Source organism: Netta rufina (genome assembly GCF_964035555.1).
Source record: "Netta rufina genome assembly, chromosome: 2".
NCBI classification, from domain to species: domain Eukaryota; kingdom Metazoa; phylum Chordata; class Aves; order Anseriformes; family Anatidae; genus Netta; species Netta rufina.
Genome location: NC_140124.1, coordinates 102243680 through 102315768, shown reverse-complemented (window position 1 = coordinate 102315768; position 72089 = coordinate 102243680). Strand labels below are relative to the sequence as shown.

The 72089-nt window shown below is 34.6% G+C and overlaps 1 protein-coding gene across 1 annotated transcript; it reads right to left on the bottom strand.

The window, feature by feature from the left end:
• Positions 1-30518: 30518 nt before the first annotated feature.
• Positions 30519-68614, bottom strand: LOC311206462 (cadherin-19-like; the record flags this gene model as incomplete). Its single annotated transcript, XM_084281795.1, has 11 exons — positions 30519-31009; positions 36294-36545; positions 38651-38768; positions 43849-43970; positions 52725-52861; positions 55467-55720; positions 56928-57112; positions 58048-58212; positions 58855-58974; positions 65033-65327; positions 68417-68614. 11 exons carry the CDS (start codon positions 68612-68614, stop codon positions 30519-30521), a joined length of 2337 nt encoding a protein of 778 aa, XP_084137921.1.
• Positions 68615-72089: the final 3475 nt, after the last annotated feature.

Sequence of the window (72089 nt, the reverse complement as noted above, 5' to 3'; positions counted from 1 at the left end):
GTTATGTTCAGTTTTAATGCTATGAGTCAATTAGTGAACATGAACAACCTGAGTCCAACACTTCAGTTTTGTTGTTTGATTTGAACAAATTGTGTACTTGTAGCCTTGTATGGAATTTATGTATTCCTTTTAAAATAGGTTTTCCCAGTGAGTATTTATGAACATTAATTCAATTTCTGAAAATTATTATTTTATCTTTTTTTTTTTTTTTTTCCCTTAAAATTCGTTCAATTAACATTCCTATTAGTAAGGAAGAGCAGTTGCACAAAGCAAATCAGAATTGGTAAATGTGCACATCTTTTTTTAACACACAGAAAACAACAAAATGTTCTGGATATGTTATTGCTATACCTATGTAGTTAGCTCCACTTAAAATAATTATGCGGTAGCATTTTTATTTTATAAGAGGATAAAGAGCTCTTAGCCAAAACCATTAAGACCATTAATCAATCTTTTGATTGAGAATGTCAAAACATATAGACTGAGAAATTAGTCATAGTCTATGGTCATGAACTCAAACTCATAAGATAAACAAATGAACGGATTTCCCTAAATTCATTGAAACTATGTCTTTAAGTGAGACCTATTAGAATATACCAAGCTCTAGCATACAGCTTCATGCTACACAAGGGGAGACTTGGGACAATATAACCCAGTAACATTTCTGTTAAAAGCAAAAGGGAGCTGTAGCCACCCAGATGAGAAGACCAGGACTTTTATACTGTTAAAATATAAATTCTGTTTACTATAAAAGCAGTAAATCAATGGCTTGGACAGAAATAGGATTCAGATTTATAGACTCACAGTCTTACCTTCTGAACTATAGTGTGACATGTGCACAAGATGTTTTAAAATAATATTTTCGTTAGCATGGATTATAGCCTATAGGCTCAGGAGTTCATTTTCAAAGCCTACTAGGGCAATTGATATGATCTTTTTTCGTCTTACCTTGTTCCGATTTCTGTGCAAACTGAAGGTACATGATATTTACAAGAGTGACGCTAGAAGGGTAAATCTATAGGCTATAACTTCATATGACATAAATCAGCATAGTTCCTCCAGAACTGCACTGATTTATACTGATTTATACTGAACTGCAGTCTCATAAAAGTTCCTAACAAGCTAGTAGGTATTTCTTAAAATTAATAAAAGCTTGACTATTTATTTATTTATTCTGATAAAGAATGTTTTGGGGAAGAGAGTTTAGTGTGGTCACCTTCATGCTTTATTTATACTGTGAAAATAAAGCTTTCAAAGTTGAAAACCTCATATTAAGTATTTATAATACATTTAAAACTCTTATGATAAATTAAATTGATTAAGCTTAAAGAATTTAGAAAACCTCTCAAAAAGGCAGATTTATGAATGAGAGGACTTCAACATCTATTCTCTTACAGCATTGAAACTCATGTAAACAAATACAGTGAATTCCAGCAGTTTTGCTCCTTGGACATCTCAGATCCATTATTTTTCTTCCTTCATCTACAATAATAGGATCTACATATGTCTAAACAACAATATTTACTTTTCTCCTCAAATGATATTTCACAAGCTTCTCCCACATAGATAGCAAAAACATTTATATTTTTTTAGATGAGGCAATTTTCTTCAAATGACAGACTTGTGAAACATTAACATATTCTATTTTACCATAAACTTCACATCTGTTTTCAGTAGTACTGCAACCCACGTATATTGAACTGCCATTTGGTGAATGTGATGAAGTTGGGCCTCAGTCAAAGTAACACCTAATTTTATAGAATGCTCGAAGAAAACAGGCTACAAAAACACTGATTTCCAAAACATGTATAATTAATTCTACAGATTTATGGCTGTTATTTTAGTGTTTATATGTATTTATATGTATAAAATGTAACATATATGACAAAAATAGGTAATTAATAATATGCTGTGGAGAAGATACAAACATATTACCTGGAGAAAAGCTAGGAAACTGGTTGACACAGTAGAACAGTAGCCAATGGTCAATAGTTGCTCCTTAACTTAACGATTAACCTTCTGTTTCTTGTTTTGGTTTCAGAACTGCAGCAAACACAGACATAAGAACAGAGTATGTAAATTCTCTCAGTGAAGAACCTTTTTCTGATAGTCAACCTGAATCTCCAATGTCGCAGCTTCATGCTGTTCTGTCAGGTCCTGTTGCTGGTCACCAGAGAGAAGAGATAAGAGCCTGCCTCTCTGCTCTCTTCTTGAGGAAGCTGGAGGCTGCCATGAGGCCTGCCCTATCTTTTCTCTAGGCCGAACAAACCAAGTGACCACAGCTGCTCCTCCATATGTCTCGCACACTAGGCCCTTCATCATCTTTGTCACCCTCCTTTGGACAATCTCTAATAGCTTTATGTCCTATTTATACTGAGGTGCCCAAACCTGCACACATTAATTCTTTATTGTTGAAAGATGAATATTTACATGAAATATTGCCTTTTAAAAGTTTTTTTTCAAAAACTTAATTTACAATTAATTTACCATTAATTTAATATTTACTATTAATTTTCATGAAGCTACATTTCAAAGTGTTTCTGAAAGGAAAATAAAAAGATAAGAAACAGTTTTTGTAGTATTTTTGCGCTAAAAAGCCACATTATGCTTTATTTATGGTTCTTTGTTTTTGTTTTCTATGTTTTTGTTTGTTTGTTTTGTGTTGTTTTCTCTTTTAACCTGTCCGTTCCAGCTCTAGATGAAGCACAATCCCACTCTCACATTTTCTGGGATCTGTTTTATAACTGTCAAACCACTTCTGCCCAGCATTTCTTAATGATACAGAAGAGTACCAGCTATAAGCTTCAAGTTAAAATAACAACATAGATTATGTGAACACAAATACTGTCAAAAAATCCTATGCACCTAACATTGCAATTGCAAGCAAATCTGTTTTCATAAGCATTCTTTCCTAGCCTCATAAGGGTTAAAATACTGGCATGGGTACATAAACTAAATGTGAGAAACTATTTCAAAGGAGCTGAAAGCAAATAAACCTTTTAAAATACACAAATTATTAATAAATATGCCTTCTTTTGCTTATCTCTGTGAGACACGATCTTTCCCAGCCTAGGACCTACAGCGATAAAAGACTTAGCAAGACAAATCCCCAGCTTCTGTTCAGCATTGCTATACATTTTCAGTGTTTCTTCATTATGATAGAGATGTTTAAATGTTTAAGAAAACTCCTAAGGTCTAGAAAGGAGTCAATATGTGTAATTCAGGAAGACATTACAGGATATTGAGAAGACTAATTTTAACTAGAAATAGGATTATTAGAATTAAAATTGTTCATTTGGAAGGGACCTGCATAGATCGTAGGGTTCAACCACCTGATTACTTGAGGGCTAATCAAAAGTTAAAGAATACCGATGAGAACATTGTCCAAATAACTCCTTAACACTGACAGGCATGAGGCACCAGCCAGCTTGTTAGAAAGCCTGTTCCACTGTTCCACCACCCTCACCATAAAAAATAAATAAAAATAAATTGCCAATATCCAGTCTGACTATCCGCTGTTTCAGCTATTTCTGCATGTCCTCTCATTGATTACCAGAGAAAAGAAATCAGCATCTTCCTCTCCATTTCCCCTCCTCAAGAAGTTCTAGAGAGCTATAAGGTCACTTCTTAGCCTCCTTTTCTTTAAACTAGACAGAACAAGTGTCCTCAACCTCTCCTCATGACTTCCAGACCTTTCACCAACTTTGTTCATCTCCTCTGGATGCTTTCAAGCATCCTTTTTCTATTATGGAGCCCAGATCTGCAGACAACATTTAAGGTGAGGCTATACCAATACTAAGTATATCGGAAGAATCACCTCTTTTGACTGCTTGGCTATGCCAACATTTATATGAAGTCCAGACTAGTCTCTGAAAACTAGGATCTTTGGGGGGGGGGGGGGGATTGTTTAGTGCTCTTGGATTCCTGTTGCTGAAGGGTTATACATTTTCTATTTGTGTAGCTAACCTGAGCTATGGTACCCTTACTGTCTGAATATGAAATATGTATTTCTGAGTGTGTATGCCTGTTATAACTATACATACTTCAGCAAAAACATACATGAAGTAGTCTGTTTATGTATATCTCATATATGACTATTTTAAATTGAAGAAAATCACTATGCTAATACTCCTCACAATATATTGCTAAAATAGTGCTACATGTACATATTGATGTAGAGAGAGAATTATCTGGGCTTTTCGTACTGTTTTCCTTTTGTCATTCTTTAAATATTTTAATCAATTTCTAATTTGCAAAATAAAATAAAATACACTATAATTTAAACAAAAATGTCTCAGGGCGCCAGCTCTGCACCTCTTCTTTTGAGAGAAATCTTGGCAGTATTAAGAAAAAGAACAAAACAAAACAAAACAAACAAACAAAAAATATAAAATATAATTAAAATAAAATCAAAATAGAATTTAAATATTAAAATAGCAAAAATGCCCTACTAGAACAAAAGTAAGGAAACTAAATTTCAAACACTGGACAGCATGGAGGAATAGAAAAATAGAAAAAATAGAAAAAAGTGTAGTCTATATTTCTAGTATATATTCAGTACATTTATCTACTTTATAGAAGCATTAAAATAGTAGTATATTAAAGTTTTCTTTGACAATATTCAATAACAATCAAAATATTTATATTCCTTTAAAAATAAAAGAGAATATCAAAAATATGTTGTTTCCAGTGTCAACAACTACTATCTTAGAAAAAAAAAATAAAAAAGCAGATGAAAAAGATAGCTACATTTTCTGTTTAGTCAAAATTTTGTCTTTGCACTCCTAAAGACATTAGGGATGCTTAGGGAAACAGGAAGAGCTTAGACAGTTGTAGTGATAAAGGGCTTATTCATCAGAACATGCCAAATGTATGTACAAATGTACACTGATCATTCCTAACAATATACCATTAATATTTTTTCAAACCCTAGCTGGACATCAACTGCTCATTATTTCAGGTTCACAAATGGTAGATCAAAGCATTACTTTTGGGGAAGAGGACAACTGTGGGCATTTTTGATAATCATGCTATTTCCAATAATGTAAGCATATGTAAAGTACTAAGAAAACTGAATTTCTTAGGGAAATTTAGGGATATCCTATTTTAGGGATAGCATGTGTCATATCGCTTCCCAGACAAATAATGGAAAATAGGATTTTTCATTAAAATAAATAATAATAATAATAATAATAATAATAAAAAAATAAAAAAATAGGATTTTTCTCTGGATGTGTACATTCTCTTAGTTGTACAGATAGTCTTTCTCCCATAACAGAACACAGAAACATTTGATCACAGAAAAATAAATAAATAAATAAATAATAAAGGTAAATGAGGTTAAGCAAATAGATTCATAAGCAAATTGGTTACCTGCCCATAAGTGCATGATCCCTGATAGAATACACCCATGAGTGCTGAGGGAGCTGGCTGATGTTATTTCATAGACACTCTCAGTAAGCTTTGACCTATCATGGTGAGAGGGAGTGGTGATGAAGAGAGAGATGTCTGAAAAATCAAGGATCAAGGACCCTATCCGGGTTTTGAAAGTCCTAAGAAACACTTTTATTGGTGTGTCCAATGTTCCTATTTTATATATAATTAACAATATAAGAGATCTTGCTTATGTTATCATTTGGAGTGCTTTATTTATTTATTTATTTATTTATTTATTTATTGGGGGGAATTAATGTAAGCTTATAGTTTTGATAGGCTGGAATGGGATATCTAATATTAACTACATGCTGAAGGTTATCTTTCAGTGAAGTAACTCTGAAAATAAGTGTTACTTCATGAAGCCATGCAAATTTATATCAGCTGAGACAACAGTCCACTAAACCCCTTCTTTCTTCATGTGTCCATAGCCTGCTGAGTGGAGAAGGTTAAATTGTCACTTTCTGGATCCTTATTATTTTTAAAGGCAGATTTTTGAATTCTCTCACACATAAATTTATATAGCAAGTCAAACTTCTCCAATCTATAGCTACACATTTCAGAATCTCACAGGGATAGCATTTGGAAATCAGCATTTTGATTAACAGATATTTTTTTCAAAATGCGCTTTTTAAATATCACTGGAATACTGTCACTGAGGTATGGGGATGATGGATGCACCAGGAAAATAATGAAGGAAAAATTCTCTTTGTTTTCTTCATGAAAAGGTTCACTTTCTTCAAAGATAAATTTGTTTAACATGTGTGGAGCAAAATTTGATAAAATGGCTAACAGGCTTCAAATAACTTCCTATTTTTTTTAGTAATTTTCAATAGACAAGTGTAATGAAGAGAAGAATAAAGTCCTATCATATATATTTTGTTTGCATTCAAATAATAGTATATAATCATAAAGCATCTTCATACCCTCATAAATTTTCCACAGGTATCTGACATTTTCACCCACTTTATCCTACTGTTGTCTGCTGTCTTGTAAAGTGTAACAGCGTAATTTGTCTGCATCCACACACACCAGATTTCTGACAACAATTAAAATTGTCATGTAGAAGCATTCTGAGATAAAATCTTTTAATTGCAGACTGATGCACTGGCTAAAAAGATATGCATTTGGGTAGTCCCTGGGCTGAAACACTGCTGGTTTCTCTGCCTCTGAAATTATTGACAATCTCATAGCCCATATCTAACAGCTGAGAGGATGCTGTGCCAACTGGTGGCAGGCTTCAAAAGGTTTAGAAAAACTGTCAGTGTAATTGTCATCTTTAATACTGAAAAGTACTTAGATGACATTGTGATAAGCGTGATATAAACTGTATGAATAGAAAAGAGCCAGAAGTGTCTTTGTAAAGGCGTTCTGCCCTCACTATCCCCTGCTTCTTTGAACTGCCTGTAACCAGAAAGTTTATAAAAACAGACGAGTAACAATACATCAAGGCCAAAACATTATGGGAAAGACTTCAGTGAATTATTCTGATTCCTTGTCCTACACTGCAACAGGTAACTGGGACAAAGTCAAGAGGTGTCAGAAGTTCCCTGGATCAGATGGCTGCAGGATGGGACTGCTCCCTGTTCCTACTACTGGGAGAGCCAAAAAGCTTTTGAACTGTTGGATTGTATGAACACTTGGATTGTATGGACCCCAAAACTATTGAAGTCTTTTTTGTTATTGGTGTCTTTCTTTATTGTGGGGAGGATAAGAGAAAAACTCATATTCTCAATGTACAACACCTTTCAAACAAGCACGTAAGTATTAAAGCTTTCAAGTCATGTTACATAGCATTAGGCTGATTAAAATTATCTGTTTCCATAAAGTGATTAAAGATTCCTTGGAGCAGATTAAGGAAGAGGCAAGAACCCCAGCCTTGAGGTTCAGGCTCTTTGTCAGGAATTGGCGAAGACTTCTCTGAGGAACTATGGAGCTGTACTTCTGCAGACCCCAGTCTGCCATGCCCCATGCCTTGTTCCCCACATCTCTTCATAACAGCCTGCTGGCATGTCTTCACATGGAGTCAGGGAAGTCCAGCCAATATTTGAGCCTAGAGAAGGGTCCCCCATATGCTGAATCTAAAAATAGTCTTTACACCTAAGCACCTAAATATGCTGAAGTTGTCCTTAGAATAAAGATTAGAAGCTGGAATTTTCCTTTCCTAACCTGCAAATTAAGGGGCCAAAATGAGGGAGTACTTATTATTATTAAAAACAAATCTAAACAAAGAAACAAACAAAAAAGAAAACAGCAAAAGGTACATTCTATTTGAAGCTTCGTTTTAAGGAAACCTTATTCATTAAAATGCATAATGAATTATCTAGAAATTCTGATTATCAAAACAACAACAACAATCAGAATGTGCAGGTTTTAGAGTATTTTCTGCACTACTAAGGGAAGAATGAATACTGAGCATTTGGAGCCCGGGTAAGATGTCAGCACAGGGCACACCCTAAATTGCTGATAAGGCTGCAGATAGTAGCTGTAACTGCTAAGCATAAGTACCTTTTTAGATCTGTTTGGTAAAAAGAATAATGTTTTTTCTTTGTACACATAGTCTACTGTGATGTATTTACACTATAAATTGAGATGAATTGATTAAAGCATTATTAAAGCAAGTTATTCATAAAATAACAGTTCAAAAGCAGCTGCTTACGCATCTTTATTTAGTAAATAAGATACGCTGTTCGGTTACTTGTGGAGATATAACACATACAAAATAGATCCAGCAGTCTTCCCATATTTTACTGACTTACTTGAAAGGATATAATTTATTATGGCATAACACTGAAATGATTTTAATTCAACCCCAAGTAAATATATTCCTTTCAAAGTTTCTCTAAGATTTTATTTACTTTATAATTCATGCAGATAAAGCTAATGAAGTTCACTAGTTTAATAACATCTTTTTCTAATCTCAGAAGTAATTGCCATCAACCACTTAGTGTAGATTGGTCAATGGTGTATATTTAATGAAAACAAAATATCTATGGTAATGAAAATGCAAATGGTGCTTTTCATTTGTATTTACTTGTAGCAGGTGTCTGTAATGTTTGTGCTTGTACTGAACAAAGAAAATAGCTGGAGATTAAATTACCCACAGAGAAAGATAAAAAATATATGATAAAATAATAATAATACCACAGATTGCACCACACATCTCCTGGCCACAGTCTTGACTGCCTTCTGTTTGCTTCTCTTGGTCAAGTTAAACACCACTCTGCCATGGAATGCACTTAGGGGAAAGATTTTCTGACCTCACAATACTGTATCTCCAAAGCTAGTGGTTCTGAACCAAGGTATTTCTAAACACTGCAGACAAACTGTGTTCTTCTACTGCAAATTCTGTAGAATTACATGGACAATATCTTCCTTTTATGTCCTGCTAAAGATCTGAAGGGCCCAAATGTGCCATAAAATGGATGTGATTTTCCAGTGTATTTTATAATTGTCCTCTTTTTTTTCCCCACTCCTTATTAAATTTTCCAGGACTTTTTATAATGGAAGATTGAGTCTTTTCCCTCAAATGATACTATTGAGGAAAAAATCCCAAGCATATTTTAAATATTAATATAACACAATAATAAAAAATGCTGCTGTTATTGTTCTTCTGGGAGAGCCCAACTACTGATCTCTCCAAGTGGAGATCTAAACTTCCTCAATTTCTTTAGTAGAAATCAGTAACTAAATGTATAGGAATGCCTTGATTCCCTGTATAGAGTTCTATGAATAACTAGTATTTAATTTGGAAGCATAAGGCAAAAGCTCTTAACTGCATATAAATATACTTGAATGTTTTATATTGTTCATGGATGAACTCAGATTTATGAGAAGTGCAAAAAAGTAAATTATTTTAGAAAGATTATGAAGATGAAATCTTCAATAAGAATAAAAGCACTTTGAAAAAAATAAAATATGATCTTGATTTGAAAGCCCTAATTCTTTTGCCATTTCAATGATTTGAAAAAAAAATCACATAGGGCTATCTAAAAATTAAACCTTATGTCTGAGAGTAGTTCCCAAATGCTTCTTGAACTCCAGAAAGATTGGTGCCTTGACCACTTCCCTGAGGAACATTTTCCAGTGCTCTACCATCCTCTCAGTAAAGAACATTTTCTAATATCCAATCTCAGCCTCTCCTGTCCCAGTTTCATGCTGGTCACGAGAGATAAGAGATCAGCACCTCCTGCTCTGCTTTCCCTTCTGAGGAAGCTTCAGGCTACCAAAAGGTCTCCCCACAGTTTCCTCTTCTCTAGGCTGAACAAACCAAGTGACCTCAGGAATGTCTCAGAAATCTTCCTTTCTAAACCCTTTATCACCTTTGTTGCTTTCCTTTGGATGATCTCTGATAGTTTGATATCTTTCTTACACTGTAGCTGCCTTCTATGATCAAGAAGGTCATAGATGACCAAACATGGATTAGTATTTAATAAAAAGAATAATAAAGGAAATAAACATGAAAAGAAAATTGAAAATAAATAAATGTGAGTAATACATTGATTTTTTTAAAAAAAGTATAATCTTAAAACAAAACAACAACAAAAAAAAAAAGAGAGAGAGAGAAAAATAATAATAAATAAGAAGAGCATCAGGATTAATAAGAACAGGGAAAGCCAAGATGATTATAGTATTTTGAAAATTGTTTTCCAGCACTTTCTTCCCTTCATTTGTTCGACTAATAAAAAACTTTTTTTTTTTTTGTCAATAAACTAGAAAACAATAATTTTCAAGCATTTGACACTAGATTGCTTGATAAAATGAACAAAAGCATTATGAATGACGATGAGAAGTTATATGGCTACATTTTTTAATTTGGGGGTCATTCAGTGAACATATTTAAGGTAAAATAAAACAAAAAAAACCTCTATGCAGATGTGGAATACAGTTCGAGTTTCCTATTTTTTATGAATGTAGCAACTAACAAAAAGGTATACAATTATATGAAATTCTTTGAAATCATTAAGAATAAATCTTTCCTAGTATTTTATTTTATTTTATTTTATTTTATTTTATTTTATTTTATTTTATTTTATTTTATATTTTCAGTACAATAAAACCAGACATTCCAGATTCTAATGGACTTTATTCATGGACATTTTTTCACCTTTGTCATAGCTAGGGGTTATGGTCCTAACTTCAGGAAAAATGGAAATTCATGATGAAATTTAGTAAAAGAATATGAGTTCTATTAAATCTTAAGAGACTGGTGAATCTCTTGTGTTAGGCTTGTCTGGTCTGTAAATGCCATTATGCCTGTTTTGAAGTAACCAAGTTCACTCACATGTCGTGATTCCATATTAGCTGAGGACCGTATACTTTTCCTACCTTTCTTTGCTATTAATTCTATATTTCCACACAGACAAAATGGTCTGTTGAACTTGTGATGATCTATCAATTTTTTGATGAGTGAATGAAGAACTTGGGCATCCTTTTGGTATGTGCCAAATAGGATAGTATAGTATACAGCAGTAGAAATTCTAACAAGCAAATCCTATGGAAAGAACAACCTACCCGTCTTTTTGGAGTAATGAACTGTTGCAAATATATTTTAATTTAAATTGGTTTGTTTCCTATTCAGAGTTTCAGGAAGGTACTGATGTGGACAGTCTGTGGGAAAAGCCGTACATTTTTACACAGAAATGAAAGGAGTGTTGCAGGAAGTGCTATGCATATTCCAAGACTGAGTCTTTATAGAGAAGACTGTTTGCTTCATGTCCAGATGGAGAGCTATTATTTTGAAAGTACCAAACAGTGTCTGAAAATTTTAGATAGACAATATCTTTTCACCACCTCTGAACTGAATGAAAGATATGTAGAAAGGAACCAGGAAGGAACCTCTAGTTAGCTCAAAATTACATGTTATCATCTTGAATTTTTGATATCACAATGTAGATTTTAATTAAGTCATGTAACGTACATCTAAGAGGTTACTTCACAAATATCTTTATAGCATAAAAATGCAAGAACTTCAGCAGTAGCATTCTAAATAACTTGTCAAAGGTTGCCTAACAAACCAGGAAGACCCAGAGCTGAAAATCAAATCTGTTTACAAATGTGTCTTTCCTTTTCTAAAGGAAAAGATTTTCTGCTGATATCCTTCCCTAGTAAAGTAATATACTTCTCATTAAATTTAAATAAAAGATAAAAGCTCTATTTTCCTTCACACTGTGGTACAGAAAAAAAAAAAATAAAATTAAATTAAAATACAATCTAGAAAGGGAATGTAAGATTCAAAGTAATGCTTCAGCCACAGGCCTTAGTTGAGCTGTAGAAAATATTGAAAAACATTAGATTAGTGTACTTCTAATCTTAGAATCTCCTTTTATTTATCTATTTATTTATTTATGAGACTTCTTAAAATTCCAGATTCAAATGGTTTGGGGACTTGGTCTCCTTAGTCCAACAAAAAGTTACCATTTCTTTTATAATATTGTGCCTCTGGCCTTCTATGGTGGTTTTACTTGGGTGGGCAGTCAAGCTCCACCACAGCTGCACACCCCCCCCACCCCACCTCAAAGGGGAAGGAGGAGAAAATATGATGTAAAGGGATCAAGGTCTGAGATAAGGACAGGGAGATCACTCAACAGTTATCATGACAGGCAAAACAGACAGAGTAAGGAGAGAGTTAAGATTTATTGCCTATTAGTAACAAGCTAGAGAAGTGAGAAAGGAAAGAAACCAAAAACACCTTCCCCTTCATCCACCCTCTTCCACCTCCTCCCTCCTGAGTGGCTCAGAGGATTGGGGGAATGGAGGTCAGTCCCTAACGTTTCATCTCCACTGCTCCTTCTTGGTCACTCTCTGACTCTGCTCCAACAGAGAGTCCCTCCAACGGGATGCTGTCCTTCCCAAACTGATCCTGTGTGGGCTTCCCACAGGCAGCAGCTCTTCCAGAACTGCTCCACATATGGGTCCGTACCACAGGGTCCATCCATCAAGAGCATACTGCTCCAACCTGGGTCCCCCATGGGCGGCAGCTCCCCCCAGATCCCGTGCTCCTGTGTGGGCTCCTCTTCATAGCCTACAGGTCTGGCCTGGAATCTGCTCCTGCAGGGGTCCTCCACAGGCCTCAGCAAGTGCAGATCCACCTGCTCCACCATGGTCTTCTCCATGGGCTGCTGCATGGAGATCTGCTCCATGTGGGACCCATGGGCTGCAGGGGGACAGCCTGCTCCACAGGCTACAGGGGAACTTCTGCTGCATTCTTGGAGCACCTCCTGCCCTCCTTCTTCACTGACCTTGGTGTCTGCAGGGCTGTTTCTTACTCCTTTCTCTCCCAGCTGCTGTTCCCCAGCTTTTTATTTTTTATTTTTTATTTTTTATTTTTTATTTATTATTATTTATTATTTATTATTATTATTATTATTATTATTATTATTATTATTATTATTATTATTATTATTATTATTATTAATTTTGATCTCACAGAGGCACAACCAACATTGCTTATTGGCTCAGCTCTGGCCAGCAGTGGGGCCCTTATCTAACGTGTGGCAGACTCTTTTCACAGAAGCTACCCCTATGTCCCCTCTGCTACCAAAACCTTGCAACATAAACCTACTACACCTTCTAGTCAAAAACACTTAGTTTACATTTAAGTGTTCCTAACAATAAATCACATATCTGATTTTCTTAGTTTCTATATATACACACATACTGAGGAGTGAAAAAGTATTATTATTGTTATTATTATTATTATTTTAAAATAACATCCTTACTATGGATGCTAATTGGAGGGAAAAAAAAAAGTCAGTGGAAATTAGATGTAATGACAAATCAGAAGACATTTCATAAGAGATATCCTCAGCTGTATATATCTACCCTACGGTCTCATTCACATACGAATCATTAGCTTGATTCTGAAAGCCAGATCTGAATTACCAAGACTGTGCTGGAGACCAAGTTTGCACCTAAACCAACTGGACAAGAAATAAGACTTCAAAGACAGACTTGGGAATAGGTTCCAGCTGCAGAGTACAGGATATCAAAATGTCATTTTGTATAAAACCAAAGATGAGTTATTTTTCAGTCTAGCTAAATGAGTCATGCCTGGTCACCATGGGTCCATCATTATGCACATATTATGTCCAGCAAAGTTGTTACATTGCCAGCTTCAGGCAGGTAAGAGGATCCCATAAAATTCTGTAAGATTCCAACAGTTACACCTCAAGACACTATAGATCATGCATAGGCAGCCTGATGCAGACATGCAGATTGTGAGTCTCGGTGGAAGTTTTGCCCTTACTTCTTGTCGGACCCTAATCAGTCTTCTAACTTATGTGCTGCCTGCCAATTCCTATATTATTTTGGATGTTTGTGATCAGAATTTCTGTATTAACTAAAAACAGATGACAATTCACTTTTTTATCCCACAACCTATGCTGACAAAACTATGAAGTGCTCTTGCAAGGGTTAATGCTTTGCCATTTTTATATGACTTGAGGAGTCAAAATTACATGGTCTTTCAATCACAACATAAGGAATGAGAAGAATGCAAAATGGCATTTGTACAAAAAGAATCCTTTGTAGTAGACATTGTCATTTTCATTACAATTTCTATACTGCTAAGTGTAACAGGAACTCAGCCATGACTGATCTTCTGGAAACTATGAAAAATTTTAAAATGCATCTTTGTAGACGTATCATATGATTTCTGCTGCTTCCAAGAGCATTCTTGATTGCACATGAATTGAGAGTAAGGTCTCTGAAGGTAATTTCAAACACAAATTAAAACTCACAGCTCTCCATATACAATGGTTTCCCTTTCCTTAAAAATTGAAAGTGGTTTGTGATAAAGTTCAATATGATGGGTGCCAATTATTTGATTCTTCAAAGAAAAACAAATTTTCTTTTCTTTTTCTTTTTTTTTTTTCTCCCTATAAATATCATATTATCAAAATGAACATAATTTTAAAAGCAGAGAACAGAAAGTTAGAAATAGACTATTTGGGACAGGAGTATCAAAAAGGGAGAAGGAGGTTAAGCTATGAAGTATGGAATATTTTCTCATTTTCTCATCTAACCTTCTAATCTTGCAAATAAAATGCTTGAGGCAAATATGAACAAATAGAGAATCACAACACCAAGACTGGAAATTAAATAAATAGATAGATAGATAGATAGACAGACAGATAGACAGATAAATAGATTAAAAAGAAAAGATGGAGATAAAAGGAGAAAATATAATTTCAAATGAACCATATTATAAAACATGTCAATAACATTTAAAGTATGAACACACACACACAAAAAAAAACAACATGTTGAACAGAAACCTGTAAGTTTAGATTTAGTTTCATCACAAGTTAACATCAAGTTTTAGAAATCTGACCAAATATGGGAAAGCAGTAGTAAATCAGGAAAGACAAACAGATAAAATGGAAGTATATTGAATAGTCTCTTTGATTCTACTAGACTGTTTGCAATAGTAGTAACTACAGTTTTATTGCAGAGCTGTGTGCCCTCTCTAAATTGGTTTCCTGGCCTAAAAGAAGCAGAAGCAGCAGGCAGAAATCTTGGAGTCAAGGAGATAAATGTACTATTGAAAATGTTCTAATGATAGAAATACCTTTTCACTTTTTACATAATTAGTTCTTGTATAGTTATAGTGAGGGAACAGAGAACAAAATTTGGATGGTAGAGTCTCATTAATATCAGAAACCATTTAAGATATTCATAAAGATACGAGTGATAAGGACACTAAACACAACAGTGATATCATTATTGAGAATATGCAATAAACATGTATCTGTTAACTGTACAAAGTAATGCTCAAGCAGAACACAATAAAAGTGTTTTGTTTTGTTTTTAATAACTTTTAAAACACTTCTATGTTGATACAGAAATAAAATCTTTGTTTTAGAAAAAAGTTTTTTGTTTTTTTTTTTTTTTTGTAACCTAAGAACTGCTTAAACTAACAAAAGAAAAAAAAAAAAGAGGGAAGAAAAGGAAATAATGCACAATAGTTTATTTCTCTATACTATTAGCAATTCTATATACTATTCTCTATACTATTAGCAATTACATTATAATTTTAGATGAACCAATGGAGATATCTTTAGACTAACAGCTACTTCTACTTACAAGTATCAGATGTTATCCATTGTAAGCCAGGGAAACAAACAAACAAAAACAACACCAACAAAAAGGGCAAAAACTCTCACCCTCTTTATTTATGATGGTGGAAAAATGAAGCACTCCAAAACAGACAATTTTAATAGAAGCCAGTATTTGATATAAGAAGTGAACATCAACAAGCTTTCCATCAAATTAATTATCTGAAATTTGGAAATAAATTGCTTGAAATTGTCCAGTTTCTATGCAGATTAGTGATATCACTACTTGCTTTTCATGTTTAGAATTCAGTGCTAATGATTTATTGCCAACATGAATTTGGAAGTTAGTCTATGAAATCAACGTCCTTTTAAATGACTTTTAAAAGACCTTTAAATGAATGCCAAATTAGAGCTAATTACTTTTTCTTTGAAATCCTAGATTATTTTCTTGTATTCTGTTACTTTAAATATAACATTTCTAATCTAACATCTACAGAAAAGTATATTCTAAATGTACTGACTTTTATATTATACATCATTTTAGCATTTTCAGAATTTATTTTCATTTTTTTCTGATGAAGTTCATTAAAGGAAAAGGTAAAAGAGATAAATCATGAGTGAAATGTAAAAGCATATATTGCAAAATCATGGAAAGCTTTGCTGAAGTAAAACAAAAATATAGTGGTGGGCAGAAAAGAGAAAATTACAGATACACATTAAGACTTCACACATAAATATTTTTTTTAAAGTATTTTGGACAGAATTTCAAGGAAGATTTAATTTATTTTTTTTTTCCTGTTTTATTTTCCTCAACAAAGCAGTAAAAAATAATGAACAAAAAACAATAGAAATACAAAAAATATTCAGTTATTTAGTTTACAATTTGAAATGCTGAGGCTTTCAATGTTTTGTCCTTAAAAATAAGTTTATTTTTAAAGTCTAAGTATATTATCCCTTTTTAAAAAGAAAATGAAAATACTACTTTGACAGTTGCTTTTTACAGATGGATGTTAATATACAATAGAACAAAAATATTAACATCTTTTAAAAGCAATGTCAATAAAAACAATAGTGATAAGGGAGGAAGTTAATATTGAAACCAGTACTTGAAAGCTTAGAATGAACGGAAGAAAAACACAATGAAACAATTGTTAACAGACTGAAACTGGCTTACTCTTCTCTGGCCTTGTGCTGTAATCCCACCACTCCTGAAAAACGAATCTCATGTCATCCTCTCAAATGTTCATTATGAATGAACATATACATGCAGCTGTTTTAATAGCTGTAAAACCTCTCACACCAGAAACTTCTGTGAAGAACCTAAATAAAAAGAATAGTCATCCCAGTGAAACTAAATGAACAACTGCCATCAGATGTGATAGTTGGTGATATAAATCCTGTCACATATTGAACGACCAGAATTTGTCAGTACCTGGTGCTAACTATGTGCCCTGGATCCCAGTCAAAGTACCTGGTGGACTCAATGGTCCCTTCATGCACAATTCTGCAAAACACATTCAGGGCAAAGGATACCAACTGTGTGGAAGCACTTATTAGAAATGCTTTACATAGAATTTAGGAATATGTTGGATTTTTTACTTCTCCATAGGTAGTCACTATGGGTAAATCTCATCACACTTTGGAGCGGTTCAGTCTGGAACAACATTCCTTCTGGCTAACAATTTAAGTTTTTGTTTTGGTGTGGTTGGTTGGTTGGTTGTGTTTTTTTTTTTTTGTGTGTGTGTTTGTTTTTTTGTTGTTGTTTTTTTTTCTTTTTTCTTTTTTTTGGGGGGGGGGGGGGTGGGAGAGGGTTATTTATTTATTTTTTTTTTTACATCAAGCCTAACTTACTATCAGCCAGGGAAACTATCACGTAGGCCCTGAAGTTTATTCAGAAAACCACACAGTATTCAGACAGCCTGAAGTGTCACTACGTTAAATAATCTCTGCTTTTGCTCTCTAGTTATACTCTCTCATCTTTCGTAGTGGACATAACATTGATGCAAAAAGAATAACAAATCTCACCCTTTGTATCTGAGAAATTGTAAAAAACAAAATAAAACAAAACAAAAAAAACCCATACACATATTTTCAAGTATTTGATACAAGAAAACACAACCCAGGTTTTTCATACAGAGCACAGATATCTCATCATAAAGAAAACATGTTTCTTTTCCTTCCTGTTCTCTCCATCCCAACAAGCATGGATAATTTATGAAGTTTATTGCTTTAGTAGGATGAGTTGGGTAACAAGTTGCCATTGTGTGCCCCCTAGTGCTGTAGAAATGTGTATCTGCTTTCCACATAGCGCTGCTGAGAGCAGGTTGTTTTGTTTAAGTTTGGAATTTATCACCAGCAAGGAGGATCAGGTGAGTATTTCTTGCCACTCTTAAGCTCTGCCTCCTTTAAGGGTGAGCTGGTTATTTCATTTGCAGCTCACAATCTGTGACTTTCCTACAGAGACAACTGCAATCTCTGAACACCAGAAGATGGAATGAAAGAATGGAGAAGGAATGAAAGTTCTGTCCATAACCCCTATTATTTTTTCCATTTTTAATATAATAATCTTTCTTAATTCTTTTCCTTAAATATGTTTTTAAGTAATGCTTTTCTTTTGTTTTTTATTTCTCAATTTGTGCAGCCTTTCAAAGCTCATCATTTATGGCAATAACATTTCTCTATTAGCTGGGATCTCTTACTCTACATTCTTTTTATTTATAACAATAATAATGACAAAACAAAAGAAGCAGCTGCTCAACTGCAGTAAATTATCTGGCTTTCCATTCTCTGTTCAGAGTAAAAATAGCTGAAGTTTATTTCGTAAAGTGTATGTTTTCAGGATATAGCCTGCCCAACATGAGTACTGCTGAAAGACAGAATTTAACCTTTGTTCTTTCATGGCTGGTTTGAAGTGCTCAGCTACTTTCCCATAATTTTCTGCAATTTCTGGCCTCTAGTTTCTGTAAGTCTTATATGACCAATTAATTAGAAAACATAGAACCACTTGAAGAAACAAGTAATTTATAATGAAAGGTTCACTTCTGCAATTTGCAATGTTATTGGATGCTGTTAGAGTAGTTAACTCACAAAATACTTATGTCTGTTCCCCTGAGAAGCTGCTTCCTTGAATTTGACCTCTAAGTGTAAAAGAATCCTCACAGAATAAATCAGGGCTAGGCTAATATTAGAGCATCTGTCTGCAGAGAGGTGCAGGTATAGGTTTTTCAGTGCAGCCACCTTTAAGCAAGTTACAATTTTGAAGCTGCCTACTGGAGCTGGGTTTAGACACAGTTAGTATAGTTTCTTACATAAAGGCTTGATTTTGAGCCAGAGCATACTCTACAACTTTTTATGTGCTGCATTAGATATCACCTTCTTGGGCACAGAAGCTCTTATTTTCTACATATGCATTAAAGTAAATAATCTCCAGCTACTGAGTGTGGATCAATATCCACAGGCCAACTGTTTGTTCTTCCACTTAGCTTTACCATGGCTACAATTTTAGTACTTGGAGGTGAAATCAACTCATGAGGCAGATACACATTGCACTTAGAATAGGTTAGATGGATAAAAAATGATGTAAGTTTGAATAGCCTAAAATTCAACTGAATTGATGGGCACTTCTGAGACAGAATAACTAGTTTAGCTGGAACTGTCTTAGAACACACAGATCTTAAGAGTTCTACTACGTTTTAGGAACTGTATCACCTGAAAGCATCAAATTTTAGCTTATCACATACATATCAATAATAAAAATAGAAAGTAAAATAATTATTTCATAAACAGAGAGCAGTAACCTTTTACAGACTGAATACTCCAGGCTGCTGTTGGGTGATGACTGCTTAGTTTGGGATTCAAAACTTAACACTCAGAACTATATAGGTGGGCATTCTCTAAGCATGATTTTTCTTATTTCACTAATATCCCCAAATTAATGACAGGTTTTAAGCCAGCAGGTTTCAAAAACTGTGATAAGACCATTGTTAACTTTTATGTTCCCATTATTTACTCTTTTCTCCTCTTGACCTTGAGATAAACCTGTAAGCTACAAACAGACCTGATTAATTTAACAGTGGGTAATGCATTAATACTCATGTGTGATTCAAGACAAAATTCACTTGGAGATAAAACCAAATATGAAATATTGAAGTTTGCAAGCTTTATATATTTTGAAATGAATCCTTTAGGAAAGAACAAGAATTGTTTTCAGAATTAGTTTATGGAAGGCTGGGGAAAAAAAAAAAAAAAAAAGTAGATGTAGAATGTGAGTTGTGAGAACAATTGTTCAAACAAATGTTCATGTGAGAACAATTTCATGTTCTCACATGAAATTCTCACAATTTCATGTGAGAACAGTGTATTTCTAACCAAAGTGCTCAACTGAAAACTGACATAAACTTATTAAAACCTAGAATTAAAAATCCCATCCTGCTGCCACTGAAAAGTTAATCACAGTGTGAAGCTAATCCTGGATATCAGGATTTTCCCACCAATAAGCTCTGTGGTAGACCTACGGTAGATCTATGCTTTACATGCTAAGACTTGAACCCATATGAACCATCTTAATGTTAAAAAAAAAAAAAAAAAAAAAAAATTTTTTTTAAAGAAAAAGAAACAGAGCTACAATAATCAGCATTTAAGTTAATATAAGAGCATGAAAGGATATAATCATCTACTTAGTGGAATCTGCTTGCACAGTAATTCTTGGTAAGCATTGGCTCTTCATGTCTCTTGTAGAGCAATAAAATTCACTACTTAAATGTAAAAAAAGGTTTTTTTTTTTTCTTTCAATCAGCTGAAAAAAAAAACTTATAGTAGATATAGTCATAGTTCATTAGGATTGTTTCAATAATTTTGCAAAATAAGCTCAGTACATGAGAGCTTTCAAATCTATAAATAAGCATATGACAGCAATGAAGACATTAGAACTGAATTTCAAAAAAAAAAAAAAAAAAGTACTTATTGCTTTACTTTGATGTTTTGCAATGAGGTGCAGAAAGCTAATAACCAACTGATAAGGTTCTCAGTAAAGTTTTGATGCTAGTACAGTAATGCAGAACATCAATATGAAAATGTTGGACAAATATTTTTAGAAGAAAAAAAAATACACATTTTCAGGACAAAAATACGAAAGCATTGGACAAATAATTTCAAAGTTACTTTAGTATTGTATCAGTTTATATTAAACTGCTCAGTGTTAAAAAATGAGTGTAGCACTAATGAGCCCACATTTCTCAGATACTTAGAACTTCCATCACAGCAACTGTTTAATACTTTTTACCCCCATCCATTAGTCTAAGCAAAACTGTGTGATACATTACCACTAGTAAATAGTTGAATACTAAAAAAAAAATTAAAAAAAAAAAAAAGTCACTATAAATATTTCTACAATTAAAGTATTTTAAGGACTTTTTAAGATGGTTCTGCACAGTGTAAATGATTGGAATGATTGGTTGCCCGTAGCTGACCATCACACTAAAAAGAAAAATACATTCTAAGAAAATCAGTAGCTACCTTTATTTATTTACTTATTTATTTTTGCTTTTAATTATATATATATATGCATATATATACACATGCATACGTATATGCATATATGCATATATATATATATATGTATATATATATAATTTCTACTTGTTTTGCACAGGGCAGGGATAAGTATCCTTTGGGGCTTTAGCATATCTGTTTCAGGTGACAGGACTTTATAACACACGTTGAAAATTGGATAATAAGCTTTATAATGAGGAAACATGGTTAAAAAATAGAATAAAATAAAATAATAATAAAAAAGGCAATTGAGACCAAAAGAAGAAAGGTTTTAGAAACTCTAATGTCAGATTGAGCTGGACCATTGCCTGGAATGTGTCTCTGCTCAAAAATTAGCTCAAAAATTGAAGTGAAGATAGAAATGAAAAAAAAAAAAAGGTCATCTGTCAGAGAATGATTATTTTCTACATTTAGACTGTTTCCAAGTATGTACTTTTGAAATCTCAGAGGTTGGGTCAGAGTATAGTATTTTAAGACAATGACAGAGCAAAGAAATTTGACATTTGTATCTCAGATTCATCTATAAAACTTACCTTTGCCTTTTCAAGATTTGTAAAATATTTTTTGTTTGTTCTTTTTGTTTTCAAACATAGATTATGACTTGATTTCTAACTTCAGTTTTGAATTTCATGCCTTCTATGTGTTCACTCCCTCTCTTCCCACATTCCACTCTAACTTACATGTTTTAGGGATTCCAGTTCAACAGCTAATAAGAGCTATTAGTAGTAAGTAAGTAAGAAAGTGGTATAAGTTGTAAGAAAGTAAGAACACAAAAAAAACCCTCCCCCCTTTTTTAAGGTTAATTCACATATGTTTTATTGCTCCTAACTGTGATCAAAGAAAGAAGTAAGCAAGAGTTTCTGTTTTTAGGATGATGGTTTTTATCTGAAAACAAACAAACAAACAAAACAAACAAACAAACAAACAAAAACAGTTTGTATGTTTTCTCAACCTAAATATACACGTTACAATATTGGCCAAAAAAAAAAAAAAAATGGCCTCTTGAATCACAAAACATATACAAAGTACAATATTGACCAAAAAAAATTTATACCTCTTGAATCACAAAACAAACATACAAAAAACAGAAAGCCTATCCTTTGAGCTTACCTGTGTGCTAACAGCTTTCTAGATTAGCAGATGTTATGCTGTTTATTGTGTACCTCTCTCAGCTAGTGTACTTCTCTCCCAGTTAGAATAATTCTGGATGTAACTATTTGGCAAATCTTATCTCTAAAGTTAAATTGGCTAACATGTTGATTTCCCTTCTGAGTTAGCTAAGAAAATGAAGTGACAGTGAATATCATATTAACATATGAAACTCCACACTCAAATAGTTTCTATATCCTTAAATTTATTAGTGTCATTTGGATACCTGTGTTTCTGTGTTTTGTTACTGTTGTTTTATTTAAATCTTCATTCATTCATTTTCTTATTCATATGAATAAGTGAACTTTGTTTGTAGGTGTCTTGTGCTGACAGTCATAAAGTAACAGTTCCTTACTATTTCAGCATACTGTAGAAGTGAGGTTGTTGGTCAGCCTCTGCATCTAGCTTTGTCAGCTTTGGCATCCTTGCCCCTCAACATACTGAATGATCCTCCCAGTTTGGTATTGTCCACTCTCTGAAGGTGCTTTTCATACCTTTGTCCAAGGCATTGTTGAAGATGATAAGCATTAGCAAACCCTAAGTTACACCGGTAGTCTGGACACTGCTGAAGAATGTGCCACAACCCATAGAGTCCACTGGTCCAGCCAGTTTTTCACCCACAATGTAGTTCACCTGTCCAATTATACTGATCTTTTCTTCTTGGGATAGTATCTCTCTCCCTAGGCTCTGCCACTAAGTTTTATTTATTAGGAAGACTGATGGTAGATCTTGCCTGTGAAGAAGACTTTGTGCATGTTGGTCTTTTCCATGTCCCTCATCATAGATGTGGCTACTTCATTCTCAGTGAACCCACATTTTCTTTGTGTTTTCCTTTTTTAACTCATTCTTGCGGTTTAACTTGGCCCGCAGCTAAGCACCACACAGTAGTTCATTTCCCCCCACACACACACACACGCACAAATCTACCCCAGTGGGATGGAGAAGAGAGTCAGAAAAAAAAAGTAATGCTTGTAAGTTGAAATAAAGACAGTTTAATAAAGACAGTTAATAGGACAGAAAATTAAAGGAACAATAATAATTATTATGACAATAAAAAAATATACAAAACAAGTGATGCACAATGCAATTACTCACCACACACTGGTCAATGCCCATCCCATCCCAGAGCAGTAATAGCACACCCCACACTGGCTAATTCCACCCTGATGCCATATGGTATGGAACATCCCTTTGGCCAGCCTGGGTCAGCTGTCCTGGCTGTGACCCCTCAAGCTTCTTGTGCACCCCCAGACTCCTTGATGGCAGGGCAATGTGAGAAGCTGAAGAGTCCTTGACATAGAGCAAATACTGTTCTGCAACATCTAAAATATTGGTGTGTTATCAATAGTATTCTCAACCTAAATTCAAAACATGGCACCATACCAGCTACTAGGAAGAAAATTAACTCTGTTCCAGCTGAAACCAGTGAAGGGACAAGTCCCTCTTGTCTTTCACATACCTCCACAGTTTAAAATCTACTTAATCTTAATTTTCCTAATTATATTCTCATATACCTAAACAGTGTTTTTACATTCGTCCTGTATAGCTTGTTTGTTCTTTCACCTTCTCCAGGCTTCTCTTCTGTATTTAAACAGCCAGGAATTCTTCATTCAGCCAGCATGGCCTTCTGCTATGTCTGCTATGTTTTCTTCACAAATTATGTTTAAAGCATAATTTTCCATATCCATAATGAGGCTGTCCTTGATGATCAGCTAGCTCTTCTGTGCCCATTTCTTCTTCAGAGAAGTATACTATGGTGTAATGCTTACCAGTTCCAAAATAAACTGAGATCAACTCTCCCACAATCTGTGAGCTTAGTTCTGCTACTTGCTTGACTCATTTGCTTCAGAAACTTACGGTCTTCAAATCATGACAGCCAAGTGGCTTTCAATCAGGTCTCTGAGCAATTCTAGCTTATTCATGAGTACCTGGTCTGGCAAAGCACCTCCTGTAACTGGCCCGTCCAACTTGTACATCAAAGAGCTGGTGCCTGACATGCCAAAAATATGTATTGCTTTTGTACCCTACTGTGCTGCTCTCTGAGCAGATGTTGGGATAGAAGGAGAGTCCACTATGAGAATCAATAGGACTCCTGTCTTTTCTTTTTTTTTTTTACTTTTTTTTTTTTAATTATTTTTTTTCTGTGCAAACTGACATATAGGTTTCACTTTTCTTTAAAATATGCTCTTAGAATTAAAAAAAAAAAAAAAGAAACAAAAAAACCCTTCAAATTTCAACTATAAAATTATTTCAAATTATTAAAATTAAACAATCAACAGGAATATGAGATCTGATCATCTGTAAATTAAAATCCTGGTACTGTCTACCTTAGAAATATCTTTATCATTGTCAGCTCCCTGATAAGGGTGGAAAAATGCTTCACTCCTAAACACACTGTTCTAAGTTTAACATCTGTATTAAAATATCTATAATATGCCACAGTAAGAGAGCAAGAAAATGTAAAAGATCTCCGTAATAGCAGGAAAATTTGTAGGTGTCTGTGACAGTATTTTGTGGCCTGCAAAGGGGGAATAAAGTTCCAAATTCTTCTTTTGTTGGAAATTAAGTTGTGGAACTCCTGGTAAGATTCATTTCTGATTGTTTCTCAAACTGCATTATACAGTGGCATTTTTACCTGCTTGAACATGCTCAGACCAAAGAGTGAATGCCTTTCAGAATCTTACAGTCTGGTACTTCAACAACATGGAGAAACCTGGAAATCTAAAATTGATCTGCATGGTCTCTGGAGTAAACCTAAAACTGTGAATATCACAAGGCGCTTGAGGAAGATTTAATTCATGCCCTGAACACGGTGAGGGACAATTAGAAAAATGATACAAACTGCATACACTTCTCAGTGTCCAAAAGTATTATTCCATTCCATTTACCCTGATACTCATGCTATTTGTGCTTCATCCATGAAATCAACATTGCTATAAGCAAGCAAAAATCTGCTTCAATCCCAAAGATGGACATGAGGTTCTAGCTACTACAACAGCTATTGGTATTACTCTCACAATTATTTGTATTGCAAGGTATTCCTGGACAGAAAAAAAAAAAAAAAAAAAAAAAAAGTAACCCAGAAGAATCTTTTCTGGAGGATTTCTGCTGATACAAAACAAATCACCAATTTATAGCAGAAATATTCACTTTATGGATTTTTTTAATTTTTTTTTTTTTTTGAATATTTGCTCTCTAACCCCCAGGTCCTCACTGACTCTCTTTGATATCAATCTAAGATAAATAACACAAACCAGATGTACTAAGTATTGCAGACTATTAGTGTTTTGTTGTTGTTGTTTGTTTTTTGGTTGTTTGGTTGGCTGATTTTTTAGGTAGGAGTGGGGGAGTGGTTTGGCTGACAATCGTCACTGGAGAATTTTGCAATCATTGAGCTCTCTTTCTTTTATCTAGTATCTTTTTGCTTCTCCAAAATTAACTGTTGAATCTTAGTCATGGACTGCTATTTATGAAGTTTCTGTAAGAAAGAATTCTGTTAGAGACCTCTGTTTGCTAATGCTTTCTATTTCCTTTAAAGCATAACAAGGCATAAGTTATACATAAGGGAGAGGACAAGAGACTTTAGTATGTGCAGGATATGTTACCTTGAATGCTGTGGTGCCCTTTACTTTTTTTTTTTTTTTTTTTTTTGCCTTGAGCTCATGCCTTTTGCAAAATAGTTACCTTCACAAATAGCAGACTTGGAAACTTTTAGCTGTTAGTAGGATACTATGAAACAATACCAATCATTCAAGATTAACAGGCACTATTTTCAAAGGAAAATGTTTTTGAGGTTGTTAAAAATAATCCCATAAGGGAAAGCAAGAAGGCAAAGCAGAGTCCTTATATCCCCATAAGGCTGGGGAAAGCAGATGAAGTTTTGGGGTGATTCATAATGGGTTAGAGTTGTCAGTGACATGATGGAGATGTGTTTGCAAGAGTTCTTCAGTGTGGAAAGGCTGCTGTGTGTAAGCTGTTCCCATAAGGAGGGATTCCATGTTCATTTTGCAGTACTGGAGAGTGTCCAGACTACCCCGAATTTCTGAGACATTGGAGGGAGTGGCATGCTGGACTCACAGCAAAAGGGGAACATGGGATGGGAAGGAAGAGATTCATCTTAACTTGAATCATCTAAAGTTTAGGCTTTGACTATAACTAACCTGCTAGACTTCTGCTATAGTAAACATAATGAGACTAGCACTTCCAGACAGAGACTTTGAGCATTCTTTTTTGGGTAATTGAATAACTTACCCTAATTTTGGTACGGTGAAAGTTGGGTGAGATGAACTACAGTGGGTGTAAACATTTTTATAGGCTAACTAGAGTGGTTTTGTGTTCAGTCATGGTGGCAATGGGGTAAGACTTCTGTGAGGATAAGCTTTTTTGACAAGAACTTCAATGAAGTATTACTAAAGTTGCTGTAATGCTTAATGATTCAAATAAAATATTTCTCAAGTCATTGTAATGATATTTTGAATTCATAAGTAATGCAAATAAACTGGCATTTATAACAAATGAAATTAGGTTCACCATATGCAAAAAGTGTATATTGAATTACACTATAAATAGAAAATTTTAAGGATAACATCTTCTATCTCCTCTTTTACATCTGTTGGTCACCTCATTTATTTTGCCAGAGTTTGCAAGTATAAAAAAATTAAATAAATCGTCCTATGAAAACGCTTTAACAAGTAATATTAGAATTGCCTTTGAGTTAGTGTTTAAGTGAACATGTGATGTTAGTGTGATTGGTCAGTCTGACAAGAAAAAATGAACTGCCAAGTAATTAAGCTTTTAGGTAATCAATCTCAATCTAATTTCATGGTCAACACTTTCTTTTGCCTGTTTTATTATTTTTTACAGCTTTGGTTCACATATGATTTTCTGGGTTGCATCTTGTTGGCAGTTCATAGTAAATTTAGGAGCCTGTCTTAATTACTCTAATGGGTAAATGACCAATATAATTGCAGATTTTTTTAAGAATTATTTCTAGACTGGATGATGTTGTATTTTGTGTCATTTCATTTTATACATTTTGTATTCTGTAGTCTTCAAGGCTAGTCTCTAGTGTCCTCAGTATTAATAATGGAGGATATTTTTTGACTTTTATAAGGTCAACATACAGAATCAGCATACAAAAAATTATTGTTCCGGCTCATAACTTACTGAAACAGTTGTTCAAGATGTCATTTGTGAAGTCATTTTTTTTCTGTGGAATTTGTAGTGACACAGATGAATTTACTCAAACAGTGTCAGAAGAGATCCATCATATGTTGAGATTCAACAAGGCTAATTGCTGGCTCCTGCACTTGGGGCATAACGCCCCCATGCAATGTTACAGGCTGGGGGAAGAGTGCCTGGAAAGCTGCCTGGCAGAAAGGGACTGGGAGTATTGGTTTGATAGCCAGCTGAATACGAGCCAGGAGTGTGCTCAGGTGGCCAAGAAGGCCAACAGCCTCCTGGCTTGTATCAGAAATGGTGTGGCCAGGACTAGGGAAGTGATTGTCCATCTGTACTTGGCTCCAGTGAGGCTGCACCTGAGTACTGTGTTCAGATTTGGGCCCCTCACTACAAGAAGGACATCGAGGTGCTAAAGCATGTACAAAAAATGGACAATGAAGCTGGCAAAGGGTCTGGAGCACAAGTCTATGAGGAGTAGCTGAGAGAGCTTGGGTTGTTTAGCTTGAAGAAGGCTTGGGAGAGACTTTACTGTACTTTACAATTACCTTAAAGGGGACTGTAGTGAGGTGGGGTTCGGTTTCTTCTCCTAAGCACCAAGTAATAAGACAAGATGAAAAGGCCAGGGGATGTTTAAGTTGGATACTAGGAAAAATGTCCTAACACTGGAAGGGTTGTGAGGCACCGGAACAGGCTGCTCAGGGAAGAGGTTAAGTCACCATTCATAGAGGTCTTCAAAAAACATGTAGTAAGTCAAACAATAGGTTTGACTTAGAATAGCAAGCCCAGTGGCCCAGTTACAGCTAAGAATGGCTTCTTACTTTGGAGCAAAAAAAATGGTTTTATGCCTTTTTGACTAAAGGTCATGTAGTAGCCATTGCAGACCACTGCTTTCTTTCACTTAGAAGTCACTTGATATGAGAGTAGTATGCATTGGTTACAAAAATTAGTTATCATTAAAGTTCATTATAGTAAACGGAGAAAACTGTAATGTCAGAGAAAACATGGCTAGATATTTCCCCATCTAAACAAACAAATATCTGGATTGGGAAAGGATGGGATATTTTCATCCTATTTGTACTAAATACAGTCTGAAATTATGAGGAATTCTATTAAAGACACCGAGACCATCTGTGGAATAAGGATTTATCTAGTGTAAAAACTGCATAAATCTATAAATTTATTACTAAAACTGTACTTCTCACCATCTCCAAAAAATAAAGGCACATATAGTTGCACTCTGTCTATTCCTTGCCATGGACGAAATTATAAATGTATACAATATTATCTCAAAACGAATTATTTTATTACATTTGCTTAAGAGCCACTGAACAACAACAACAACAACAACAAAAAAAGAGTCATTTTTTTAACCATGTCAATGGTCAATGTTTTAATTATTCACTGTTTAAAGGTGTTTTGTACTCACTCGGTCATACTCAAGGCCTTGCATGAGACTGGAGAGAGCCAATTTTTCCTTATGATGCTGTTTCATCTGCACCTAGTTGGATGACCCCCCCCCTTCCCCCCATGTTTTACAGCAATTAATATCATGAATAATGTTTCTGCCCTTACTGGACCTCACGTTGGAAATCTCTCCTGATTTTCAGACTCCTCCATGTGTTTTATTTTTAGCTGACATTTGAACTCAGCACTGGCGTTTTTCCACTTAGCCTATATGCCTTCCTTTTTGTTGGTTAACAGCAATTGTAGCTAGCATTGCAGCACATATTACATGTTACAAGCCTTTTTTTTTTTTCTTTTTCTTTCCACAAGCTTTGTCTGTCTGGCTCTTTGTAATTCAGTAATTCATACCTAATAGTTTTTATGTATTTATTTATTAAAAAAATGAAAAGAAGGAAAATATCACATAATTTTCTTTATCCAGATGACAGCTTTTAGTTGTGGAAATGTTGTTTTACTTAATTACAAGATGCGATCTCTGTAGTATAAGCAGCAGATGATTTTGATGATTTTGATGACTCTCAGGTCTAAAATTGCTGCTGGGTAGCTGCATATATATGAGTAAAAAATATTCTAAGACACCTTTATATTCATTATAAACTACTTTTAAAAGATACAATGGGAAATTAATCTTGAAATCTGATTCAAGTTTAACAGAATGATAAAGGATCATTTTCAGAAGTGGATTAACATTAAAGCATTTTACTATCTTATCATCTAATGTTATACATAAAGTTTTATAACCATCAGCTTAGCAATTTAAAGATCCTTAATACAGTTATAATAAAATTGACTACTGCAGATAATTTTATGTTCCATTATTAAAAAAAAAAAAAAAAAAAAAAAAAAAACACACACAAAAAAACACCCCTTCAACTGGTTCCTTCCTTCTTTCCTCCCTCCCTCCCTCCCTCCCTCCCTCCCTTCCTTCCTTCGTTCCTTCCTTCCTTCCATCTTATTTGCTAAATTAATTATTTTGTTTATGCATTTCCCAATAATACCATTAAAGAAATTAGTATCAAATACTTGCTGTTGTTGCAATATATCATCGTTTTATTGCAATACATCATTATTTTTTTTACGCTTATATGAAAAGAGACTTGCTTTAGTTTTATCATCCTTTGAACAATAAATAGATGATTCATTTAAATGCTTCTGACAATTGTATTAGAATATCTAGGGTTTACTTTTTTCACATAAGTCTATTTATATTATGAAGCATTATACAAATATGTAGGTTTAACTTTGGTTAAAGAATATATTCGACTGCCACAGCGGAAGTCTGTCTTAACTTTGGAAACTGTATAAAGCTTATGAATGGCAGAATATTTGCAATTCTATTTATCATTTCTATTTGGCTTCTGTGACCTTCTGCACCTGCAGGACCCAGGTGTTATGTACCCAGAATGGGACTTTGATATCCAAAGCAGCACAATTTGCATTCAAAAAAATTCAAATAGACACTAGATTTTCAAATGGAGAGGTCCTGTTCCCTCAAATCATGAGATTATTTGTATGATTTTTCACAAGATCTTCACATCCAAGACTTTGGACTTTATTTTTGCGCATAAATGTGGGATGATCTTTTTTTTTTTTAAAAAAAAAAAAAAAAAGAGTTGGTTTTGGTTGCTGAGCATTTAGGAAAGAACAAAACCAAAAACAAACAAACAAACAAGCAAACAGTAACTAATCCCTTACACTCATATGAGAAGCATACATTCCTGCAAGCTGTTTGAAGTGAGGTCCCCAATCTGAAAGGTAGTCATAATTCTGATCCACATCTGACATGTCTGAGCCTAAGGAGCTGAGAGATCCTGCCAAAGAGCCAGTCCCCTCAAACGCATATCTCTGAAGTGAGTCATATGGAGGAGCACTAGGATCGGTATTGGCTTCTTCAAGCTTTTCTGAAATAAATTGCCTGAAGATGGCACTGTCAGGGCCAACCTGCAGAGACTGTCTGTAGAGGCTGTGGATTTCTGTGGTGATGTTCTTTCGAGGTTTGCATGTTCTCATGACTGTGCGGGTCCTCAGTGCTGAAATATCAAAAGCTTCTGTGTCCTCCTCACCACCTCCTTCATCATCATACCTGACAATGTTCTCTCTAAATTCTTCCACTTTCTCTGAGAAGAGAGACTTCTTCCTCTGCTGTCTTATGGCTACAATTGCCAAAAAAAACACTGACAAATAGAAACAAAATAACAAATTTTGAATGTGCTTGGAAATACTTAAAAAATAGTAATGTTTCTTAACATTGCTACAATTACAAAGTGAGGCTATCTTAACAAATTTATAGAGCTGTGATTTTTATAGTTTTTATGGTTTTGAGATTATCACAGAAGGTGGTAGAAAAATGGCTACAGAGGGACTTATAAAATGGGTGAATGAAATGGAGCAATTCTTTGGGTAGATGAGGGTTTGAAGCAGTGATGGAAACAGATAATTATTTTTTTTGAAACTGTTTTATCACATAATATATTAATTCAACATTCAAAATTTATTTATTTATTTATTTTTAATCTCTCCCTCTCTTAGATTAAAGCCCTAGGAAAAGCAGATAAAAAATGAGACAATGTGTGAGCTATCCTACTCCATGGATTGAAAATAATTCAGGTCCATAGACCATGCAGGGTGTGGTTCACTTGTTTATACTACATTGATTTGGAGATTTGAAGAATCTGAAGAATTTTTTTGTGATGTTGTAGCAGTAATTACTGTTGGGGTTTTTGAATGAGAACAGCTTGTTTTTTTTTTTTTAACATACATTAAAGCTTTTTTTTTTTTTTTTTAATAAATATTTTAAATCATTCTTTTCAAATCCTGTATCATTTCATTTTTAGCTGAATGATCCATTTTAAATATTCTATGACTTTCACAGAGATTAATGATTTCATTTTCTTCATCTAAATCGTACTGCAGTTTTATTCAACTATTCAGTAAGTAAGTAGTTTGTGAACTGTAATTTTTTACTCGGGAAATAATATGACACAACTACTAACCATGACAGGATTTTACCTCAGTTAGGGATATGACACACCTGAAGTAGTTCTTTATTTCCCTATATACTCTTTCCTATCATTGTGAAATAGTAACATAAAACCTGAAAGCCCTGGAAATAATAATTTCTACAATACATTTACAAAACCCAAATAGTTTCAAGCTATTTCAAGCTATTGCATGGTGAAGTAACTCATTATATTTTAATGATAAATACAAGGATAAAGTTCCAAATAATAATAATAATAATAATGTTCAGATTATGTATAGGAATTTGTATATCCCATTTTGAATATTCATAAAAATGCATTAGAGGATTTAATGCATTTAAAATATGTGTATCTGTAAAGAGTATGGAAGATTAGCTTCTGTCCCTTTTAAATTTATTTTTGTGTCTATATTCTTGCTTTGACATTTATGATGTACATAACCCCAGACAGTGAGTATTTATTCCACCTGAAGAGAGTACCTCTCCACAAGCAGCCTAGAATATTTAATAAATAATGTCATTGATGGCCTGGATAATGCAGTGTCAAAGTTTGCCTGATACTTGACCCTGTAAGTGCATAACACTAAGTGACCAGGTTCAAATATCCTGCAACAAGCAAAGAAGCTTTTAAATGCATTTTAAATGCATTCATGCCTGCCAGTAAGCTTGCAATGACAAAAAGGTCTTCAGGGGCTTCAGTCAAGGGAGTTGCTTTTCAGTGCCACTACTGAAAGTAAGATGACTCTGGAAGTACAGTAAAGTCTAGAAACCACAAATCCCAATCATATATTCCTGATTTCTTTGTTGGAAACAGGGAGATGGAAGTGGGGGAATTAGTTTATTCCTGGACTTTGTTATGAAGTCAAAAATGGCTAGTGTCTGGCCAAGAGCACACCCATCTAGATACAACAATTATGAAGTACACTTTCATTGTTTCAATCCTCATTCTATCTACTCAAATTGTTCTAAGGAATAAATAGAATTGGATTTATTTTTTCGGAGGCCATTGTTTTGCTTCAGTTTCCTGCGTGTCACATAATCCTGAGACCCCAAAGCCAAATAAAGTTGCTGATTCATAATTCATAAACATTTTGCTTCTGCAAAACTCATATAACTGTGGGACTACATTATGGGGTACATTTTAGGAAGATTCAATAACTCATTTCAATGAATTATCACCCAGAGATTCAGTTGGACAATCAAAGGTAAAACAATGGGAAATAATTAGATCCAGATTCCTAATGCTGAGAAAAATCAACCCATAAATTTGTAGGCAGAATGCAGAGTAAGGGTGATTTTTGACTTATTCAATATCTTTTTTTTCCCTGGTGTAAAGTCCAATAATTCCATTAGCTTTATTGGACTTCTCTTTCTTTTCTTGTGTTGCTACTACAGCAGATCAAAATACAAAATCAGTATAGAGCTACCAGCCACCATTTTCAAGCCTTAGTTTTCCTGTGGTTACCAATGATATACTTTATGTGATGTTATGCATAGATTAGATGAGATCATACTGTGTAATGAAGGTAGATAAAAGAATGTTCTTCACCTAGATATGTTTGGAAAATAAATAAATAAATAGGGGTTACTTAAGATTGTTTTTTATTTTTTTTCACTGATATAGAAGTTTAAAAATGTTAGTATTGTATTTTTTCTCATTAATAAATACATTGAGAGAATCATTATCCTTGAAAGATTTAGTTTTAAAAATAATGTGATTTCTGCTATTATTGTTTCTTTCTCTCCTGACATTACATTTGTGTTGTGACACTGTTTGTTAAAGTTTACCTGTTCATTTTGGATAATATTTTTTCACATTTTTTAATAATTTTGTTGAAAAACAGGTTGTACTAGGTTTTCACAATTTAAAATGATTTGATATCGCATTACTCAGTAAAACCTTATTTTACCTTCATTTTTTCTGACTTTGAATTTATTTTTTTTTGTTTGTAGAGTTTCACTCTTGGTTGAAAAACTGTTTCCCTAGCATGATCAGTCAATTGTTTTGTGATATTTCTGGATATGATATTTTATGCGCTATGTAATTACAAGGCATAATATATATATATATCATATTCTTACATAGGTAACAGTCAGAGATGGAGTTGGAAGTCTTTCCATGTTGCTTTGTTCTCATCAGCTTGAATGAGGTCTTCAGGTCCACGACCACCATCAACAACCAAGCTTTAAGATCAGTCTTTTTGTCTTGTAAAACAAATCTACCCATCTTTATCACTTCTCTTTCTTTCTAAGCTACCATACCTTAACCTTTAGTCTGTCACAGACTTACAGGATGGATGAATCACTGGAACATATTGCCCAGAGAAACTGTGGATGCCCCATCCCTGGAAGTGTTTAAATCTAGGTTGGATGGGGCCCCGGGCAAGCTAGTCTAGTGGATGGTGTCCCTGCCCATGACAGGGATATTAGAATTAGATGATCTTTAAGGTCCGTTTCAACCCAAACCATTCTGTGATTCTATGAATGGTTACTACTGTACACCTGCTGTTATGGTATGTCAGTGTCATCAAATCGCTCATCAAACACTACACTAATAATGTGTAGCCCACTAATAATGGGGTCTATTTCCTTTTTCTGAAAAAGATCAAATGCATTGTAGCAGTGATTGCTGCCAGGTATAGTTTGCAACAGCCGTAGCCCTGAGCAGGGCAGGAACAGCCAGCCTTGGCTGGGTAGGTCTGGATTTGTAAGTGCCATTCACCAGCTATGCATGACTAGGGCTTTACATTGCAGAGGTACAAAGATATCTCCTATGCATTTACAGTGTTCACTTTTCACATCCATAATATACTTTGTAATGGAAATAAACTTGGTGTCTCCTGACAGGGAAAAATGCCCAACATTGGAGAAATGTCTTTCTGGAGATTTTACATAGAGAATAACAGAGGTCACCTGGTCCAAACCCCTGCTCAAGCATGACCATCATAAGCAGGTTGCCCAGTACGATGTCCAGGCAGCTTTAGAAGATCTCCAATGAAGAAGACTCCACAACCTCTCTGAACAGTCTGTGCCACTGCTTATTCAACCACATAGCAAAGAACTGCTTTCTGCTGTTCAGATGGAACCTCTTATGCTTCATATTTTGCCTGCTTATTCTTGTTCTGTCACTGGACACCACTGAAAATCACAGAATCACAGAATTGTCTAGGTTGGACAATTCCTTATGACCTTAAGATCATCGAGTCCAACCTCTGACCTAACACTAACAAGTCCCCCACTAAGCCAGATCACTAAGTTCAACATCTAAACATCTTTTAAAGACCTCCAGGGATGGTGACTCCACCACTTCCCTGGCCACCCATTCCAATGCCTAACAACTCTCTCGGTAAAGAAGTTCTTCCTAACATGCAACCTAAAACACCCCTGGCACAACTTTAGCCCTTTCCCTTGTTCTCCAGACCCCTCACCGGCTTCATCGCCCTTCTCTGGACTCACTCGAGCACCTCGATGTCCTTCTGGTAGCGAGGAGCCCAAAACTGCACACAGTGCTCAAGGTGCGGCCTCACCAGAGCTGAGTACAGGGGTACAATCACTTCCCTAGACCTGCTGGCCACACTGCTTCTGATACAAGCCAGGAGGCTGTTGGCCTTCTTGGCCACCCAAGCACACTGCTGGCTCATATTCAGCTGGCTATCGAACCAATATTCCCAGGTCCTTCTCCGCCATGCAGCTTTCCAACCACTCATCTCCCAGCCTGTAGCTCTGCTTGGGGTTGTTGTGCCCCAGGTGCAGGACCCGGCACTTGTCCTTGTTGAACTTCATAGAGTTGGCCTCAGCCCATTGGTCCAGCCTATCCCTATCCTCCTGCAGAGCCTTCCTACCCTCAAGCAGATCAACACACACACCTAACTTGGTGCCATCTGCGATTGAAAAAAAAAAAAAAAAAAAAAATAAGGGCCTGGCTCCATCTTCTTTGTACCTTTCGTTCAGGGATTTATACATATTGATGAAATCCTGCTAAACCTCCTCTGCTTCAGGTTGATCAGCCTGGACAGATACAGTTGCTCAGTTTCTGAGTGTATCAGATTCTCTTTATCTTTTATTTTTTTGTGTTGATCTTAGCTGTACATACCTAAGGCAGAATGTATTATTATGTATCTAATTTATTCTTATACTAACCAATCTCCTTTACTAATGCTGTCTTCAGCTTTACCTAGGCTCAATATTGACTTTGAATTCTCAGATTTTTATTATAATTAATGCTAAATAATTAAAGCAAACTTTTAAGGCATGGTGTTAGGATTCATATTTTACTGAAAACTGGAAAAAATATTTAGATTTAAGAAAACAGAAAAGAAATTAAAGATTTGACTTATTGATTTATTTTTTTTTCTCAATAAAACTGCACTTCCATATTTCCTGTCTGGGATTATCTTTATTTATTTATTTATTTATTTTACATAGTCATGATTACTGTAAAAAAAAAAAAAAAAGTCATTTATCTTACTTCTACTTACCCAGGAGTATTAGTATGCAAGCCAAAACAGCAACTAAAGCTTCTGTACTGAGACCCATGGAATACATGAAAGCTCCATATCGACAGTAGAAGGTGTTCACTTTAGTGTCACAGTCACAGACAGTGACAGTGAGAGTATTTGTGCTTGTAAGTGGTGGGGATCCATTATCCAGAATTAATATTGGCAAATAGAAATAAAACTGTTCTTGTCTATTGAAACCACTTTTTGCTGTGAAAATCCCAGCTGTGTTATCTAGAAGATAATTTTTGTACATGATAGGCATTTATCACAATAAACAATAACAATAAACAATAAAAACAATAACAATAAAAATCCAGTGGAATATGACCTATTTAAAAACAATGCTACTGTTCAACATTAGCAACGTTAAGAAAGTAAAGCCAGCCATGGATATATGAACTGTCCTTGTGTCAACTGTGAATAATTACATTTGTTTTGTCATATGTGTTCCAGGTTCAATAATAAAAATTGACCTTAAAGCTGTTTTAATGTTTGAAGCTAAAAAATTCCAGTTTATAGTATCTGATACCTGCTCAGGCCAATAAATTGGTTCTTATAATGGTTCCTGCAACCAGCTGTTAACAATCCAGCAGCTCACAGATGAAATATAGACAGTTTACCAATCCAAAAGGTCCAAAAATGTGCCTGACAGCACACAGAGAAAGCAGGTAAAAAGTGAAAGAAGACAAAGAAAGAAATAAAATAAAAAAAAAAAAGACTGAAATAGTCTTTTATTTCTTTCCCTGAGAGAAAACTGGAGTTAGCTTAGCACCTATTATCTAAAGGAAGGAAAAGTTGTTAGTCTCTCACCTTGCTTTAACTACTAGTGTTTAATAAGTACTGTATAAAACCCAATAAACAGTTTAAATACAGCCCCTTCTGAACTGAACTCCTTATGAACTAATTCTAATCTGAAATTTAGCTCACTGGAAAACAAATTAAGACTATTGAAATCTGCGCACAAAGAAAAAAAAATATTTATACATGTATGTCAGGTTTTTGATCATGGCAGGATGAATAACCACATGAGTTCATACATTTTTATGAACATACATCAATTACATTTATAGCATATTTATCCAAAGTCTACTGAAGTTAACTCCCCATATTTAAGACTTTCCATGTTTCTTAGTCATAGTTCAGAGGACAACTGTGAGATAAAAGACTCCAGATCTTTAGACTCACTTTTCCTCTTGCCTACTACTATCCCAAATCACCCAGCCATTTGTGTGAAATGCAGCAGAAAGGTAGAGACTGAAGGCTGAGCATATGATGCTGGAAAAGATTTTTCTTTTTTTCTTATCAATAGCCTCCAAAAGGAACTGAATATACTGCATATCTTTGCTTGGACTTTGTGCTGAATGAGCAAATGTGGGAAAGGCTCATTGTACACAATTTGATCTTAATGTAACAAGTTATCTCTTCTTGGCACTGAGTGAGAGGTTAATGAAGCTGGGAACTGAAACATATTAAAACATTGACTTTAACTTTGAAGGTATTAAGAAAAGTTGTTTGCCATTTAATATAGTCTGAACTTTCCAAAACTTACTTCCATTGATTTATTCACCTAGCCAGAAAATTCAAATAATTAGCAATGTCAATAAGAGCAATGTGTGCTTTAGCTGAGTCTGAAGAAGCTCTTCATACTCTCAGAAGGCTGACTCTAAGTGGTTGCATTTCCTGCAGTTACTGTATTTACATTTTTTGCCTTGGACTGGTTTTGCTTGATATCTATGTTACTCTTTTTAAGAGTTTCAATCAATTGCAGTTCTGAATAACATTAAAATTCATATAGGAGACATTTATATGGTGTCATCAGTAACCAATTAATGTAGTTTAAATTGTTTTAGGAAATAAGATTACTTTCCTATTAATTTGTGTTTATAATTTTGGTCTTACTGAAGTGATGAAGTAACAGACTTGTGCTAACAACAATCTTCTCTTTCTGGAAATCTTATTTCTTAAATAAATGCATAGCTTTAACAATAAAGTTGGTACTTTCCACTACATCCTATATTAAGAAGATAAATTATAAGGAATAGCAGTGGTTTTTTTTTTGTTTGTTTTTGTTTTGTTTTGTTTTTTTTAATCTCAGATTTATTTATTTTTTCTTTTCATTGATATAAAATCATCTTTTGCCATTTAGTTTACTTGACTGAAAAAGGAAAATAAACTGATATTATCAAATTATTGTTTTGAAATATGCTTCATGTTGTGTTCTTATAACAACATTCTCTATATAAGTGGAAATTTTTATAAAATTGGTGATGTGAAGACCATTCGAAACATCCATCTTTCATTAGAAAAGCCTTAAAGAGCCACATGAATGACAGTACCTTGATTATCTTTGACAGTAAAACGTGAGTTGTTTGTACTTTCCTGAGCCAATGAGAAGTAAAAATGATGACTTTCTTCTGAATCATCTTTATCCACTGCACTGATGCTCTGAATTAGCTGGAAACACATATAAGTACAACTGTTAAACTACAAAAGCGTTCAATGTTCCTTTAAAATGATAAAAGGACATATCATGTTAAGCCACTGATGCTAGAAATGAAGTTTGTAAATACATATTGAGTGTATGTTATGTACTCACAAAGATACAGCTCCTATATCTAAACAGTCTCATTGAGACTGGTAATCTGCAAATATTCTGCTTTTATTTTTCATCTGTTTGAGAGCTAGGCATTAAAATCTTGAGAAAATATATGATTTCCTGGATCCAAAGACAAGGTGCAAGTTTTATAAAGTTTTCATAAAAGAAAAAAACAATCATATATATAGTATTTAGTCCTTTTTTCTTCTTTTTCTCTCTTTCTCCTACCCTACCTCCAAGGTGCCAAGGTGAAAGGTGATTCTACATTTAAACAAATTATTCTATACAAAATACTTTTCCTTCCAGCCCACACACATATTGATATCACTCAACTGATATTTTGTAGCTGCAGTAAGAGAGATATGTTGACAAGTTCCTGTGCTGAAGTATTGATTTTGAATATTATAATAGACAGATTATGGAATTTCTTGGGCATTTTTTCTCAAGAAAATAAAATATCGTTCATTTAAAAATATGTCAAAACAGATTGTCATTTGTAATAAAACATCAAAAGTAACATTTAACATTTGAAAGATTCTATTTTATGTCTGTAAAGAAACAACTAAATAAATACTTAATAAATTAGATATGTTTCTGCTAACAAAGTGCTTAAATTTTTTACTTTTACCAGAAAACATTTAGTGACCTGGCCATCAGGATATAATAGTAAGTGAGGATCATTGATCATGCTGCTTCCAGTCTACCAACTTTAAGAAAAGATAGTGTCCGATTTTAACTTGGGTTCTATTTTATCAGTCACCTCATGCCTTATTTGTACCCAAGAGACCTACATACTCAACTTACCCCAAAAGACAAAGCACATATATGCTACAAGAAGTACTTTAAAAGCAAAACCAGCAGTAAGTCAATACAAGTGACTACAGCCTTCCATCTGTGCTTTTGAAAACTCTTTCCTGATTAAACATTTTTAAAATTTTTTTTTTTCAGTGAAAGATCTAAAAATTCAACATTTTTTTTTTCAAAAAAGATAAGTTTGATGAAATCAACACAGCAGTGTGCAAATTGTGGCTTCTACCCTAGAAGCTTTTTATTCCTATTACTCTGTCTTTTTTATACATTATATATATATATATATATTTCAAATCTATATTTTCACTCCATATGAGGAACCTCAATAGGAACCTTTACGCCTCAAATGAGGGCGTAAAGGCCTTACAGAGGGATCTGGACAGGTTGGAGAGCTGGGCGATCACCAACCGCATGAAGTTCAATAAGAGCAAGTGCCGGGTCCTGCACCTGGGACGGGGAAACCCTGGCTGCATGTACAGACTGGGCGATGAGACGCTGGAGAGCAGCCTAGAAGAGAGGGATCTGGGGGTCGTGGTAGACAGCAAGTTGAATATGAGCCAGCAGTGTGCCCTGGCAGCCAGGAGGGCCAACCGTGTCCTGGGGTGCATCAAGCATGGCATCGCTAGTAGGTCAAGGGAGGTGGTTGTCCCGCTCTACTCTGCGCTGGTGCGGCCTCACCTCGAGTACTGTGTGCAGTTCTGGGCACCACAGTATAAAAAGGACATGAAACTGTTGGAAAGTGTCCAGAGGAGGGCTACAAAGATGGTGAAAGGCCTTGAGGGGAAGACGTACGAAGAACGGCTGAGGTCACTGGGCCTGTTCAGCCTGGAGAAGAGGAGGCTGAGGGGAGACCTCATCACAGTCTACAACTTCCTCGTAAGGGGGTGTCGAGAGGCAGGAGACCTTTTCTCCATTAACACTAGTGACAGGACCCGCGGGAACGGGGTTAAGCTGAGGCAGGGGAAATTTAGGCTTGACATCAGGAGGGGGTTCTTCACAGAGAGGGTGGTTGCACACTGGAACAGGCTCCCCAGGGAAGTGGTCACTGCACCGAGCCTGTCTGAATTTAAGAAGAGATTGGACTGTGCACTTAGGCACATGGTCTGAACTTTTGGGTAGACCTGTGCGATGTCAAGAGTTGGACTTGATGATCCTTAAGGGTCCCTTCCAACTCAGGATATTCTATGATTCTATAACCTTGATAAATTTTTATTATTACTATTGAGAAGAGATTGTTGAGTGATATACTTAGTGACAGTGTACAAAGGATGGAAATTCCTTAGGAACAGGTTTTTCTTTTCTCAGAGCAAACAAAATATCTAAGGTGATACAAATTTGGGTATTGGCAGGAAGTTCAAGATATCAGTGAAGAACAATAGCTGATCCCTAGTGTTACACTGGGAATAAATAATAGTCTTTATTTTGGTAAGGGGATAATATTCCCAGAATATTCCTAATATGAACAAGAACAGAGAGCAAAACTATACATATGGTCTAAAACATAAATGAGTAACATATTTTTATGATATTGTTCTGCCCTATGCTACAAAAAAAAACAAACACCACCACCACCACCAACAACAACAACAAAACTCTGTTGGTATTTGATGAGGTTTTGCTGGTAATATTTCCATGTCCAGAGGTAAGAAAAATCTTTTAAAGGTTGTATATTTGACCATAATATTCAAGGTCTATCAAGTTACACTGAATATGCAGATTCAGCTTGCATATAGCAGTAAGACATAAAGACGGCTTCTACTACACTTCATTTCTAATTTGGCTACTAAAATATAGAACTACCTACCATTGGCAATCTATTAAAAAAAAAAAAAAAAAAAAAGTCCAAGAATAGATGATTTGCTTTTTACACATCCAGTTTTTGTTCTGACTAATAATTATTTAACCACATATTAAAAATATCTTTGAAATGTATATTTTTAGAAATGTATAATTTGAAAAATCACAAAATTACTGCAGCTTTAAATATTGCTTTGCTATTTCATTAAGTTCTGTAATTTTATATACAGAATGCATTAATTCCCATAAATTTCATCTGTATCTGTTCCAATAAATACAATACTGAGGAGTACATGTCTATCTGAAAAAAAAAAAAAATCCCTTGTTTTGGTTTGCACTGTGCTGTTCTTACACAAAGCTAAGATTTCTATGGTTATGTTCAGCATATTCACATGTTTTTAAGGATTCACCCTAGAAGTGGAGGACAGTGCAAACCCTTAATGTTTATTTCTTACTATACCACTTCCATTAAGACTCAGCAAAACTGAGATGATTCTATAAAATATTCAGAAACCAATAGGCGGCTCTGATTTTGCTGAGCATACAATAAAATTCACCAGGAGAAAAGCTGTATATCTATATCTATATAAATAGATATAGATATAAAACACATTTCTTAGACTTCTGTACATCTAACCTCAGAGATGTACAGAGATGTACTTTTACTGGGGACATCATCACCACAGACAGAAACACTGCACTTTTTACTTGTGAGTCAAAATTTAGGAAAAGCTTGATATTTTTGTGTGTGTACAAACAAATAAACAAACAAACAAACAAAAAGTGAATATTTTGCTTCTGATTGTTGTATTGACTCGAATTGCTGAAAAATTTCTTACTTCAGGTCTTATTTTAGTATAGAACCTTTTATAATCCAGCAGCCCACCTGAAAATGTTTGTTGGAGAGGAGAGGAGAGGAGAGGAGAGGAGAGGAGAGGAGAGGAGAGGAGAGGAGAGGAGAGGAGAGGAGAGGAGAGGAGAGGAGAGGAGAGGAGAGGAGAGGAGAGGAGAGGAGAGGAGAGGAGAGGAGAGGAGAGGAGAGGAGAGGAGAGGAGAGGAGAGGAGAGGAGAGGAGAGGAGAGGAGAGGAGAGGAGAGGAAGACATTTACTTTAATGCTTGCCATTTGACCCGACAATATATTAGCTGAAGAGCAAGGGATATGCCTTTCTCCAGCTACTTCTGAAGCACAGGTAGCCTTTGCAGATGGAAAACTACCACGTGCATAACAAACAAACCAATTGCTGATGTAGAAACATATAAATGGATGCAAAGAGCTCTATAAAATTCCTTTTTTCAAGAGGAAATCTTTATTTAACTGCAAACTAATCAAGGTCTGAGTAAATCAATCTGATGTAAAAAGAGAAAATCTGTGACTTAGAAATCAAAACAGAGCAAAATATTTGAACAGAACCATCACAGATATCCCAAAGGTCTAATTTTTAAGTCAAAAGAATTCATTACAGGATTAAAAAACATACATATTTTTTTCTCTGTTTTTAGGTATTTGATGGTCAGTTTGAACCTAAAAAACAAAACAAAACAAAACAAAAAACCACTTTGAACATCCCCCTTTTTTTTTCTTTTAGTTTTCTTGTCTGGAGTCTGGCTGCACTCTTTTTGAAGAGTTTGTCATAGATCTGAATAACTTAGAAAAAATGTAAAACAATGAAGAATGAAGAGTGAGCAATGTACATTATGGGTATTAGGAGATTAGAGAGCTATTGGATGTGATAATATGCATGTGGGGAGGAAATAGAAAAAAAAAAAAAAAAATCCTGGGAAGGATATTTGATACAACAAACCCTACATTTTCCAGCTATTGAAGATATAAGGATTTGACTTAAAGACTTGCAGGCTTCAACTGAATTCACTAAGTTTTGAATTTAGTTCAAAACACATGGTTTCTAACAAAAATATTCTAAACCACACACATGAAAAAAAAAAAAAATCTAAATGTTGTCTAAATCTGGTTCTCCCAGATGATGTTATGCTGTGACTGAAAATCTCAGGCCTAGGTCTTATACCTGTGACATTAACGTGAATCAAATCTGTTATTTATTTGTTTGTTTAGAATGTTAACAGTCAAACAAGGAGATGTATCTTTCTTTTACATGTTCTGTGGTGCTTTATTCAGTAAGGGAAAATACCTATCAGTCTTCTGAAATTTGTATTTCAAACTGTACACATATCAACAGAATTATTTTTGGAATTAGACAAAATATATCCTATGCTTGTAGTACTAAAATAGTCAATCTCAGAGGAAATAGTGTCATCTCAGATCAGATCTTCATGGCAATGAGAAAAATGGTAGCTAACTCCTTAACACTTACCTGGTTAGAAACCGCATTTTCACAAACAAATGTTTCATAAAATTTAGCGAATTCTGGTGCATGATCGTTAACATCAAGAACTTGGATATATACATATGCTTCTGAAATTTTTTCAGGATTTCCTAATGGTTAAAAGAAGATGGAAATAAAAATTTATAAGTTATCTGCTATATATTTTAAAGTAATATAGACAAGAGAGAATATTATTTATATTTCACAGTGGAAAATAGTTACTGACACTTACAGACACATTAAATACTAAATCTTTTAAAATAATTCTGTTAATATATAACCTGCAATATGATTTAGCATGTGCTTTTGAAGTTAAACTTCTAGTCTTAATTGCTAACATAGAAATAAGGGTGCTTTTTTGCTTTGCTGGGGTCCTGTCTTGAAATGACTTTGTTTTTCTTCTCCAACATTATGTTAAATTACAATAGAATGTCATAGTACTTCTTACAAAAGTTTAGATATGTTCACTTTTTCATTTACTAAGTTGGAAACTGATTTAAATGTAAAAAATAAAATTTGATCTGCAGAAATTAAATGAGGTTTTGTTCATGAAGAGCATCTTATTATCATGCATACCACAATGATTGGTCACAACTTTTAAGAAATTCTATTACAATCCCTTAATATACTTATACTTCTTTACTACACTGTACTCCTTTCATATTTTGAAATTTTGAAGTTTTTAGTGAAAATCTCACCAAAATTTACATAATTTCAAAATACTTGTGCCACTGCTAACCATGAATAATTGTAATAGACACTGATAGTTGGTCCTAGCCGAAACAGAAAGTTGAGACTTCTATAAAGAACAGATTTGGAATTTGGAAAAACAGAGCTATTCTACCCACTGGTCCCAAACATATATTTGTAAAGAAGTCTGTGTTTACCCAGACATGTGTACAGCTTTACTCTTGATGGAATTGTTAGATGGGATTACAGTTATTTTCCAAGTACTATTCACACAGCAGATTTAATACATAGGCATTTGATACTCATGAAAGCTTTAGAGCTTCTCTTAGATGAATATACTTTACTACTGTGGCTATGTAAAAGCTATGTTAATATGGCTTGTTTCCAAATGAACAGGAAAATAAAGTTGCCAATATAAGACACTTCAATTCCTGCATTTACTGCATTTACATTAGGTTATATTGCTGTAACTGTCTCAGACAAGGAAAATCCAAACCTAATTATAATAATTTAATGATAGAAAATTGTGTGTGGAATAGGCCCTAAAATCAATCAATCAATCAAAGAAACAAAACCTTATGCAATAAAAATGTTCATAAATGTCGCCTTGTCCTGGTTTCAGGTGTGATAGAGTTAATTTTCTTCATAGTAGCTGATACGGTGCTGTGCTTTGGATTTACAATGAAAATAATGTTGATACCTGTTGTGGTTTAACCCAGCTGGCAGCTAAGCACCATACAGCCATTCATTCACCCTCTCCCCTCCCTCTCTGGGATGGGAGAGAGAATCAGAAAAAAAAAAAAAAAAAAGAAGCCTGTTGGGTTGAGATAAAGACAGTTTATTAGGACAGAAAATAAAGGAAAATTAACAATAATAATAATAATAATAATAACTTGTACAAAACAAGTGATGTACAATGCAGTTGCTCACCATCCACTGACTGATGCCCAGCCTATCCCAGAGCAGCCAGTGCCCCCACCCCAGCCAGTCACCCCATATTAATTGTTCAGCATGACGCCATATAGTATGGAATACCCCTTTGGCCAGTTCAGGTCAGATCTCCTGGGTCTATCCCCTCCCAGCTCCTGCTGAACCCCCAGCCTGCCCACTGGCAGAACAGAGCGAGAAGCTGAGATGTCCTTGGCTTAGTGTAAGTACTGCTCTGCAACACTTAAAACATCAGTGTGTTATCAACATTATTCTCATCCTAAATCCCAAACACAGCACCCTACCAGCTACTAGGAGGAAAATTAACTCTATCCTAGTCAAAACCAGGACAATACCATGCTGATGTTTTATTTGTTGCTTAGTAATTCTTGCACTAAGCCAAGGATTTTCCTACTTCTCGAAGTGCCCTGAGAGCAAGGAGGGTGGGGTACACCAGAATTTGAGAGGTAACACAGCCAGGACAGCTGACCCAAACTAACCAAAGGAATATTTCAAATCACATGACACCTTGCTCAACATTTACATTGGACATACCCAACCTTTAGGAAGGACAGGCTAGGGAGATGAGTATGGAGTTTCACCCTATATGTCAATGTCCAATTGGAATGTATGTGGCTCTGCCTTGGGATGTTTGAGGAGCTAAAAGAGAATTTATGGGTTAGGATTAAAGGGAGGGCAGGGACAGGTGATATTATAGTGGGGGTCTACTACAAGCCACCTGTCCAGGAAAAAAAATAAAGATTAAAATTTCTAAAAACTGTTAGGAAAAGTCCTGGTCCTACTTGGAGACTTTTTAACCACCCTGACATCCACTGGAGGGACAACACAAAGGTGTATTAAGCAATCCAGGAAGTTCATGGAATGCATCAGTGATAAATTCCTTCTCCATGTGATACAGAAGGCAAAGAGGAAAGGTGTTGTACGGGACCTTGTTCTCACCAACAAAGAGGGGCTTGTGGGGAATGTATAGGTCAAAGGTAGTCTTTGTTTCAGTCACCATGAAAACGTGGAGTTCAAGTTCCTTAGGGCAGCTAGGAGGTCGCACAGTAAACTCACTAAACCCTGGCCTTAAACACTTGAAGGGATGGGGAACTGTGTTCAGTTTTGGGCCCCTCGCTACAAGAAGGACATCGAGGTGCTTGAGCGGGTCCAGAGAAGGGTGAGGAAGCTGGTGAGGGGCCTGGAGAACAAGTCCTGTGAAGAGCGGCTGAGGGAGCTGGGCTTGTTCAGCCTGGAGAAGAGGAGGCTCAGGGGCGACCTTATCGCTCTTTACAGATACCTTAAAGGAGACTGTAGTGAGGTGGGGGTTGGCCTGTTCTCTCACGTGCCTGGTGACAGGATGAGGGGGAATGGGCTTAAGTTGTACCAGGGGAGTTTTAGGTTAGATGTTAGGAAGAACTTCTTTACCGAAAGGGTTGTTAGACATTGGAACAGGCTGCCCAGGGAAGTGGTGGAGTCACCATCCCTGGAAGTCTTTAAAAGACGTTTAGATGTAGAGCTTAGGGATATGGTTTAGTGGGGACTGTTAGTGTTAGGTCAGAGGTTGGACTCGATGATCTTGAGGTCTCTTCCAACCTAGAAATCCTGTGATTCTCGGAATCCACAACTTCTCTAGGCAACCTGTGCCAGTGCCTCACTACATTCTAAGTGAAGAATGTCTCCCTTATCCTAATCTAATTCTCTCTTTTAGTTAAAGCCATTACTCTACTCCCTGAACAAAAAGTCCCTCCCAGCTTTCCCATAGCCCCCGTTTCGGTATTGGAAAGTTATTATAAGGTCTGCCTGGAGCCGTCTCTTCTCCTGACTGAACAACCCCCACCCTCTCAGCCTGTCTTTATAGGAGAGGTGCTCCAGTTCCTTGAGCCCCCTGTGGCCCTACTCTGGACTTGTTCTAACACATCCATGTCTTTTTTGTGCTGGGGGCCCCAGACCTGAATGCAGTACTCCAGGTGGGATCTCACAAGAACAGAGCAGAGGGTGAAAATCGCCACTCTCAATGAGCTGGCCATGCTTCTTTTGATGCAGCCCAGGATAGAGTTAGCTCTCTCGACTGCAAGTGCACAATGCCAGCTCATGTTTAACTTCTAGGCAATCAACACACCCAGGTCCTTCTCATCAGAGCTGCTTTCAATCCATTTTCTACCCAGTCTGGGAGGAATACAGAGATGTCCAAGCAGCGAGGGATCAACTTAAGAAGCTTAAGTCCAGATAGAATTGAATCTGTACAAGGACATCAAAGCAAACAAGAGGTCTTCTACAAGTACCTCAATGACAAAAGAAGGCTAGGGAAAATATGTGCCCTCTCTGGAAAGAAACAGAATACTTACTTATTCAGAACATTAAAAATGTTTAGGTAATGAAACCTCTGCTTTAGCAAGGGGGTTGAACCAGATGACCTGCAGGGGTTCCTTCCCACGTCAACCATTCTGTGATATTGTAAACCATAAAACTGGGATGAGTTAGCCGGGGTGGGGGGGGGAGGAAGATTGCCTTTACTCATGGATTGGCTGGGTATCACATGGCTGGTGGTGAGCAATTGCATTGTGAATTACTTGTTTGTTTTTTTTTTTTGTTTGCTTGTTTGTTCTGTTTCCTTCTCTCTCTCTCTCTTTTTTTTTTTTTTTCTTTGCTCTCTTATTAAACTGCCCTGTTCTCAACACACAAGTTATGCAATTTTCTTTCCAGTTTTCTCCCCTATCTCACTAATGACAGATCTGAAAAGAATGTGTTAGAAAGAACAAATTGTTTATAATCTGTTATAAATAACAGTAATAATGAATAGTTACTGGTCACAATGTTGAATTTTTTGCTTTTGAAGTTGTTGTACTTGCTCTCCAAGTTGTACTATGTAACCTCTTATTTGCTGTATATGCTTCTTTTTTGCTGCTTTTATTTTATTTTTTTTTTTTTTTGCTCTGTGGGCTGTTTTAAGGTCACTTTTCAGTTTATCACTTGGCTGTATTGTGTAACACTCCCTCATGAATGATAAAAGCAGTGATCACAAGCCTAATCTGATACCTGGTCTCAGCATTACTGTTAACTTTGGGAACCATCTCTTGAAAACTATCAACAATTATACTTACTACCTTTTCTCCTCAGAGATCCGATCTGTGGAGGAAGGACAAGGAATGACACCTTCCCCTTCTTCTTCACCTTCCCTTCCTACTCCAGGCCAGATACAATAGCTCTTAAGAATTTTGAATTTCTTTGGATGTTTAAACCTGTATTGATGTCTCCTGAATGTGTTTCTAGTTTGGTGAAAGGTTAAACATCTATTTAAGAATATCACCCAGAGATCTGCTGGGAAACAAGCTAGTTATGAATGTCAGGGTGTGGGAGATAGTATGGACAGGTACGCAGAACAGTGGGCACTTCCACTGTTTTGGAACTTTACCTCTGAACAAGTGCAGAATCCTGAAAACTGGTAGTGTTTGGAAAAATATGCTGTCACTGGCAATTCCAGAGAGATGTAAATCACTGCAACATTCTGCGGCCTTGCCCATTTCTACTGAGCTATGTTCAACACTATTCAGCACCCTCAAGGGGAAGAAAATGTCTCTGGATCTGATGCCAAGACTGAGCTTTGAGAAGCTAGAAAGTCTTTGACTTAGTGTAAGTACTGATCAGCAACAACTAAAACATCATTGTGTTATTGACATTTTCTTTATCCTAAATCCAAAAGACAGCATCATACAAGCTACTATGAAGAAAGTTAACCCTATCACAGCTAGAACGAGGACACACCTGAAAACAGCAGAAGGAAGATCTCAGGGTACTGAATACCTCTTGGAAGTCCTTCACCTATCAGCAAATTCAATCCACGTTTAGATGGCACTAATCATCACTTAGCTCTTAGAAAGGTCTGCTTTCACCACAGTGTAATATATCTACACCAGTAGGCAAGAAGTTTTGTAGCAACAATACTATTCATACTTACTTGAATGTATTGTTGGATAAGAGACACAACGGAGACATTTTCCAATAAATAAAATCATATTAAGATATTCTAGGAGCACTAAATATCTATTAGATTACACATGTCAATATCTCAGTCTGCTCTGTCTAAAACACAAGTATGTTACTCACAGAACATTCATTACAGTTAGAATATGCTTCATGATGTGTATAAGTGTCACTGCTTATCACCCATTCAGAAGTCCTTAAGACATTTTCTTAAAATAATCTAATGGACTTTTAAGAGAAACCTTTCTGCGTCACTTCAAATTATATGGCTTTGGGTGGTTCTTACATTTCTTTTTAAATTTATAATCCACTAGTTCCTTGGAGCAGACATTTGATTTCTTGGGACTTATGGAATCTGTGTTGATAGCTTTGAGTCTTTTGCCAAAGAAATGACAGCAAAAGCAAGTACCACTGAGATAAATGGCTAGATAGTCAGCAGTTTCACATAACTATTCCTCCTGTGAAATCATTAGAGCTGTGTTAATTTACCAAAGCTTATGATCTGTCAGTGTCATCTCAGAGATAGTTCTTTGGGGAATGACATTTCTTGTGTTTAATCCCAATATTCACAATAATATAATAGACAATGAAATAATGCTTTGTTTATTTATTTTATTTTATTTACAAAAAGTAGCACACATCCCTTTTAGAAATCATACACAGAGCGCATGACTTAACCTTTTTAGTTAGGTCAGAGATGGGTGTGTAATAGACTTTGTAATTCTATAAGGAGTGAGGGGAAGATTTTAGTGCCTTCAGCCATACACAAAGAGGCATGGGTAGAGCCCTGCCATCTATCTTGGCTTATTCTTAACTTGCTTGTTCATCAGATTCACGGATGCTGTGTTGACTTACATCCTACCATCAAATAAATGCACACACAAACAGCACCTAGGTACTAGTAGGGACATTGGAACTAATCTGAAAAGAAGTCTATCAACAAAAGTATATATGGCCAAAGAAGGGTGACAATTACACACTGAATTAATGATATGATCCATGACTGAAACCTTCAAAGAGCTATAAATTCTGCAGTCATGAAGTAGCTCTATAACACAATAAAAATGGACATCTGAAAAACCCTATGGACAAATGACTGTTGTCTCTTTAGGGCAAGTTTAAGTAAGACTAACTTTTCCACTAGAAATATAGAGAAATGAGAATCAAATTGAGCTCAAGCCAGTTGCTATCATGGGGATTTTTTTCATTCATGTTTAGTTCAATTGAGGGAAAGCTGAGCCAGTCATTCTAATTAAAAAATTAATTAATTGTCTGAAAATCATCTTCTGACTCAATAAATCACTGTCATGTAAATATAATGGCTTAAGGATCTTTTGCTGTCATGTTTGCTTCTGTTATGACTGTTAGAATGCTTCTATTTATGCTTTAGACTTGCACTTGGTGGAAGCTTATTAAAACCAAGTAAAAACTGATCAAATAAATCTTGATTTCTCTTGAGCTGGAAAAAATCCTATGTATAAAGTGGAATAAGGTTCAACAGGTTGCAGGTTCCCACTACTTGAGTTTAAACTCACGTGAATTAGATCTTATTCTGGGCTCCTTTAAACACAGTATCTCAACTGAATGATCCACATCACAAGTCATGAAATAACAGGCAAATTACTCTCCATAATTTCTGATCTCTGTCATCACAGTAAAGGCAAAAGGCTTGGGTCCTGTATAAATGCCAGGACATTGAATAAGCCCCCAGAGAGGTTGCTGCTGTAATGCAGTTTCAAGTTCTATCTCAACTTCAATGAATAGCTAGTGTGGATGAGGTCTAATGTCATTTTGATTTGGCCTCAGTGGAGCTACAATGTCATCCACATGTCATCCACAAAATGTCTCATGTACATAGTGTATGGTAGGACTATATTTCAAGGAATAAAATGTTACTAGTTCAAAATATAAATAATTTCAGGTATGTCCATAGCAAGGTGACCTAATTCCAATGCTTTGGAATATATTTTTATAGACAGTGACCTTATCATCACTAAAGAAATAAAGAATAAAAATAAGAATGTGGAGATAATGATTCTGTCTGCAATAACTTTCATTACTATGAAAGACCTGCTTTTTTTCTGCTCAGGAGATACTTATTCATTTGTAACATTTGGTTCTTTCCTTTTTTATTGTTTAGCTAAACAGAAAAGTCCAGACCAAAATCATCCTGCTGTGTTTCCATAGTGTTATTCAAGACATGACAAAAATATGCCAGAGATCAACTTTACCATCACCTGCCAGCTGTCCAACAACAAGAAAAGTGAGATATATTTATATTTAAAAACACCCAGAGAAGCTGAAAAGGAAGGTAATACTATCAATTTTCAAACACAAAATAAAGACTTCACTGAAAAAGGTTACTGGATATGTTGCATTGAACTTCTAGCAGTAAAATTCTGACATATATACAGGGAATGCTTCCTTTGAGGAACTAATGAATATATGTTTAAAGTAGATTTAACAATAAATAACATTTCAATGAGATTCAGACTTAAACTAACATGCTAAAAGTATTTAGCAAATCTGTTTGGTTTATTGATTAGCCAGTTTTGTATATTTGTATATTTTGGCTTTTTCTTCTCCTTTGTAGGGATTGATATGAAGAGTTTTTAAAAAGTATCTTAATAATCTTGTTAAACCACTTTATAAATTAGTAGCTGTTAATTTTCTAGAGCATTATCCTAGAGTTAGGGCAAGCAGGTAACCAAAAGTACAAATGGAGGCAATTGTATTTGACTTTCAAACAAAAATGAGAGATGAAAACTATATAAAGGAGATTTCAGAGATTTAATTGTCACTGAAGAGAAGTCTAACTGATTTAGGCCTTACATTCACAATTAATTTGAGCCACAGGTTTCTGACTGGTGTTAAATTAGACCCTGGCTAATTTCACACTAGTCAAAAATCTGGTGTGAAATTAACCAGGGTTTAATTTAACATAAGATCTTGCACTGCAGGAGCAATTCATATGCTTCAGTGTAACTTGAAAGTGTTACATGCACAATCCCATTACAATTTCTTATTTATTTATTTATTTATTTTTTATAAGGTCATCTTTTATGAAAGAGCACAGGACCTTGGAGCTCAAATGCATTCTGCCTCTATTTAACTAATCATTTTAATAATGTTCCTTCGTGTAGCAAGCAATAGTAGTATAATGAGAAGGAAGCATGCATTCTTCATTTAAAATAAGGCATATTCAGAGGATAATTACAGTTTGCAGTATATAAAGCACAGTGTTCCTTAAATTTCTTACTCACTGGTTTCTGTGGCTGTAACAGTTATGTTGTGCCAAGAAGCAATCTCTCGGTCCAGAGGTTCAGTTGTAATGATTGTTCCATTGTGTTCATTGATGCTGAACAATCTCTTTAAATGCATGCCTTGAACAATAGAATACCTGCACCAAAAAAAAAAAAAAAAAAAAAAAAAAAAAAAAAAAAAAGTGAAGCAAGAGATTCCCTAATACTGAAATGTTCCTTGAGAAGGACATATAAAGCTATTGTCAGCTGAGAAAACAAAGCTGTGCATATATCCATATAAATGTGTGCTGCAACAACTCAGAAGTCATGAAAAATGTACACTTATAAACATTTAAAATTCACTACTGCCAAGATCAAAGCTCTTCTTTTTATAAAACTAAATATGTCTGAGATCTATATTAATGTGAACTGAATCTGAAATGCATTATTCATTCTTACATCTAAGTCAGGCTCACAGCAGGTGAATGACTTCGCTGAAAAGAAACAGCAAAAGTGCCACTTGTGAAATGAATAATACTAACAGCTAAGTGGAGGTATAATGGTAAATCTATTTTATCATTGCTGACATGCTCTGATGCTGAGGGAATGGGCATTATAAAGAAAGAAAGACAACTACGTATAATGAAGCATCACATAGGCAGGCTACAAAATCCTAAAGTAGAAGATGATTGCAAATGAGTCCACTGCTCCTGAGTCTTCATTTAAAACACTGGATGCTATGTCCATATGCAGACATGCACGTGCACACATATGTACATACATACCATTCAAATTGTTAAAGTCACAGGCCAGAGATGGACTGAAAAAAGACACCAGAGATATTGGTTCAAATGGAAAGGATATTTACCAATATTCTTTCATGACATGAAAAAAAATCAATCAATCAAAACAAACAAACAAAAAAAAAAAAAAAAAAAAAAACTGTGCCACAGTTCCTAGCAGAGTCCATGTCACAGAAGTAAAATCTGTGTTCAGGGTTTAAAACGTTCTTACCATTCCACTTTGGAATTCCCACAATTAATTATTCCCTCTTTTATTGTACGTCTAATTTTGTTTCAAAAAGACTTTCTATCTCTTGTTGGTATTTAATATTGTTGGTATTTAAGACTAGGTATTTAAGACGTGTCAGCATTTGGATGATTCTCTAACTTTTGATTTAGAGTTAGCTTTTTGTCTGTTTGGAAAATCAGTAAGAGAGTAAATCAAGGAACCTTCATAACACAGACAAGATATTTCTTTTTATTTGAGACAAACACCACTTGGAAAAATATATTTAGGGATTTATAATTCAATCTTTTTTAATTAGTTTATTTTTTTTATATACAAATTATGTGAATATTTCTCATCCTTTGCATCCAAAGCTTGTTGGAGGTTTCTGACACTTTTTTTCTTGGATTTTTGTATTTTATTTTTTTTTTTAATCTGATTACTGATGAATAATTTTTAGAAAATCAATGCTGGATAATTTGTTTGTTTGTTTATTTATTTATTGTGATTTTGCAGACCACAATATGCCTTTATGTTTTTTGTTTCTTTTTTTTGGTTAATTTAGAAACTGGAGTTCTGATTCAGCACAGTCAGATATCTAGATTATGTGTACCTGCTGTCATTTATAATATCAATGGTTTCAAAATTAGATTCATATGTGGAAGTTAGCCAAATATTTGTATATGGAAGTGACATGCTCTATTTTAAAGCAATTCAGTGATGCAATATATGTTTCATTGTTCAGACATACTGACTTCCTAGCAAGTTCCATGAAAGTATTTCAGATTCAGAAGTCATAGATAAGCACTATGTTTGCATGTTTTATTGGAGATGCTAGAAAATCATCTAATTAAACAGCAAAACATGACATTTAAACAAAAAGTTAAGTATATAACCAAGAAACCAAACCTAAATTTTTATACAGTCTTTTTTATTCTTATTTAATCTAACCTATAACTATCTTACTAAATAACATTAAATTAATAAGAAAATATAGTAAATGGCACTGCATACTACTGAAACCCTAATTATGCTATATTTTTGTGTGTGTGTGTGTGTGTTTGATTTTGCTGTCAGGAATCTGACAAATTAATCTATACACCATAAATTATTTTGTACATCATTCATTTGTCCCTGTATCTTAGCTTCTTTAAACTGCTGAGTACAGTGAAATCAAGTAACATGAGAATTCTAAACCCTGTGTTAAAAAATAATTGCCTGTTTTCTCCCTTAAGAAACAGCAAAATAAATTTTCAAAATTATAATCCTGGGGTATTTGTTTATATATTTATATAATATTTCTGTGTGGTTATTGTGGCAGATGTAGGGAATTGGTAAATTTTGGTCTTGCTAAGTTGAACAGATATCAGAGGAACTTTTCTGTTTCTCCCTCCTAGCAAACAGTTCATCTCTCCATTTCTACAGCAGATATGGGAAACAGACTGGAACACCTCTAGGCACTTACAGCTTTGACTATGGTACCCTGGCTCTGCTGTTATGCAGAACTTCTTCCAGGCCACTGTATAATAAATTTTCCCATCTCAAAATGATCTTAAAGCTGTACAAAGTTCATTTATTTAGATTTTGGGCTAGGGATCAGGATTTAACCTAGAATAACACAGGTTATCACAATGAAAGCACGATCGATTAACTACAATCATGAGCCAAAGTAAGGAATACAAATAGTCTTTGGAGACTTTGAAAATCCCATCTCTGATTATATTTGAGGACTATTCAGATTTTTAAGTTAGGTACCTGACTGGGCTGTTAACATTGTCCGGATCTCTTGCAGAAACAACGCCTACCAATGAGCCATTTGTAACCCCTTCAGCTATCTCCATCACATAGTTCTCCAAGTTGAAAACTGGAGGTTCATCAGCATCTTGCACACTGATTTTGACAGTAGTTGTGTCCTCAAATGGTCCTTCTTTCAGAAAATTGTCATCAATGTATCTGTTTACAACTTTAACACTAACACTGTGTCTCCTCTTGCTTTCATAATCCACTCTCTGTTAAGAAAGAAAATGAGATGTGGAATATTTCCTTTTTTTATGCATTTGAATTAAAAACAGATCTTTAAGTGGTGTGAAATTAAAGGCAAAATAATGTTACCTTTCTTTCAGATTTTTTAATAGATACTACTAACATTAAACAAATATCTTTAAAAACACTTTAACAATTAAATGATGCAATGTTTTATTTGCTTTTACATGTAGACTGGTTTTCTTGTTACCATTAAACAACACTTCCCACAGAAAGTCACCCCTAAGAAAATACCTTCTTTTATTAGTACTTGCATTGCCACCATAAGTGTAACTTTAGCAAACATTATTCTTGACTTTAACATAAAGAATGGGAATCAATTAAATTCCGCTTTAATTTAGTCTTCCAGATTGTTAGTATTTACCCTCTAAAAGAAGAAAAGAAAAAAAAAAAAAAAAAAGCATCAGAGAGCTTAATAAACACCATTATATTATTATATTTGACAGTCATTATCACCTGAAACAAAAACAAATTAGAAACCTTCCTGACCTGTAATAAACTGAAATTAGAAAAAGAAATAAAACCACCACCAGCAACAACAAAAAATGTTATAACATTCAGTTCTTCAGGCTCCTGGATTTCACTAGAGACTATTGAACTTTATCTCAGCAGAAGACCCAGATGGCCCAAAATGCTTCCTCTTCCTATGTGATGTCAAAATAAGTAATACATTCCCAAATCCTCTGAAATATTGTAATTAATAAGTTAGTATATTTAGTGCCTTTATAAAGCTATGCCATTGCAAAAAACTTGACTGCCTACCCAACATTGTAATACATTCTGGTTTCAGTTGAGTTTAACAGGAGGTGTTGAAGTGCAGGAGGTATTATGTGTACATTTTATTGATAAAGATTTTACGGATGATGCACAGAAGATATACTCATAATGGGGTACACTTTGTTACACAGCTAGGAATAATATTAAGATACTTTGACTATCAGTATTGTATTTAACAGTTACAGGAATGTGGAAAAAAAGTAAACAGAAAGAAAAATGTTTCTTTTTATCCCCCAAATATTCCAGTCAAATCACAAAGCCTGAGGAAAAAATAAATAAATAAATAAATAAATAAAAATAATAAAAAAATAAATGGTATTTTATAAAACATCCTTTTTATTTGAGGAGGTTCTTTTCTCTATTTAGGGATTTTTCAGAAAGCTTCTGATGTCTCACCTTTTTTAATAAGATAATTCCTTCTTGAGTCTCATTGTCAGTAATGATGTCAAAAACATCTGAACTATCTCCTTCAATGAAATAGTTCATGGCTGCATTCTCCCCAATGTCGCTGTCTTCTGCCATGATTTTGCCTACCGTAGTGCCCACAGGAGCATCTTCAGAGACATTCAAATAGTATAGTCCTGAGGAAACAAATACTATCACAGTTCAGTGATCCATGGTTTATAGTTATTGAGAGTATGATGGCCTGAGGTTCTCAGAAATCAGGAAAAAGTCCCCAGCTTTTAATAGACCTATGTATCTAATCCAATAATGGACAGACAGGATAATCAACTACAGCAGGGTGAAAAAAAAAAAAAAAAAAAAAAAAAAAAAAAAAAAAGCAGTGGATTGCAGCACTTTCCAAAAAACATTTTATTAGTTCTTCCCGCAAGCGTATCTCCCACGTCTGCAACAAACTCCCTGGACAGACTGTCACATCATTTGTCAAAAGCTCACAGTACCTCCCAAAATAAATAAATAATCAAATATTAAAATCAAAACAAAACATAACATTACAAACAAACAAAGAGGAGAGGAGAGGAGAGGAGAGGAGAGGAGAGGAGAGGAGAGGAGAGGAGAGGAGAGGAGAGGAGAGGAGAGGAGAGGAGAGGAGAGGAGAGGAGAGGAGAGGAGAGGAGAGGAGAGGAGAGGAGAGGAGAGGAGAGGAGAGGAGAGGAGAGGAGAGGAGAGGAGAGGAGAGGAGAGGAGAGGAGAGGAGAGGAGAGGGAGTTGTATCCTATTGTTGAGCACAAAATATATATAAAGCAAGATATTTATCTCCAAATATGTAAGATATTTATCTCTAAGATAAAGATTAATATATAAGATATTTATTTCTAAAGCCTCATGATAAAAACAGAAGGCCTGAGGTCCTTTGATAGTGGTTGGTTTTCTGTTCCATTCATTTTTTTTGTCTTTATTTTTTGTTTGCTGTAAACAAAGCATAGACTTGTTCAGAAATAAATAAATAAAAAAAATAAAAATATAAATAAACACCCTATCATTGAACTTAACAGAGCTACAGTAAATCTAAATTTCCTAAAGTCTTCAGCTACTGTAAGAAGCTTATACTCACTCTCTATGAATTTAGGTGGATTGTCATTCATGTCAGAGAGATTGATGGTAACTGTAGCTGTTGCTGAAAATGCCCCAGCTTGTCCCACCATATCTTTGGCTTGGATGATGACCAAATACTGATCTTTTGTTTCTCTGTCCATTTGGGAAGCCATTCTGATGACCCCTGAAAATATAAAGCCATTTTTTATATCCCTGACATATAATAGTCATGCTTTTTCCCAATATCTGACTATATAATATGGGTATAAAATGGAACATTGGTCACAGTTGTGGATTTATGGTCTACACTATGCACGGCACACCTGTCCTAATGCTGGAAATTAGTACTCATGGGAACATCTACACTGTGTTACAGATTCATTCTTAGAGTTACAGGGAGCAGAACACACCATATATCTTCTCTACCATATGTAACCATCTTCCCCAGAAATCAAGATTTTGAAGAGATATCACATATCTGTGGTTTCTCCAACTACATAGAGATAGAAATGGTCACATAGTGAGTCTTAGAGCTGCTAAGTCAAAAGTGTGTCTCTCTGGGTCCACTTGTTGAATAGGGTACTCAGAATCTAACTAAATTCTTCATTCTCTAAAAAGAGATGTAATCTCAGCTTCCCTTGGGAAAGAAAGTAATGACTTACTTATTTGTTTGTTTAAATCTAGGAGTTATGCAAAAATGCAAAAATATATAGTGATATCAATTGATATTCTTGCAGAAATGAAGAAAGAAATATTTGCTTGTATCTACTTTATGTTAGTTTATTTATTTATTTATTTATCAGGTGACAAGATCATTCTGTAGTACCTGTCTTTGGCTCCACAGAGAAATAAGGCTGACCCTGAATGAGACTGTAAATCAGACGGGCACTATTCCCATAAGAAGGATCATCACCATCAGTGGCTGTTACCTGTGCAACCGAAGTACCTCAAAAAAAAATAAAGTGGATTATATTTATTCATTGTCTACAAACACATATTGAAGTTACTTATTGCATTTCTCTGGAATTATCTACAGGGCTATTTTAAACTGTTGCTTATGCCTCTTGTCCTCTCATTTTTTTCATTATTGTTTCTCTTCAGTGTTTTTCATCTTGTATAAATTATTTCATAATTACACAGCACAAGCTCTTTAAAGACATTTTAATAAGTCAGTTATATTATCAAACCCTCCTGAAAATTTGCAGGAGCAAATTCACCTTCTAAAATCCATCATCAGAAATGGAAAATATTCCATAGGCAACTATTTTGATGCATTCAGATTTTCAACTAAAATAAAATGAAATAACATACAACTTTTCAGCACTGTCTATATATTGCTTAAAATTGTACATCTTATGCCTTTTCCCCTAATTTTTGGCATGTAAATGAAGTAGAATAAATTGTTTAACCTCCCCTTGAATATTCTGCTAAGTATTTTATGGAACTTTTCTTTAAGAATAAGAAAAAAAGTGACTTTGTCACTAGTAGGCCCACTACCTGACTGAAAGAAATTACTTGTTAGCAAGGAAAGCAGCCAAGAAGTATGACAAGGCTCTGATAACATTTCATATTTTTGAGTCTTTAATGAGCCTTTTCCATGGCAGAATGCACAACAGAATCAATCTGCAGAGCTTGATTTCATCTCTAACTGAAAGCTGGCTATATCCTATAAACAAGATTGGCAGAAAATTCAGGGTGCCATTAATGATGATTATTCTTTGAAATGTATTATTCACTGTAGCATAATTTCATAAGGTAAACTTTATTTTTGTCTCCTTTTTTTTTTTTTTTTTCCTTACCTAGTTCTGCACAACATAAATATCACTTCTTGTGAGAAAAAGCAGGAAATACTTTTTTTTTTTTTTTTTTTATCTGGTGTATGTTCATGTTTGCACCTACTTAGAGCTGTAACATATACTAATATATATATTAAAAATCTATGTATAGTTATACTGGAATAGAAAAGTAATGATGGAGCTCAAGGAATTAGATCTGAATCTTTTTATGGTCAAACTACAAGTCAATAATTATTACCAGAAAAACAAATACATTATTTGTTGAGGCATATATGCGCTTCATAAATAACAATATTGTTTATCAAGGCTAAAAGATAAACTAAATGAAAACATCTGGCTATACTGCAGCTAAGTTCACATCAGCTGCAATCTATTTTTTATAATTTTTTTTTTTTTTTTTTTTTTTTTGCTTGCTTGTTAACTCTTCCATAGTATCACAGAAGGGAGAAGGATGGAATTTGCCCAGGTGGGCTCAGGGAGAAGCAGCGTAATGGAAACATGAAGCAGGCAAGGGACAAATATTTCATGATCAGTACATGAGCTTCTAAATTAAATATGGACTATGAAGGGAGCAGAAGAAAAATGTTGCCCAGATTTGGAAAACTTTTTTTTTTTTTTCATTTTTTAGTCTTTCACTGCTATGAAACCTCTATTTCTTTGTACATTTAACCCATATCAAAAAAAGCAAACCATTTGCCAAAAGGAAGTATGCTTTTACCTAGACATTTGTGTTTGAATGATAGAAATTAGAGCAGTAATATTAATGTTCCCAATAAATTTTGAAAAGAAAGTTCGGCCATTTTTTTAATTCCTTGGTTGGAAGAGAAAAATTGACCAGATAAAATTTATTTATTCATTTATTTATTTATTTTTCTGAACAAACAAATAAACAAGACCACCTCTTGACATTCCAGCCATTATATAATGACAGCAATCATATAATTGATATAATAAAACTCCAACATAGTTTAACATAATTTATGTGAAAACTGCTATAATGCCAGAGACAAATCAACTAAATCTATCTGTGAGCTTTTGAACATGCATTTTCTGAATATGTGAGTCTGTGTGACATCGATATAAAGTTTAGCTCCAAATATGTGTTGTGTCTACATAAATGTCTTAAGCGGCATAGTAAACATGTTTACACATTCTGTGCTTTTCATTAGGTTCTATTTAAAGCAAATTACTTTTTTTTTTTTTTTTTTTCTGATTGTTATATAAGATTTACTTTACATTCCTTTGCTGTTGGTTTTACTTCTTTTGGACAAAATATTTATTGTGCCACTTATATATTGCAACCCGTTAGGTAAACTAGAAGGCCCTTGTATAAAAAATAGTTACTCATTTTTCTAACTAGAGTTTGAAATCTACTAAAACAGTAATTACTGATATATTATTGCATCTGACCTAACCATTCCATCACATATACCGCATTTGTACACTTTTAACAGCTATATGGGAAGCACTTAATGTAAAACTGCACGGAATGCCCAAGGGAAAACTGCAGTCCTGTACTCTTGGAAGAGTTCATTTGCTGACACACTTTTCATTCACATTGACACTTGCATTTAAAATCCTAATAAAGTTTAGTACTGAAGATAAAAGAGAGCTAAGAAAGAAGTAAAATATATTCTAATTTGTTGTCACATTAGTATACATTTAGATATTTGTACCTAACTTTAGGTACAAATTATCTATGTCTGTTTTCTGTTTTTCTGTGGTTTTCTGAAGCAAGTAATACATGACCAGCTGTGAATTATTCTTTTCGCTTTCTTAGTTCCAGACAAAAAGTTCAGCAATTGTGAACTACTTTTCTGAGTATGGACCATGCTTCCTAAGCAAGTTTTTTCATAAAAAGATCCCAGGTCCAATATAATTGAGCTGAAACGTCGTTAGAGAGCTCTGAAATGGAGCAAAGACTAAGACTCTCTATTGCACTGTGCCATTTAAAGTAATTCCGGTCTATATTCTTACTATGCAGAAGGAGATTCTGTTTTACTGGGAGAAAAGCACTGTGATTTTGATTGGTTACTGTTTCTGTCCATTTGGGAAGTTCAAAATTCCCTTCTAAGGATTAATGCTTTAAGATATACATCAAATGAGCTTTCACCTCAGAAGTGCAATACTTGGAGAGGCAAGGTAAGTGAGCCCAGAGAGGACAGCATGGTGTGGCTCAGCTGTTTCATGTATTGGAGCTATTAGGGTGTATACCAGTATATACCATTCCATTTATACTCTGTATGTCTCAAAATACACTTTAGTATGCCAGTATCTTAGTTTAACGTGGGTAGGTAGCTGAGCACCATACAGATGCTCTCTTATGCCCCATCCCCAATAGAACAGCGGGAGAAAATATGATGAAAGAAAAGGCTGATAATAAGGACAAGGAGATCACTCACCTACCACCACAGACAAAACAAACTTGGCATAAGGGAAATTAATGAAATTTATTACCTAAATACAGAGCACATATAGCAGTCTAAAGAAGTGAGAACTAAAAGCAAACTAAAAACACCCTCCATGATATCCATTCTCTTCTATGTCCTCTCTCCAAAATGCACAGGGGAACGGGGAATGGGGGTTGTGGTCAGTCCATAATGCCTTTTCTCTGCTTCTTCACTCGCTTCCTCTGCTCCAGTATGGGATCTGTCCCACAGGATTCAGTCCTTTCGCCTGCTCTCCAGTGGGGGCTGTCCATGGGCCACAGGCTCCTCCACGCCATATCCACCTGCTCCACTGAGTGCTCCTCTACAGGCCGCAGCGTGGACATCTGCTCCCTGGGCTGAAGGGAAACAGCCTGTTCCACCAGGGGCCTCTCCACAGGCCACAGCGGAACTTCAGCTCTGGGGCCTGGAGCACCTCCTGCACTGACCTTGTGGTCTGTAGGGTTGTTCCTCTACATTTTTTCACTCTCTCCCATATGCTGTTGCACAGCAGATTTTTCCTTTCTTAAATCTGATCTCACAGAGGCGCAACTAGAATTGCTTACTGGCTCAGCTTTGCCAGCAACAGGTGCTGGCATCCAACTTGGAGCTGGATGTAGCTGGTTCTAATTTAACCCAGGGCAGTTTCTGGAACCTTCCCACAGAGGCCACCTCTGTAGCCTCCCTGCTACTAAAACCTTGCCTCATAAACCCAGTGTAGCCTGTTGTGTACTAGTATCTACACAGAAGAAGCTGATGAAAAGTAATCTCTAAAATAACAATAGCAAAAGTGCTAGAATAACAATAACAAAAGTGCTAGAGAGGCCAAACATAGGAATGTAGAAAATATTTGAAGATCAATAGGGCCATCCTAAATTCATGTTATATAATGGTTAATTGCAAGTCTATGAATTCACTATCTCAAGAAGTCTGTGTCTAAGAGGGGAGGCACACAGATATGTTGTTTTATTTTTTACACGTTCTGACAAATTGAGAGAATGCTGTTACTTCTGATTTATTTTTCATATTTTAGTGGGATATTTTATTAAAAAAAATAAATAAATAATAAATCTTATGTTGAAGCGATGTAGTATTTTAGGAATTTAAAGATACCGTAGATTTGATAAAGACTGCTGCACCTTCTATTTTCAGATTGTCAGTTATAGGCAACTCAAGTGAACACAGATTGAAGCTTCTCATCTGTCAACTGCTTATTGGTGAACTGAGGTGAGAAACAGATAAATGGAAAGAGAATGCTACTGTTGCTTTGATCCATAAGTACTACCCTAACTGACTTCTTTTTTATTATCTTTTCCTTTTTTTTTTTTTTTTTTTTTTTTCTTAATCATCCTCTCATCACTAAGACAGGAACTTGTCATAAAGACAGGACGATAAAATAGAAGGGTTTCAGAATTGAATTCTTGATATAGTTCTGTGAAAGGTTATAGGTTAGGGTGAGTGTAAATGGAGCCATATTATATTATCAGCTATTTAAAATTGATTTTTTATAAGAGATCTAGTGTCTTATCAATAATAGTGAATCACATGGAAAAAAAAAAAAAAAAAGCTGTATCAAAGACCCAGGTCTGTGTAATCCAAGATAAAAATATCCAGATAATTCTAAACAATAAACTGTTCTATATTATTGTGGTCACTTATTGTATTATTATATCTATGTTATATTATATATATAATAAAATATATAATATTTTATATATAATTTATAATATATAATATAATTATACATTATAATATAATATAATATAATATAATATAATATATAATTATATTTTATGTAATATATATAATATGTATTATATAATATATAATATATAATAAAATAATATTCTATAAATCTATCTTGTCTTATCTTATCTTATACTATATTACTGTGTCTATATTATTGTAGTCACAAAGCAAAATTTGCTTCATATTTGTTGTACTAAGTTTCCAGGTACATGGTCCAGATCTTCTTTTTATGTATAGATATGTGGAAGAAGTGGTCCAGAGGTTAAGTCATCACTTTTGATAGGAAAATCCTTTTGCAATTTTTGTGCTTATGAAATTGAAAGACTGCTTTATTGCCCACCATCTAATCCAAACAAAGGGAAGCTTTCCAATGTGGAAAGAGGCTTGGCTGTGTAAATAGGTAGGCATCATACAAGATATGAGGATGGTCATCATATCAGCCCACTTCATTCCTGTTCTGAACCCATTACTTACAGAAAGGAAAATATCCCTGTATTTGTGGGGAAATCATGAGTGCTTGTCATGTGATTTTGACTCTTCTCCAGTTACACTATAGTATGATTTATACTAGATAGGGCATAATAAAAGCCTATTGTTTAATTATTAAGCAGAATCAGAGGAAACTGAAGGAGGCTGTTGAGTGCTGTTCAGCCAAGCTTATTTGTGTGCTTAAAGAGTTAACTTAGGTTAGAGGCTTTTAAAATTTAAGTGAATGCTACTTTTGTTTCACAATAGTCTGAAGAGCTGACAGGTTATAATAATAATAATACATTGAACAATTTTCTAGATACTAGGGTGCTATACTGATTGAAAAAGCAGTGAATTCTGTCTGCCTAAAATCTCCTTTGCAGTACCAACTGGTTACAGTAGTCTATCTATTCTGAAGTGTGATGCTGTATTTTTAAACAAGTACCTATTTCATAGCTATGCCAGTGACGGAAAAGACAGGTTTCCATATTCAATACAAGCATGAATCCAGAATATGTAAAAGGACTCTGATACATGTAAGACTTTGGTTTATGGCATGTCATACCTTCAGGTGACATCTCTGGAACAGTAGCCACATAAGGTCCATCCAAGAACTGTGGTTCATGATCATTGATATCTCGAACCTTGATAATAAATTCTGATTCAGGTTCAACGGGAAGATGAGTGTTCCTGTTAAGTGCCTGGGCTCTTAGAATATAGAAGGGTTTCTCTTCTCGATCCACCTTTTGTATCACATAAATTTTGCCATTATATTCATCAATGATAAATATACTTCCAGCTCCTTCCCCAGTCAAAATGTATTGTAAGTTGCCATCCTGTTTGTCTAAATCTGATTTCAGCTGTAAGTGAAAAAAAAAAAACAAACACAGAAGTGAAAGAAATTAATGTTAAATACATAATTTAGATCATTAGTTTATCAGCTCCCACAAACTTCTGCTGAAAACAAGGCAAAGGACCTTAAAACATTATCTAAATTTTTATTATTATAAATTATAAGTGTACTTTAAAAGTTTTATATATACATATATTGTTTTTATACTCAGCAATACTAGGTGTGAATATGAGAGTGGTGTTCCAATTCTGTTGAAATATTAAAGAGATGAAAAGCCATTCTGTGGTATAAATCTGTATTATTTATTCTGAAATAAATTGACATATTTTGTAATTCCTTCCTGGAAGACCTGCGTCCTCTGTTATTTTGCTAAGATCAGCTTTATGAGGATGATTCCTCTGATGAAGCTGAGCCCTGGAGACCACTGTGGTTCAGCTGCATTTGTTCATGTCAACATAATTGTTCTGTTAATGCTAATGATATGCAACATCACTTTTGCGACAGCAGTAACTGAACCTTTCAATGTGCCAGTCATCTACAGTTGAGTTTGTTTGTGAACATCAACTTCCATCATATTATTTCTCTGACATTTATTTATTTCATGCTTAGACAAAATATTTAAGGGCCTGGATAAAAATTTAAAAACCCAATTTAAAAAATAAATAAATATGTATCCAACTTGCTCATTCTACTAAGTGGAATGCTTTAAACGTAAGAGATATGTCTATGTGATTATTTCAATAACTTTTCTGTTTTGTTTCATTCTTATTGACCTTACAGATCAGTGTAGAATATGAAGTCACATACTGAGAAAGAATTAATTATGGCACATTTCTCTATTATATTCACTCAAAATATTTTGTGACTGATGCTGAAGTTGAAAAACAAATCATTTTAGCTTTTCCTTGGAACAATGACTGGTTATTTTGAATTGTTTAATTTTTTTTTTATGCATCAACTGGATAGTTTATTAAAAATGAGGTTGGGACATTGCTCAGAGATATGAGGAACACAGTTTTGAGTTCTTGCACTGAATCCTAACAAAGTATTCAAATTATGCAGAGTTAATTTCCCTTTCAAACACAAGATAAATAATTTTCAGTGTTATGGTGGTTAAAGTCTCTAAAATTTAAACAACTTAAAGCCAAAAGCTTTCAACATATGTACTTTTGTTTAAAACATGGGGCAAGTTCACCTTTATAGGGTGAACCTAAGGGCAGGACTCCTTTATGATTGGTTTCGTCCCATTCGTTTAAACATCATCCAAGAATGACATCTGGCTAAGGGGCACCACATGTTCTTTTCTAGAAACCATAAATCATAGTTTCCTTGTCATGAACACCAGGACATGGGAAAGATAATGAACATCTAGATCTTTACCTTAAGATATGGTTGAGATATGATCACAGAGTGTATCAAACCCTTAGAGACTGGAAGCCTGGAAGCCTGACTGGGACTGGGTGTTTAGACAAAACCTATGATGAACCATTTTGCTTAGTATAATTATGTCCAACATATTTTCATGACCTTAACGATAATAAATGAGAGGTCTCTAATAAATGACATATGCTGGGAAAGTAGACAGAAGGTTCTCAGCTTATTTGTGTATTTTGTTTGTTCGTTTGTTTTATAATAGATAATATACTAAGTGGTCTTTTCATTGTAAATGAGATCTGGGACAAGAAGTTATGTGTTGTCATTATCTATCTTACACTGCAGTACTGATGAACACTTTTTCTCAAACATGGTAATGGAAGATAATTCTATGTTAGATGAAACTTGAAGATTAAGCTCTGAATCTAACTGCAGAAAGAAGTTGTGATAAGGCTAACAGAGACTGTCTACCTTTGTCATTGTTGATGGAGTTTCTTCCTGGGCCTTATTTACTATAAAGTTGATCATAGAATGCCAATTTACTTGTTGATAACAGAGCATACTGTACTTCACAGAAAGCCACAAGTAAATGTGTCTGATTTAGACAATGGTTAGACTGCACTAAATGAACAATAATCTTAAATTAAAATTATCCATAGTTTACCTGTGAGAAATAGAAACACAAGATTTTGAAAATTATCTACAGCAGCGTGAAAATGTTTGGCATTTATGACATTTCTTTTATGGGAAACAATGCTTTTCAGATATGGGAAAAGTAATAATGATTTTTTTTTTTTTTTTTAATGACTATGTCTATACTTGTTCTTTTAGAAGTAAGACATCACAAATCACAATTCCATAGTAGTTATTTTGAAGGGGTTGAAAAAAAGCAATTAATGAATTTTGAGCACCTCACCCTTTGGGCCCAATTAAATTTTAGTGCTAGTTAATTAGCAGTTAAACTTATTTTGGTTCATTTACCTAGAAAGTGCCTTAAAGAAAAGAAAACTAGATCTCAAGACTACAATTACTTCTAGCTTACAAAAATAAATAATAATAATAAATAATAATAATAATTGTAAGTAGAAAGGAAAAATAAGGAATAGATAAAGTATCATTAAGACAATTATCTTAAAGCACATTTTTAAAGGAGGGTGAAAAATAATTGTTCATTGTGCTAAAGCTACGTTAATCTAATGAACCATGCAGATTCCTGTAGTTTCTCAGTGGTAAAAGGATTTAGTATTAATCTGCTTCATTAAAAATTAATGAGGGGTAAATCAGCTGCTACTTAGTGTAATAGAAAATCATGCTAAATACTGTTTGTAAATTTCACTCACTATGGCTTCTTTGATGAAGTGCCAAAAATAGCACAAGCAAGTTGCCAAATGTTGATAAATGAGTCCTTAACTTTCATTCAGAAGACAGGAAAATTTCAGCTACTCTGCACAGATTTAGTTTTAGTAACAGGATGTGAGTGGTGGTTCCTTGACTGCAGAGCCATGACCTTTAGCCCAGGGAGTTCTCTGACCCTAAATCAGGTTGCAGTAAAGTTGAGATGTTGTGCTGCCTGATTACAGCTATCTCAGCCCTTTTTGTATCTTTCTTGATATTTCCAAGTCAACGAGGATGGTTGATCTTCCAAGTCAAGGCAGTACGATGATAATAAAATCTAACATTAAATCTAACCTTGAACTATCCTTACATCATGACTTACCATACCTGTCCAACATACACAGGCATCCTTGAGGTCTGTTCCTCAGTTACAAAAAGCGGCTCCCATATCCAGCCACGTTTTACTCTTCGAACTGTTGTGAAAGACTGATCTGTGTTTTGGGCACTGTATTTCTGTGTGGTTGGAGAGCAAAGCCAAAGCTGAACCACTGTCAGCATGAGACATAGCAAAGTGGAACAATTCATGCTGAAGCCTGTCTTCAATCAATTTTCATCTGTCGAAGACGAGAAGGAGAAAAAAAAAAAAAATAGACCTTAGACAAAGTTTCACAAAGGCATCACTTTTGTCTTCTTTTGTCTTCTTACTTTTACTTATATATTCTGTGCTAATGTAAGAGCTGATTTGCAATATTAAAACCTCTTCCTCTTCCTAAAAGGAAAGAGCTGGAACAAAGTCTGTTTCTGATTAAAATTGAGATACTTTTAGAGACTCTGGCATGAAAGTCAAGTGTTTAACTTTCCTTTATGAATATCCTACACAGGGACTTTTTATGCAAAAAAAGAAAAATCATCCTCCAATTAATTCATCTTCAAATTAAGCTGGGTAATTGTGTTGTGTAACCTAGGAATAATTTGATTGGGATAATTGTATGTTTCTACTTAGAGAGGACTCATTTTGAGCAGCAGTTACAGAACTGCCTGAAGGGTGCATGACTACCCTCAGTGGCCATGATGACTGATAACTGAAACAGAGCGGTGCAGGTTTTTGTTTGTTTGTTTGTTTGTTTTTAACCTCTTCTTTCCCTCTTTCCCAAGTCAGCAGAACACCAACAAAAATGCCAAAGGAACAAGGGTACCATGTAGAAAAGCAGGTCTTTGCACAAGCTATATGATATTATGTTCTTTCCTGTGATTTTTGGCACAATAAATAAAACTGAATTTTAAATAAAGCGCAATTCTCAGTTGATAATCACTGCCTTCTAAGAGGCAAAGAGGAGAATTCTGAAAACCTTTGCCCCACGTTCATTTCTTAAAACCTTATTTGACAATAGATCTAGAAATTTTCTTCAGGTCTTTAGCCAGGAAAAATAGCATTTTCTATGCAAGAACAAATTGTGGTTTATGAATTTATCTCATGGCGGTCAGTTTGTACAACACACTTGGAAATATATATAAATATATATATATATATATATATGGCTGCTTTTAATTTAGGCCTGAAAAATCCATAAACCATTTATCTATTCAGGATGAAATACAAATGTATATGTCTTTTAAAGCCACGGTTTAATAACAGAGCTATCAACACCTGTCTTTTGCAAAGGAAAATATTGTAATTGCTTAAAAAAACAGAGATATCACGTAGACATTTATTCATTTCCTTCCAGAGTTGATATGATGTTAAACTAGATTCTGTTAAAATGTAATCTGTGTTTATATGTTTACTGAGAAAAAGATAAAGGAGTTTTAACAGAAAGACATATATAATTGTAGAAGTTAGAATGTTGGTTCCAGTTCTGTATACATTTTGTTTTTCAAATTCAAAAGCTATAACATTGCAAGATGAGATTTGAATGGAAAGGGTGTGACTTGTGTACTCTCATTGCAGTTTGCTATGGAAAATTACTAATTATCCTAAGTCTGTAAGAATAGTGTTTGCCACATGGAAGACGATGTCAACAAAAGCTCAGCTTGTTTCTCAAATAAAGCTTGAGCAAGTGTTATGCCTTGAGTGTCTTTTTACAATGGGTGCATTTAGTGCTAAGAACTAATTTGCTCAGTATAAAATCTTGAAAATGGTCGTTTCATTTCAGTACATTCCTGCACCTGGGGAGGAACAAACCCCGATATAAGAAAAAGCTGGGGGCCACCCATCTGGAAAGCAGCTTTGCAGAAATGAACCCAGAGGTCCTGGTGGACACCAAGTTGAAAACGAGTCATCAACGTGCCCTGGCAGCTAAGAAGGCTAATGATGTTCTTGGCTACATCAGGCAAAGTATCTCAGCAGGTCAAGAGAGGCAATCTTTCTCCTCTACTCAGTACTCTGACATATTGTGGAAAAATAAATATTTTCAAATCTTGAGATGTTGCATACTATTTTTTATGTGTATAATGTGACTTTTAATTGAAAATACAGATGCTGAACAAATTGTAAAAAAAAAAAAAAAAAAAAAAAAAAAAAAACCATAAAGCTATGTAAGGAAATTCAGAGTTGTATGTCTCTGTTTTTCCCTTCTCTGCTACATCAAACATATTCAATTTGCCATTACTTTCAAGACATTTCAGAGCACATTTATTTCCAGCATCTTCCTACTCATCTGGCAAAAGCCTCCAGCTGTCGGCCAGCATAAGTTACCATTCTTTATAAGCCATAAATACCAAATAAACAATAAAAACCTAATAGCTGCAAACAATTGCCTTCTTTCTAAACTTCAACTCACTCTCCGAAGTAACTCTTACAAAATAACCAGGAACTAATTTCTTATTTCTCATCTTTCTTTAAAACAACAGCAACAACAACACACAGTATTACTTACTTAAAGGAAAAAAGAGTTCACAGTTTTAAGGCAGTTCTGTGCTGAGTCTGCTGCCTATCACAGTGTTTTCTATCTTCCCCTGTCAGTTGTTTCTTTTATTCCCCTAATTGTAAGGTTATTGTAAGTGAAATGACCTTGTAGTCCATGTTATAGCTATAATATGTAGCAGAATGGAGGATTAGTAAAAGTACGGAGCTTTTAGGTAATATAATAATATAATGTAATTATACAAATTCTTAATAAAATAATCTCTCATTAAGAAGAAGACAAATATATTTTCATAGACGAAAAAATGAGCTCTCACTAATAATTTCTCAAGGGAATAAGAGAAATCGGGACCATGTCCTATTCTTCAGTAAGTAGTACATCTCTCTCACTTTTGTTGGACTACACTGGTTTAATAAAGACTGATATTGAGAATAGAGTGATGACAATATCAATTGTGGTTGTAATAAGTAGGCTACAGTTTTTAAAGTAGTATTTTCCTTTTATATGTGGTGAAATCCATGATTTTCCTGTAGACTAGGGACAGATTTACCTCTTGGTACAAAGTGGTGGAGTACTTTGGTTTGTTTTAGTATTGTCCCCAGATGAAATCCTAACATCATTTGAAACTGGATATTAGCTTTAGGTGTTCTAGTATTCTGACTTGGTTTTGTATTCCCGTTGTCATAGTAACAGTAATTTATTATGAATTATGACCTGGTCATTGCATTACAAAATAATACTTTTACTGCCTAACATTTCAAGAATAATAATAGGAAGAGGAAAAGGTTCTAAATATCCAGCGTCTGGGATATCATGAAGTTATTTGTGTGCTGATGGAAAAAAGTAAGAGTGAAATAACAGCCTTCCAAAGTATTAATATGTATAGAATGAGAGATAATGAGGATAACTACTGTTAGCTGAAGAATAAGGACAAAGCAGCTTAACTTTTTAAGTTAAATCATTATCAATATAATCAATATCAATAAATAAATCAATATCAATAAATCATTATCAATAATAATAACAACAACTTTATATAAGAAAAGTCTTACAATTAGGGAGTAAAAACATACCAAAACACAGTAACAAGGTAGATGTTGACTAGATAGTATTAGAAATCTTCTATTATCTTGTTTTACTGCGGGCTTTTGAAACAGTGACTCCTGAGGAAAACAGTTCTTTCTGTCCTTAAAAGT